The sequence below is a fragment of the Paralichthys olivaceus genome, chromosome 10 (assembly GCF_024713975.1).
Source record: "Paralichthys olivaceus isolate ysfri-2021 chromosome 10, ASM2471397v2, whole genome shotgun sequence".
Lineage (NCBI taxonomy): Eukaryota > Metazoa > Chordata > Actinopteri > Pleuronectiformes > Paralichthyidae > Paralichthys > Paralichthys olivaceus.
In genome coordinates, this window is record NC_091102.1 from 5,259,538 (window position 1) to 5,322,456 (window position 62,919).

At 42.1% G+C, this 62,919-nt stretch overlaps 5 protein-coding genes and 2 long non-coding RNA genes across 19 annotated transcripts in view; 3 read left to right on the top strand and 4 right to left on the bottom strand.

Moving 5' to 3' along the window:
* The window catches only part of usp9 (ubiquitin specific peptidase 9), a 35,222-nt gene extending 31,598 nt beyond the window's left edge, over positions 1-3,624 (bottom strand). For 5 of the 7 annotated variants that reach the window (XM_020100643.2, XM_020100642.2, XM_020100639.2 and 2 more), the window contains exon 1: positions 3,132-3,560. The gene's annotated coding sequence lies outside the window, so the exon portion shown is untranslated. The other 2 variants (XM_020100641.2, XM_020100636.2) reach the window with 2 other exon arrangements.
* A 1,913-nt stretch (positions 3,625-5,537) lies between these two features.
* med14 (mediator complex subunit 14) lies at positions 5,538-17,006 on the top strand. 4 transcript variants are annotated; one of them, XM_020100709.2, is made up of 29 exons: positions 5,538-6,144; positions 6,661-6,687; positions 6,794-6,899; positions 7,029-7,202; positions 7,309-7,438; positions 7,550-7,678; positions 7,824-7,931; positions 8,776-8,908; positions 9,067-9,217; positions 9,311-9,422; positions 9,635-9,760; positions 9,935-10,013; positions 10,344-10,503; positions 10,636-10,830; positions 11,190-11,324; positions 11,455-11,531; positions 11,621-11,781; positions 12,020-12,166; positions 12,428-12,672; positions 12,827-13,096; positions 13,259-13,511; positions 14,001-14,123; positions 14,322-14,498; positions 14,607-14,845; positions 14,940-15,119; positions 15,362-15,469; positions 15,725-15,850; positions 15,966-16,155; positions 16,278-17,006. In XM_020100709.2, the coding sequence occupies exons 1-29, from the start codon at positions 5,969-5,971 to the stop codon at positions 16,349-16,351; spliced, it is 4,311 nt and encodes a 1,436-aa protein (XP_019956268.2). In that variant the 5' UTR covers positions 5,538-5,968; the 3' UTR covers positions 16,352-17,006. The 4 variants fall into 4 exon arrangements, with proteins under 4 accessions (XP_019956268.2, XP_019956269.2, XP_019956270.2 ...); XM_020100710.2 differs by having other exon boundaries at positions 12,458-12,672; XM_020100711.2 differs by lacking the exon at positions 14,001-14,123.
* A 1,590-nt stretch (positions 17,007-18,596) lies between these two features.
* On the top strand, positions 18,597-21,722 carry LOC109637891 (uncharacterized). The gene is made up of 8 exons (XM_020100548.2): positions 18,597-18,793; positions 19,051-19,169; positions 19,986-20,046; positions 20,132-20,199; positions 20,403-20,505; positions 21,022-21,140; positions 21,239-21,384; positions 21,476-21,722. Exons 1-8 carry the CDS (start codon positions 18,733-18,735, stop codon positions 21,582-21,584), a joined length of 786 nt encoding a protein of 261 aa, XP_019956107.1. The 5' UTR covers positions 18,597-18,732; the 3' UTR covers positions 21,585-21,722.
* Positions 19,155-20,021, bottom strand: LOC138411755 (uncharacterized). The gene is made up of 3 exons (XR_011244243.1): positions 19,891-20,021; positions 19,417-19,535; positions 19,155-19,268 (listed from the first exon to the last, which is right to left on the bottom strand). It is a non-coding gene; the product is annotated as an uncharacterized lncRNA (long non-coding RNA).
* A 1,243-nt stretch (positions 21,723-22,965) lies between the features above and the next one.
* On the bottom strand, positions 22,966-25,164 carry LOC138411754 (uncharacterized). 2 transcript variants are annotated; one of them, XR_011244242.1, is made up of 3 exons: positions 25,023-25,164; positions 24,070-24,158; positions 22,966-23,102 (listed from the first exon to the last, which is right to left on the bottom strand). It is a non-coding gene; the product is annotated as an uncharacterized lncRNA (long non-coding RNA). The 2 variants fall into 2 exon arrangements; XR_011244241.1 differs by lacking the exon at positions 22,966-23,102 and adding an exon at positions 23,196-23,334.
* On the top strand, positions 24,036-35,588 carry LOC109637927 (cohesin subunit SA-2). The gene is made up of 31 exons (XM_069532350.1): positions 24,036-24,150; positions 24,267-24,342; positions 24,605-24,769; positions 25,033-25,129; positions 25,239-25,315; positions 25,450-25,521; positions 25,613-25,817; positions 25,895-26,046; positions 26,146-26,219; positions 26,326-26,449; positions 26,614-26,712; positions 27,763-27,842; positions 27,937-28,044; positions 28,128-28,254; positions 28,452-28,569; positions 28,835-28,938; positions 29,028-29,120; positions 29,211-29,294; positions 29,400-29,600; positions 29,709-29,785; positions 29,894-29,969; positions 30,081-30,161; positions 30,520-30,612; positions 30,696-30,870; positions 32,912-33,048; positions 33,511-33,612; positions 33,704-33,855; positions 33,935-34,063; positions 34,154-34,344; positions 34,418-34,493; positions 34,590-35,588. The coding sequence occupies exons 1-31, from the start codon at positions 24,101-24,103 to the stop codon at positions 34,702-34,704; spliced, it is 3,510 nt and encodes a 1,169-aa protein (XP_069388451.1). The 5' UTR covers positions 24,036-24,100; the 3' UTR covers positions 34,705-35,588.
* A 139-nt stretch (positions 35,589-35,727) lies between these two features.
* On the bottom strand, positions 35,728-57,829 carry ppp2r3b (protein phosphatase 2, regulatory subunit B'', beta). 3 transcript variants are annotated; one of them, XM_020100733.2, is made up of 15 exons: positions 57,628-57,822; positions 56,501-56,894; positions 46,747-46,932; positions 46,249-46,352; positions 45,487-45,589; positions 43,642-43,716; positions 43,431-43,517; positions 42,876-43,032; positions 42,025-42,073; positions 41,819-41,908; positions 41,041-41,216; positions 39,738-39,856; positions 39,546-39,652; positions 39,028-39,069; positions 37,426-37,564 (listed from the first exon to the last, which is right to left on the bottom strand). In XM_020100733.2, exons 2-14 carry the CDS (start codon positions 56,852-56,854, stop codon positions 39,051-39,053), a joined length of 1,626 nt encoding a protein of 541 aa, XP_019956292.2. In that variant the 5' UTR covers positions 56,855-56,894; positions 57,628-57,822; the 3' UTR covers positions 37,426-37,564; positions 39,028-39,050. The 3 variants fall into 3 exon arrangements, with proteins under 3 accessions (XP_019956291.2, XP_019956294.2, XP_019956292.2); XM_020100732.2 differs by lacking the exon at positions 39,028-39,069 and having other exon boundaries at positions 35,728-37,564; positions 57,628-57,829; XM_020100735.2 differs by lacking the exons at positions 39,028-39,069; positions 56,501-56,894; positions 57,628-57,822 and adding an exon at positions 49,791-50,266 and having other exon boundaries at positions 35,728-37,564.
* Between the last annotated feature and the right edge of the window lie 5,090 nt (positions 57,830-62,919).

Sequence of the window (62,919 nt, forward strand, 5' to 3'; positions counted from 1 at the left end):
GTTATCTGTTGTCAAGCAAGTTATATATATTGTTCAATGTGACAGCTCTGCCTCAGTGGCTCTATGACACACCCCCCATTTCAATTTCTAATGTAAAAATGTCTGACTCTGTCGCCCAAGGTTAGTCTCTCAAAGTTCAAAACTGCAAAATAAAACATAACAAAAACTAAGGATGCATGATTGTCTGGTTGTCCTCCCCTTTTCTAACTTCCTTTTGGTGATGTCTTGCCTTCCCCAAATAACTTGGAAGGTGTAATGTAATCACAACCAATGGGGATAATGAAGAAAACCCAGAAGCTGCCCTTTAAATGTCTGTATGACAATGAAATATGATACAACTTGCCTTTACTGCCTCATCAATCTCAAATCTTTAACATAAACAAACTGTTTTTAAAGAACCATATGCTGCATTTCAATCTCAAAGCTTCACACCCTAGGTCCATAGAGTATATACATTTTTCAGCATCCAAAAAGGTGTAAAAATAAAACTAATGGAGTCTGTTAATGCTGCAATTACATAGGATTATAGTACAATAATAGACGTATGGATGAAGTGCTGTGACTTTAGGGGCCAATACATTAGCAGACATTTCTTCATATCAGCAACGGAAAAGCCAATCTTTAAAACTATTATGAAATAGTCAATGATAGGTTGTTAATTTGTTCCTGTTTTCTACACTCGCCAGAGCTCACCAATGGACATGTTAAAACCACAACTGTTACAAATCATGTGATGTGCTGAAAGCCACCAATTAGATAAATGCAAATGTCACACTATGTTGCTTGCCGATCCGATTATATTGTCAAGGTAACAACACCACAACTTTCAGTCTTCCTGTCATCAAAATTAGCACATAGGTTTTTAGAGTCGGTGCTGTTTCTGAAATTTTTTAGTTCAAGGTGGGAGAGTAATGCATTTAGTATAGACTGGCATTGACACCAGAGCAACAGTGAAAATTGAAGACAATACTTGTAGATCATTATAAAGGGAAAGTGACATGATGTTGACAAATACAAAATAAATAAAAAGTTATCTACAAAAATTGAGACATACTCTATACTATTTAACTAAATGGAAGCTTCAGTGAAGTTGAAAATCACAATTAAAAATGTTATTCACTTTCAAAACTCTATCTAATCTCAATTCCTCCTACTTTGCACTATGTCTTCTGCCCCAAATCATCAAGAGTTTACCTGATCAACAACTGACTGGTAATAAGAGAAGAACTGAAAGACTTGCTGGATGCAGATTTTCAAAAGTCTGAGATATACATAAGACAAAGCTCAACTTGAATATAAATATAAAGAACAAATGCTGCTGCTGATCTGTCCTTTTGGAGAATAATAATGATTATTAATACTAAAGCCAAGATGTCTTGCAAGCATGTGTCTAACAGTAAGTTAACACAGAGTGTTCTGAATAAGCTGATTTGATTTTTGGTGACAATAAGTAGATTTAGTGAGCTTCTATTCATTTCTAATGAGAACAAAGATTAGATAAATGATTAAAACTTTAAGTTTGGGTTTACTGTAGTGAAACCACATTATTTTCCATTTCACAGGTGCCAAGAGAGACATGTTCAATGAAGGTTGCAGCCATTACTTCAGACAGTACATTACAGTCATTATAAACATGGTATGGAGAGAGTCTTTGCCTCGCAGGGAACAAAATGTCACATCATGTATATGGAGCTACAATCAGTAAAAGCACTCAGTGGCTAACTGACTGCTAAAGCAGGAAAGGGTGGATTACTTTCACTACGCACAAAAACATGTTATGTCTTATCAGTGTAAAGAGCTACATGCTAACTGCAGATGCCAGTAGGACAAACGTACAACTGCGGCCTCTAAAACTGAACCGGCTTTGAAACGTTAACGTCAGTGTTATTTAAAAACCATTGTATAGACGGTGGGAACGGTCATTAAATGTAATGTGTGTTAGCCGTGGATCAGCCTCAGTTTTCAGGCAGTGCAGGTGCACGGACAGTACACCATGACATGTATGGTTCACAACACACAGCACCTTTGCCGCCGTTAACAGCTGGTTTGGTTAGTTAACGCCTGCAGCTAGCTAGCTGCGGCAACTAACGTTCAGTTAGCCTACAAGGCGATCCGCCCAGACAGCGGTGAAGGCCTCGTCCACAGCCCGCTACGCTGAGGCCTCATTATTCGGTCGGGCCTGACATTATACTTGTCCAGAAAAGCTTAGCTACACAACTGGTGAATTTAAGCACACACAGAAATCGGATGATGCTTAAGGTCGTGATCGATTTAACATCCCTTCTCCAGACGTTATTGTTGCCCAACCAGGCTGAGCATCGACCGTGCTAACGAGAAGCAATCCAGATAAACAGTGGTCGTTATGTAGCCGCTAGCTTACGTGCGGCTGAGCAGCCGAAGGTACATTGAGCTAACGTTTCTATTTTGACAAGCGGCTGGTTGATGTGACTCGACCACTAATTAGTTTTCTCCTCTATAAAACCAACAGTCCGCTGTTAAGCTTCACATCGTTTAGCTGTCATCACAACGTTCGGGATAAGTTAACGCAGCTAGCCGTCTTAGATAACCATCAATATGTAAGTGACAGGGGAGTCGTCTATTTCCTGAAATGTAACAGAGTGTTCCAACCTGCATCGACTAACGCTAACTTATAACTTAGCTCAAACAAACTGAAAATAAAATATCGGAAGCCCGGTGGAAACAAAATGTTAACAGGAATGTATATTAGGCAAAGCGAATATTAGTGAAATATTAAAAATGGTTGCAGAGGGGCAAGTAAATTTCAATAACTTGTAAACATACCAGGTTAAAAGGAAATGTTCCTCCTCTGTCTGTAGACAGTGCCGAGGACAATCTGCGGGTAGCTAGCGCTAGCTTGGCTTCAGGGAATGTAGCAAGGGTGAGCTAATGAAACCGCACGTACTGCTAATATCGCGAAATGCAGTTTAGTAGCACTGACATTGTCCAAGACCCGGTGAACAACAGCCAACGGAGAAAAACCCACCAACGGCTGAATTTCACAAGGAACCCAGACGCAGTTATGTTACCTTGCATCCAGCACCAGCTGACGCTAGCGGTAGCCAGTTAACAATCAGCAGGCAGCGCACCGAGCTAGTTAGCTAACAACTCACCAGGAATTTGATATGACTTCCCCCTCTATCCACGGGCTCCGTCCAGCCTTCAACGATGGTGTCGTCGTATATTACATAAACGTGGCCCGTATCGGTGACAGTTTCGCAGGACACAAAGCTGTTACCAGAAAGGTCTAATTCCTACGGTTTTTCCCTCTGCTTCTGGGTGTTTTTCCTGCGTCACCGGCGCGGTAACAGCCCCCCTAACTCTGTCTAGTCCGATTTCTAGGGCTTGTCACTTCGGTCCCAGCAGTCACTCACAACTTGACTCGGTTCAACATGGCGGAAGCGCAGTCGGACACAGATGCGGCTCAGTAAAAGCGGGACACGCGACTGTGTTGAACTCCGGCGCGCTGCGTTTGTCGCTGAGCTCGTTTGCACCGCGACCGAGCGCAGTTGTGAAAACACAACGGCCGCTGAATGGAAAAGGATTAAACCCCTGAATTCCGATAAGTGACTCCGGCTCCAGCGGACCGTCCACATCCGTAGTTTGGTTAAATCCAGGAGGAGAAAAGACTTGAGCGACCTGACGCACCTGGTTATATCGCCCCCTGTCGCCCGGGGTGGTCATAAAATACATGGGCTATATTTTATATAGATATTAAAAACACAATAAGTACATAAGTATTTACAAAATGATTTCAAATTGTAGTACTTGTAAGGAAGGATCAACTATATTGAACCTCATGTAAAACATTTTACTGTAGCAAATTTTATAAAATAAAGATAGGTAAGGTATTCTGACCTCATGGGTTGCGACATCCCCTCAAATAATAATACAATTGGTAAAAAAATTATATTTCATATTATGATCCCACAGGTAGGTTTACCCTCCCGACACAATTTTTTTGTATCTTAATTTTAACTAAATCGAAACTTTTGGGGGATTTAAAATTGTATAAAATGTACAAAGTTTTACACAACAAAATTGTATAGAAGAAATAAATAGTTTGTTCAGTAACAGACCAGCAAAGCCTTATATTAGTCTTAAATTTCCAGATTTCCTGCCCCATCATTTACACTAGACATGTTTACACGAACAACAATATTCCAATATTAACCAGATTAGGACAATAGTCTGAAGAAAGCACTATATGTGAAATAAGATCAGACTTGGAATAAGCAATAATCGTACAACCATATGGAGTATTCCAATCTTAGGTAGACATGCATATGTTTCACAGCATTTTGCAGTATCGAGTTACCAACTGCTTGATGACACACGCCTTAGGTTCATGTTCAAACAAGCAGTAGGACTGAATGTTGGTGTGTCATAATCAGACCCTGCTCTGTAACATATAAATCAATATCAATAATCAATAATTGAAATTAAGACTGCTATTCACACAAGACACAGAACATTAAATCTTGAATTGACAGCAAGCCAAATTTGTACAAAAATATGGTTTAAAGACAGACGCGAAAATGTTGAACCTATCCTTACCTAATCTGTTTGGGGGTTGCAGGGAAGGCCCCGTGCTCAACTCTCTCTTTGTACATTGTATACATTAGACCTGGAATATTTCATAGTCCCAAATCTGCTCTGTGTTAAATTGAACCCAGTATATTAAATGATTAGCTGTAATAATGGTGGTCTTGCTCCTACATTTAGATATAAGGCTTTTACACTGTGGCCCTTGACATGTCAGCTGATATTGTGCGCCTTCCCATATCACTTACAGTTATGATAGTCAAATTACCAGTCGCCACACAGTGAGCTTGGGGTTTTGAGGACTTTGGAACTTTGAGGTTTTAAATAGAGTTTGAGGACCAGGGCAGTTGGCTGCTTTGCCCCAGTGGTAGTTCAGCCAACGGGTTATGCTAAGGACATGTGGTATTTGTACCTATGTAGGGTAAGGCTTCAGGTGACTATCTGTGTACAGTAAATGGCTTTGGATAAGCATCAACCAAGTGGTTAAAATAAAGGGACTCATCATTCACTTGTTAAGTTGCTCAGTAGAGACTAACTATTTATTCAAAATACTATACAGCATTACAGTAAATACAAACTAACTTAAAATGTTTGGTTTCAGTTGAGGATGTGGACAGGTGGTTAAGTATTTTCTATACAAAAAAAGATGGTATTTATGAATTAGGGCTTGAAAGGGTACAATTTAATTTATAACCACTGACAGCATGGGGGTGGTGGCAATGTTTTGATCTAATTTAAAGAAACAATAAAACCTCTCTATGATGCAAGCGCCACAAATATTAAATCCCCTACAATTACCATACACTTTAATCAACAACAACTGAACATTATAACCCTCACGTATTGGATTTTTATTATGAAAATGAGAGAGAGGGAGATAAGGCCTACTACAATACGGTTCTACTACACCACATATACACTCATAGGGGTAATTTCTTTGAGTAACATTTAAATAAATATATAGATAATAATTTAAAAAAAGTAGCAGACTGACATAAACTAAGCCAGTGAACACATTTGACTGTGATAACAAACCTGAGATGACATTTAACAAATATTTCACTAACCCTCCTCAGCCTGATGTTAAAGCTCCTCGCCCCTCAGGGCTCCGGTCCGGGTTTTCTCTCCCACCGGATCTATGGTAATCGCCCTCGACAGCAAAGATGGCGGCCGAGCGGCGTTGAGTCTTGTCCGTTATGATTCACCTCCTTCGTTGTATGCGTTGACTTTTCTGCTGCGCCGCGAAACCGAGCCCCTGCCGAGGAACACACAAAATGTTGTGAGGCCTCGAAGAAAACGTTTTTTCGCCCGGAGTGAATCCACCACAGCCCGACAGGTTTCCCCCCCCCGCTGCAGCGCTGGGCGTGCGCCTCCGTAGCTAACTCGTCTGTAGCGTCATTGTAAAATGGCTCCGGTGCAGATCGGGTCAGACGGGCAGCTCGTCCCGCTCGGAGGTCCGGTGGTGTCGGGTCCGCAGCCGCCGCCACCCGGGACCCCGGCCACGCACGGCATCCGACTGAGCCTGCTGATCGAGTTCCTCCTCCAGAGGACCTACCATGAAATCACCCTGCTGGCGGAGCTGTAAGTAGCATGTTAGCATCCTAGGCCTCTGGGCTAACTAGGGTAGCTGGCGGGCTAATGAGCTAACGTCAGTGAGCCCGGAGGATGCTAATGATCCCGACACCAAAACAAACCGTGACGGGACAAAAGTGCTTATTTGTGGGGGTGGTCGTGAAGTTAGAAGAGCCCGTTCACATGGGTGGTGTTTTCACAGCAGATAGCACAAGTAGCTAATGTGATGTGAGGGGGTGCACAGGTAAACAACACATCCTAGCTCCTAAAGTCAGAGGTAGCTAATGGTCTTAAGTCCCAGGTTAAGTGGTTTTGTTGGGTTGTTTATATGTGCGACACCAGATTCATTGCATTTGTCTGCTCTACAAAATCCAAAGCTAGTTTTTCTCCCTGCTGCAAACTGACTAACAATCTATTCAGACTCATTACATGGATGTTTATTCAGATTAGTAATATGTTGGGTTAATCATCTACTTTGAGGATAATGGCAGTAACTCAGTTGTTTACACTTTCTGTTTTTCACAGACTTCCCAGAAAAACTGACATGGAGAGGTATGTGTCTTCAAATCTGATCCTGAAAGTCCTTAAATGCTCACTCCTGTTGTCACTCATTCTGACAAGCTTCTGTTTATGTTTGTTTTGTCATGGTGGTTTTTAGGAAAATTGAGATTGTGCAGTTCGCCAGTCGAACCAGGCAGTTATTTGTGCGTCTACTTTCCCTGGTGAAGTGGGCGAGCAATGCAGGGAAAGTTGAGAAGTGTGCGGTATGTTGTTTTTATTTATTCTTCATTCATCACATCTTCAGGAAAGATGAGTTTTGCCAATATGTTGTGTTTACAAGAGAGACAGAGCACATTGCAAATATACTTACTTTTCTCCCATATTGGTAACAGATGATCTCCAGCTTTCTGGATCAGCAGACCATCTTGTTTGTGGACACAGCTGATAGGCTGGCATCACTGGCCAGAGATGCACTGGTTCATGCACGATTGCCCAGCTTCGCTATCCCTTTTGCCATCGATGTGCTCACCACAGGGTCATACCCACGCTTGCCCACATGCATACGAGTAAGTTTGTTTAAATTCTATGATTCTTGATAAAGAGTCATTCAGGAAAAGATGTTGGGAGATCAAAATTCACACCTGAGTTCTATATTTGTGTTCATTTGTGTAGGATAAGATCATTCCTCCAGACCCCATTACTAAAGTTGAGAAACAGACCACTCTGAACCAGCTTAATCAGATTCTCCGACACCGCCTTGTCACCACAGACTTACCACCACAGCTAGCAAACCTCACAGTCGGTAAGCAACTTATGTGACCTGTCAATGGTATATTTTGACCACTAGCCATTATTATAAGTGCACTGGAAAGGAGGAGATCTTATGATTATGATTGTGTCTTTATTTGTGTAGCTAATGGGCGTGTTAAGTTTCGTGTGGAAGGAGAGTTTGAAGCTACTTTGACCGTGATGGGAGACGACCCAGATATTCCCTGGAGGCTGCTGAAGCTGGAGATTCTAGTGGAGGACAAAGAAACTGGAGGTAAGCCACACATTCACAGTGAGTACCATAGACAAGCAAATAGAAAGTAAACTTCATTTCTGACATTTTTTCTTTCACTCAATTGGTTTGTCTGTCACCTCAATGCCACGCTCCATTTATTCCCTCTCCCCGTCCATATTGACAGATGGCCGAGCCCTGGTCCACAGTTTGCAGGTGAACTTCATCCATGAGTTGGTCCAGGCCCGTCTTTGTGCTGATGAAAAACCGCTGCAGGACATGTACAACTGCTTGCGTATCCTTTCTTTGTCTGGATACATACACATGAATTTTGTGTATGTCTTGCCTGCAACCATTTGGCTTTTGTCCCAGTCTGCGAACTACTGCAGTAGCGTAGGGGTGTGTGTGTGTATCAGAGCATATACCAGAGTATTGACTGGTCAAGCAGACGAGTGCAGCATTTCAATAAGAAACACAGCTGCAGAATTGCATCCTTCTTAACCTTCTTTTTTATAATTATATCCTACAATTTTTTCACTGAGCCTGTCACACAGCTAGGTTATGTGAGATGTAATGAAGTCCTTGTGGAGATGAGAACACCTGTTGATATTTTACTTAGACATTTATGTTTTTCATGTGTCCTCGCTGCAGCAAAATCACATTTTCTATGCAAATGTACCATCATATCACCTAACATTTGTTAGAAGACTGTCAGGCAGTGATAACCACTCTTCACACTGTTGTAATCCATCCATATAAGAAGAAAGTAGCAGATTTGTTCTGATCAGACAGTCAGAGGCCTTGCACTCATCAGTCTGTGGTAAAATATATAGACAAACAACAGCTTGTTAGCGTTCATGCTAACATCAAAGGCCCTAATCAAGCATGCAAGCTGAGCACATCCCCGCTAATCACAATGCTAATCAGCGCTCGGCTCTGCCTTTCCCCCACCAATGCTAGCAGTGCAGTGTAATGTGTCAAAGAGCGGTCTGTGTGGGGCACAATTAGCCCTTTTACCAAGAAAGTGTATGTGTCTCAAGGATATGTGTGTGAGTGTGTTGTGAATATTAATGGGAAGATGTGTCTACTTTTATCTCTGTTCACCTGGACGCTGTTTTCTTTAACCACACTGTTTCCAGACTCCTTCTGTCTGTCACTGCAGCTAGAGGTGCTTCACTCTCAGACTCTGATGCTGATCAGAGAGCGATGGGGAGACCTTGTGCAGGAGGAGAGATATATGCCCGCAAAATACCTCACACTCACCGTCTGGAAGTAAGACACAAATTGCAGCACATTAATAGACGTGTACACATATGTTCAGTTTTATACTTGTCTTTTGAATACTTATGCTTGCACTGATACAATGTTTTCAAAAAACGTACCAGAATGTATAGAGTGACTGGTAGTAACCCTTCGTTTTCTTTCTTCAGCCAACAGGTTCTGGGTAGGAAAACAGGCACGGCATCAGTACATAAAGTCACCATCAGAATCGACGAGTCAGATGGATCTAAGCCATTGCAAATCTCTCATGAACCTCCTCTCCCTGCCTGTGACCCCAAGTTAATGGAGAGAGCTATGAAGGTGAAGTGGACATTAATGTAAAAGTCAGTTTGGCTTATTATTCAAACAGCTCATCTTTTGAATGACGTTGGTTTTCTTTCACTCATTCTCTAGATTGACCATCTGTCTGTGGAGAAACTCTTGATTGACAGTGTGCATGCGCGCTCTAATCAGAAGCTACAGGAACTGAAGGCCATTCTAAAGGCCAGCAATCCCAGTGACAACTGTATGTATTAACCTTCTCATCTCACTATTAAACATATTTTTAGGTATTTTAGCAAAACCATGGAAACATTATTTCAACAGCTGCAACCATGTGCCAATTAGTGAAACAATGGAAAAAAAGGTCAATTTTGGTTAAGTTGGTTAATGGACTTCAAATATGGGTTTGAACCATCTGCTGTATTATAGATGCTTACAAGTGTGTGTTTCTTTCAGCATTCATCGAGACTGCTTTACCCACACTCGTAATTCCAATACTGGAGCCCTGTGGTCGTTCAGAGTGCTTACACATCTTTGTAGACCTACACTCTGGCATGTTCCAGCCCATGTTGTATGGACTTGGTAAGTAGGTGCAAATATTAAGTCAGAGGAGTTTGTTTTTGCTTTACTGTAAAGGAATTAATCAATTTAGCTGGTGATTAGTTAGAATGTTTTCTAGTCTTATGATTCAACCGCCACTAATGCAACTGCGACTGTTTTGCTTGCTCAGCTCATAAAACTGTGCTCTCTCTAAAGATCAGTCCATGCTGGATGACATTGAAAAGACCATCAACGACGACATGAAGCGCATCATTTCTTGGCTGCAACAGCTGAAGTAAGTTCACTTTCCCACACAGAATATTATATATTCACTGTTAACGTTCTTAGCTGGTGAAAGTGGTAGCAGTTTGGAAAACAGCAGTGGTTGAGAGCAAACTGTCAAAAGTAGGAGCCACAGTCTGACACCAGATTATAACTCATCAAACGAACTAACTGCAGTCAGTAGCAGGAGCCGTGAGAAGCAACACTTGGCTAAGCAGGTGGCAAGATAGCTGTTGAGATGAATTGCCAGGGCAGCACTGGCAGTACTGTGTGCATTAGTATAATCTATGAACCCTGGACTTTTTACAGTTTGACTTTAATTACTCTTCCTTGCTCTGGCCAGGTTCTGGTTGGGAGAGCAGCGCTGTCGACAGTCTGTGAAGCACCTTCCGACTGTGTGTACTGATGTCCTCCACCTCTCCAACTCCGCCTCTCACCCTGTTGGGAACTTGTCCAAACACAAACTCTTCATAAAGCTCACACGTCTTCCGCAGTACTACATTGTGAGTTCATAACCAAATATATTACTGAAAAAAGCTGAACTAAAATAACTTGAAGGAAATTGCACAACAAAGATTATTATGTCACTCTCTCATTCACCATCTTGTTTCCTACTACCTGTCTCTTCTTTGTAGGTGGTGGAAATGCTTGAAGTGCCTAGTAGTCCCACAGCCTTGCAGTACAAGTACTCCTTCCTTTCTGTTTCTCAATTGGAAGGAGAGGATGGACCCATGTGCGCTCAACTACTGCAGCATTTCAAGCCCAACCTAGAACACCTTGTCCAGGACGCTTCAGCAGGGAAAGTGGCCCGACCTGGGACTAAGAGAAAGGTAGTCATACAAATGGTTTTTCATCATAATTAATGTTTTGTTGTTGTTTTTTAATCTGTATGGTGTTTGTTTAGCTGTTCATTTAAGACAGTTTTGACCAGTTAAGAAAATGTGGATGGTAAAAGTGAATAATAATGCTATGTATGACAAAGACATATTTTACAATTATTACATTCAAAGGTTAATATTTCTGCCTAATATTATTACAAAATGCTCCAGCTCTGGTGTATCTCAGTGTGTATGAGTAGGACACATTCCTATAGCAATGCATCAACCCTCTATAAATATATCTGTCCTGCTGGATATGCAAAACCGTGTGCCCTTTCAATGTTTGTTTTTCATCTCTTGTTGCTCTGTAGACATCATGTGATCAGGGGGACCCAGAGCCAAAAAAGCCGAAGCGGTCCGGTGAAATGTGTGCCTTCAACAAGGAGCTGGCTCACCTGGTAGCGATGTGCGACACCAACATGCCTTTTATTGGCCTCAGAACAGAGGTAACTCACAGTGCAAATCATTCAGGCCGATCTGTAAACATGTCCCGCTTTAAACCCATCAAGTATGGCAATCACAGTCATGTGTTTTCTGGGTAATTCTGCATGTCTCTGTCTGTCTGTGTTTGATTAGCTGTCCAACATGGAAATTCCAAACCAGGGTGTCCAAGTGGAGGGAGACAGCAGCAGTCATGCAATACGTCTGCTAAAGTAATACTCACAGCCACTTTCATTTCATTCAAGTATGATAAACTTTGTCGCAATCATTGTGACTATACAATGTTGGTTTTATTCTGCAGGATTCCTCCATGTAAAGGAGTAGGAGAGGAGACCAGGAGAGCTTTAGAGCGTTCCCTACTGGACTGCACCTTCCGACTGCAGGGCAGGAACAACCGCACCTGGGTGGCTGAACTGATGCTGGCAAACTGTCCTCTCAACAGCACACACAGCAAGGAGCAAGGTATACAACACCTACACACAATTCTTTTACCTTAATTAATTTACCCTAAGTGTCCTAAGAACATGTGTCAGATTACAAGCTAAATAATAAAAAGTACATGTATGTTTAAGATCCAATAGTAATCACCCTGCATTGATTTTAATAGATGAGTCATGAGAGTTTTTCATAACATATGGCTTAATGTTAATAAAGGAAGTCTGCATCCTCCTCTAATTGAACCCATCTGTTCCCCCTTTAGCGTCAACACGGCACATATATCTGACCTATGAAAACCCTCTGTCGGAGCCGGTGGGTGGACGGAAGGTTGTAGAGATGTTCCTGAATGACTGGAATGCCATCAGTCAGCTCTACCAGTGTGTTCTCAACTTTGCTCGGGCCCTGCCAGGTATAAGCTTGCTCATCTGAAAAGCAGATTACACTTACATTCAAATCAATGACTGTGTTGTCCTTGTATCAGTCAGTTCATCTGAAACCGTCCAGTATGTTACTGTTGTTTAAAACAAACATTGTCATATTGATCATGTTTAATTTTTCAGTTTGCAATACTCCATGTGTAATCCCAGGCCGTGTGTCACTAGTGCTGACTTAGTTCTTGGCTTAAGAAACACATCTAATGCAGCTGCATGTTGTGACTGCCTTCTTCCAGAGATGCCATCTTACCTGAGCCTGTTTTCAGAGGTGCGGCTGTATAACTACCGTAAGCTGGTGCTGTGTTATGGCACCACCAAAGGCAGCTCTGTCACCATCCAGTGGAACTCCAGCAGCCAACGTTTCCACCTTGCCCTGGGCACCGTGGGACCCAACTCTGGCTGCTCAAACTGCCACAATATCATCCTCCATCAGCTACAGGAGATGTTCAACAAGAGCCCCAATGTGATGCAGCTGCTGCAGGTGCAGAAGCAAGAATTTGTTAGATCTGGATCAACTCATTTTCACAAGTTTCACATTCTTTTCTTCTCTCTTCACGCTGCTTCCAAAAATTGTGTATCTGTACTTTTTCCTGTGTAACTTTCTGACCATATTTCTATTTGATTGTCCTCCTCAGGTACTTTCTGACACGCTGGCCCCTCTGAATGCAATCAACAAGCTACCAACAGTGCCCATGCTGGGCCTGACCCAGCGCACCAACACTGCCTACCAGTGCTTCTCCATTCTACCCCAGTCACCCACACACATCCGCCTGGCGTTCCGAAACATGTACTGCATCGACATCTACTGCCGCAGCCGCGGAGTGGTGGCAATCAGAGATGGAGCCTACAGTCTCTTTGACAACACTAAGATTGTAGAGGGCTTCTACCCAGCTCCAGGACTCAAGGTATAACAAGCTCAGAGATATAGTCTCTCTATCTATTCTCTTTCTTATTAAAGACTACAATTAGATCCCAACAGTAAATCTAATGAAGATATTCAGTTTGATGTGTATTAGTTGTAGTGTTTTACATCAACCACCGTCCTTCCACTCTTTCCCTTTTTGTAGACATTCCTGAACATGTTTGTAGACAGCAATCAGGATGCTCGCAGACGCTCCGTCAACGAAGACGATAACCCGCCCTCGCCGGTCGGTGCGGACGTGATGGACAGTCTAATGAACCAGCTGCAAGCTCAGCAGCAGCAGCCACAGACGATGAGAGGGGGTGCAGGAGGTGTTTATCCTCCTCTCACGTCACCGCCACCAAATTACCATGCTAACGTAACTCCTTCACCATCCATGATGCCCACACAGTCACCAGGTAATGGTACTTGATGTTTGTGTGTGTGTGAGTGAGTGTGTGAGAAAGAACGCGTGACATTGTGTTTGTGTCATCTTGGCTTCTCATGCTGCCATAGAGCGTTATGACCAACAAACCATTGTTTTGGTATATTTCACATTACTGTCACCAACCTTTCTGTTGACTGGAGCTTTTGTTGTGTGTATGTCAGAGAGAATGAGGAAGCGCAACCATGTGTGCCCATTTTAAGTTTTGGTGAAACCATGAGATCTGTTGTGTTCTTCATGCAACATGCACTCACTGTGCAGCCGAGAGGAAACAAAGCATGCATTCAGTCCTGCTCCTTCCATTCCTCGCCATCTCAGCCTGCCAGCCAGAGACTACGGCCCTTCCGCCCAGCTCTAGCGTGTGTGTGCGTTAGCGTGTGTGTTAGCGTGTGTGTGTGTGAGGAGAACTTGTCAACCTCTGAGTCTGACGAGCCCTTTGGTGTGTGCATGTGTGTGTATGCAGGGAACATCCATGCCTCTGGCTCCCCTAGTGGGGCTCTGAGGGCACCCTCTCCTTTTGGGCCCACCCCGTCTCCATCTTCCCTGGGCATAGCCATGAGCCAGACCAGCTTTGCGAGTCCCCACGGTAAGCAGGAAGGTGTCCTTTAATGCTGGCCCGGTGGAAATGTTGGTCTTCTGGGCAAGGGCTGGAATGGGCTGATCTTAATAAGACACTAGGCTGCAAACATATCACAAATAGCCTGTAGGTTGCGGGCATACAGTGGGCACACAGTGGTGTATTTGTCTGACTGTATCGCTGATGGCTATCTCTGGTTGAACCTAGGCGCTCTGGACCCCAGCTCTCCATATGCCATGGTTTCTCCCAGCCATAGGGGTCAGTGGCCAGGTTCCCCCCAGGTCTCAGGGCCCTCTCCTGGAGCAAGGATCCATGGAATGTCTCCTGGTAACCCGTCGCTGCACTCGCCAATCCCTGATCCTCATTCTCCACGTGCTGCGACCAGTAAGTTCTACTTTCTCAGTGTTGCGTCATATTTTTAAAAACTTTAACCAGTTCACATACTACCCACAACATGCTGTTTACTCATTATTATGTCAATCTTTTTTTTAGGTTCACAAGTCATGCCTACCAGTATGCCTCCACCCCGCAAGCTACCTCAGCGCCCCTGGGCTGCCTCCATTCCTACCATTCTCACCCACAATGCCTTGCATGTGCTTCTGCTACCCTCACCCACGCCCTGCCTGGTGCCAGGCCTGGCAGGGAGCTACCTCTGCTCACCGCTGGAGCGCTTCCTGGGTTCAGTGATCATGAGACGACACCTGCAGAGGATTATCCAGCAGGAAGCCAACGTGAGCGTCGCCATTTGAGGATTGTTTGTTGCTCTATATATTTCTTTATCTGTTCGACTCTCTTCTCACTTCTACTCTTTCAATTCTCCTCCAGTTGTCCATTGTGAACTCCAATGAGCCTGGAGTGATCATGTTCAAGACGGATGTGCTCAAGTGCCGGGTTGCTCTCAACCCAAAGAACTACCAAACACTGCAGCTCAAAGTCACTCCAGAAAACACAGGTCCCTGGTCCCAGGAGGAGCTTCAGGTGCTGGAGAAGTTCTTTGAGACACGGGTATGTGAAAGCAGCATGAACGTAAAGGTCCAATTCAGTAAATTCTTAAATTAAGTATATTCTTGCATAATATGAAAAGGTTATGTTAAAGTTATGTCTGTTAAGCTCTCAGTGATATCTGGTCCCCTTTGCTTTTGATTTTAAAATAATGATAAAATCTACTCCTTTACATTTGTATGACAGTCATTGTCTCACACTTTTAATTTTTTCATTCTTTTCTTTCTCTGTTGTCATCTTTTTAGGTTGCTGGTCCTCCCTTTAAATACAACACTCTGAATGCCTTCACAAAGCTGCTGGGGGCCCCGACTAACATCCTGCGGGACTGTGTGCGCATCATGAAGCTTGAATTGGTGGGCAGCAGTTTTTTATACTATAACTATATTAAGATTAGGTGCTTGTTTATTTATTTACTAAATAAATAAACGAGCACCCAATTATATATATATATAATTCACAAAATATATATATTTTGTGAATTTTATAATTAAAAATGTAAATATATGAATATGATGAAAATATATGGATGAAACGATGTCTGACTTTTGTTGTTGAACTGTACTGTTTACTACAGTTTGAAGTATTTTACCTTGTGTCTCTTTCCTCAGTACCCCGACCAGGCCGCTCAGCTGAAGTGGAACGTCCAGTTCTGTCTCACCATCCCTCCCAGTGCTCCTCCCATCGCTCCACCAGGGACCATTGCTGTGGTGCTCAAGTCCAAGATGCTCTTCTTTGTAAGTCTCAGCAACTAGCTCTCCAAAATCAGGACAGAGTTTATACACTTCTACCTGTGAAGCGTCATCTGAAATGCATTAACCAACCTTACCTCATGTCTGTTGTGGCTCACAGTTGCAGCTGACCCAGCGTATCCCAGTGTCTCAGGAGCCAGTGACCATTATTGTTCCCATTGTGTACGACATGGCCACAGGCCTCACTCAGCAGGCTGACATCCCCAGACAGCACAGCTCCTCTGGGGCTGCTGCACTCATGGTCTCTAGTATCCTGAAGAGGTTCAATGAGCTGCACCCGGCTAGACAGGGTGAGATGAGAGGCGAGACGTGCAGATAATGGACACTGAATGTGTAGAGCAGAAGTCATATCACATTGTATTTTATTTTTTAATTATTTTTCTTTCCTCACACTTACTGTCTTTTCTTTCAGGTGAGTGTACAATATTCGCTTCTGTTCACGAGCTGATGGCCAACCTCACGCTGCCGCCTGGCACTCGTCAGTAGTAACAACAACCTCAGAAACTGCACTGCAACTCAACTGGAGTCCCTTTGAGACCACGTGGGGGGTCAATCCCTGAGCTGAAGATGAAACAGCTCAGAGTAACAATTATTGTCCCAACACATCACAAACCCCAGCATGTGTCCTCTCTGCTTCAGCCACTGGACTGGACTTCTTTATTCCTGAGAGAAGCTTAGAAACAAGATTTGCTGTTCAGGTGGATCTCAGAAGAGGAAGAGGGTCCTGCAAAGGGATATAAATGTTATTTTTTTCCTCCAGGTGCACTTGTAAACAAGATTATCTATTGAAATTATTGTTGTTTACGAAAACATGTACATTATTGTATATTTGAGTGTTGAAACAAATCAGGTGAGTTAGGATTTTGCTAGAGCCTGTCTTCAGTTTTTCTTTTTTTACTACGCTATACTGATATTATTGTAGTATCAGATATATTCCTCAGCACACTATTTAAATGCTTTCTTGCCTTTACACTGTTGAGACCTCTGGATTTTTATTTCAAACTCTCCCTTTGGATACTGTAAAACTGTGACAAACTTTTTACGCCAGTTGTATTTTATTAAGATGCATTGTGAGTCTCAATTGAAACATTTGAGACTTCTTGTCTGACTTTGCTATTTAATAAACCAAGCCCACAGCTGGTTTGTGCTTCGAGGATCTTCCACTGGCAGAAGTACTAAAATAATTCGAACATTTATTCAGGCAAAATAAACATACACGATAAAAACATGCAAATACATTCATATTCTGCTTAAGCAAAAGTATTTCCCAAAAAGTTAGATGGAATAAAATCAAAAGTAAAACTTCTCATGCACAATAAGCCCATTATGAGTGTTACATAACATTATTTCATGATTATTGTACCTCTGCCTTCCAACTGCTTTCAACACTCTGACTCTTCTCAGCACTTTCATTTCAGCTGCTCCACCGACGCAGACTCAAAATCATTCAGTGTCTCTGTTTAAAATTAAAGTAAAACTTGGATTTATTGTGTAATGACACTTATACTTGGATTTATTATGAAATGTCACCATGCTGTTGAAGACAATTTCCCATACAAATTTGTTAGTGACCTTCTCACTTAGATTTAAAAAAAATTTTTTGTACCTAAATTTATTATTGATGCATTGACATGACATTTTGCCTCTATATGTTATTACAGGTTGTTGCAGTTTAATTTATAACAAATTTCAATAATAACTGCATCATACTTAAACCGATCTTAATTCTTAAGAATTGTGAAATGATGCCAGAATAATCACGTGAAGAGTCGATTGAAAATTAATTGGGTAGTACTGTCATGTACAGTACAATCTTTTATAGTAAAACCTTTCGAAGAGTAGGATGAACCAATTCAATTTATGTCTGGATTTTAAAATTATTTTCTTTAACATTACAGAATATATATATATATATGTTTTAGTTTTCAGTGATTTCCCAGGGAAGAATTGATGGATCTTGATATTGACATTTAGAGGACTGATATCTATATATTTGGTTCAGCTTCATTGAATTTAATGGGACTCTGTTCTAGTTCTCTTAGTGTGATTGCACACTGAATGTCTTTGGGGTTCTTTGTCAGACAAGTACAACATATTAATCCAGCATCCAGTTATTTTAGCATAGTTTAACTTGACAAAGGACTGAAAACGAGGAGATTCCCGGCTCTGTCTGAAGGTAACACACCTCGCACCACTAAAGCTCAGTCTTTATCATGTGGTGTGGATTTAACAAATAATACAGAATGTGGAGGTAAATGGGTTTTTATATATAAAGTAATAGGAGTAATTGATGATTGATCAGTCCTGGAAATAAACGAATTGGAAAGTAGAGCACAGGATTTTTGCAGAATATGAAGAAGTTTAAAATAAAAATGCATGAGCATAATGACACTCAATTCAGAGTAAATGACTGGAAAACACCTTCTGCTTTGAGGTGCATCCCACAGTGATGCTGCAGCTCATCCCAGAGACATGACATCATCGTGTGTGTGTCTGTGTGTGCTCGACTGTTGTTGCTAAGGGCGTGGGCATTGTGTCTGTCTGAGTGTGTCTGAGTGTGTGTGTGCTGTTATCTTCCTCCATGGATCCTCCTGCTTCAGCACCGGATCCGCTCATCACCACCTCCCGCATGGAGACGACAAATCACGGATGAGGAACCATCACCTCCCTTTTGCAGCCCGACACTTGAACGCACCACACGGACAAAGACAGATCCGATCAGATGCATCTCGATGAATAAGTCAGACTTTCTTTAACTTAGCCTCCACCACGGGCGTTCACCCTGCGCTCCCCGGGCTTCATATGGCTTTTTCTCCGCGGATCAGCTTCAGGTGAAGAGCTGTGATCCTCATCTGCTCCAGTCAGACATGGCAGCGCGCACATCGGAGCCGCTGTGTCAGCCCTGTGTTTACCACGAAGCTTTCAAAGGTAAGACACACTCATTATATCTGATTTTACTTTGAAATGTCTCCTGTTCGATTCCCCCATGGAGGGTGTGCGCCCCTGCAGACCCACTGACCACTCCCCTTCAGCCCCCCATCCACCAGCCCAACCTGGACCTGCAGGAGATATGACACATGCATTTTGTCTCATGCAGGGTGTGCTCTGTGTGTATTAATAGAAAGTGAGCGTGTGTCAGTCAGGTCCTGCAGAAGGTGCTGATGTGGAGTTTGCTTTGTGCCCAGTGGAGCTACAGGTGAGGAGACCCCTGATGCCCGTGCAGCTGGGTCCGGAGCAGGTGGGCCTGGAGATGCTGTGTCTCTGTGGGCAGCTGGACCTCCTCATCAGGGCACAGATGCAGCAGGTATAGAGTAACCTGACAATGAACGCATCAGCACCAACACTGCAGAGCTTACACCCACCTGATCCACTGTCTCCTCAGTTTGCACCAATTTCCATGTAACTGTGAAAGTAAACAAAATAATATTTTATCCAGTGCTTCTCCATGAACCAAAGCAAATAAACAGATATGGAGGAAGTAACTAATACTAGAGCCAGACTGATTTATCTATGAAAAAATGGATGCTATGAATCTTTCCAGTTCCACAAACCTTTTTATTATTTTACTCCCCAGGTGTGTATAATTTTGGGCACTTTTTCAGACAAAGACATTTTTTCGGGTGGTCACATGACATGCTTGGTGACGTCTCATCTGGAGAAAGGCCTGTGACTAAAACAATATTATCATAGTGGCTGGATTATCAATACAGTTCTAGGATTTGTATTATTATTATTATCATCATCATCAGATAAATAGTATTTTTTTATAGGAGCCGCTCACAGACAGATCGGTATCAGGGTTCATGTTCATTTTACAGTTCAACCTTTTATTTTCTCAATTTAATTCATATATATTCAGTTATATTTGTGGTTTCTTTTTGTTATAGTAGGTTAAGTTTATAGTTGAAGTGTTAAAATATCAAGGCTCAGTTGCATTTCTTTGTCATTAGGGTTTGATATCGACAACTTAGGAATCATTGCCAATTTCTCCTTCAGTATATACTGTGTATCAGTTACATACATACATATGATTTCAGGTCCAGCTTGTGTCATCATCATTTCACATGATTCAGTACAGACGTCATTCTGTATCCTGTGGTTCACAGTGTGTGTGTCACAGTTCCAGGAGCAGTTGGGACAAGGCTGCAGTCCAGAGGAATCAGACACTTTCCAGGCTCAAGGTACAAAGAGTCACAGAGTTGATTTAAACATGGCTGCAGCTCCTGTATTTTAACTTCTGACAGTTTTTGTGCTTTACTCTTAAAGGATCTGAGATCCTTGACCAGATGCTGCAGTGCCTTGAACATCTACCAAAGCCTATGCCACAGCTGGAGGTATCACATCTGACCACATTCATTCTTTACTCAGACTAATTGTTGTGAGTCATTGTTACAAAACTTCCTGTTTCCTCTGTAATTATGAGCAAACAATACAATTCCTATATTGAAATTATTGAGTAAATTATAAGGAAATGACAAATAAATCATTACCAACAAGGATTTGGGTAATGTATAATTATTCCCCTCTGTTACCTCAGGACTACCTGGACATGGTGGGTCTGTCAGCCATGTTTCCTCGTGTAGAGGTGTTCCTCATTCAAGGCAGCCCCGTGGAAATGTTGGAGAGGCCGCCGATGGACGGTGAGAGAGGAGATACATCTCCATCCTGCAGCAACAACAGAAAATCAGGCATCCAACAAGAGCTCTTGATAAAGAAATAAGTCATCTTTTCATGCTCAACATGTCCATGTCAATATGCATGGATGGACTATCATGACTGTTGGCACAAACCTGCCACCCACATTAGTTATTTTTTAATTTCTGGACATTTACAAGAAGGACGGCTCAGATGAGTAAAATAAGATAAGATAATCCGTTAATAGTCAATGGGGACATTTGACAGAGTCAAAATAGGCATCAGTTAGTAATAAGTAACATGTAATACTTAAGTGTAAAGAATATAAAAAATATAGAAAAATATGAATTGATACAGATTTAACAGAATGTACAACATCATGTGATCTAATCTGCAGATTACAAAACATTCAAACAAACTAAAACAAACATAATATAATCTGTAATCCGTCATTGGCTCTATCCGTGTTAGCTACATGATCAAAATGGTAGAATTCATGTCGGCTGATGCTTCTGTTGCAGATTACTTCTACCACATCGCCAAACTGAACCAGCTCTTGGTGCTGAGTCAGCAGCTGGAAGAAGATATCCGACACCTCGGAAGTCATAAATACATCGCCCACCAGCTCTCGGTCATATATGTGAGGAGATCGATTCATCTTCTCTTTTCCTTTATGCTTCCACTTTACCAAAAGCTGCTGTGTGATTTCCAAACCGTCTATTTTTTTTGTTTCCGCAGCAAGTCATCAGCTCTTTCAGGGGAATTCAGGTCTTCTCTGAAATAAAGAAAGATATTGAGGCTAACTTCAAACAGATGAAACAGTCTCTGGTGAATGACGAAGGCTCCAGGCACGAGCCTCAGCTGGCTGCTCACTACATCAACTGGTGGGTCACAAAGCAAACGTTTGGCTGCTGGACAGGATGCTGGTGATTAATGCAGGAGTCTGATTACGACCACGTATTGTTCTCTTCGCAGGATATTAGAAATAACTCAGAGCTTAACGTCTGTGGTGCTGTCGCTCCCGGAGGAGTTGACGGACGACCTCCACCAGGCCGTGAGCTTCGTGTCCCAGCTCCTGTCCTGACTCACCGTGGGCCCCTGAATCTACGAGCCCTGACGTTCTGGTGCAGCGTCTCTCCAGGAGTCTCCTGGCTCTGAATGAACTGATGATGTTTCGACTGTGAAGAGGTGCTACATGAGTGTGTTCAGCTAAATGATGGCAGGATTGGAAAGCCGACTTCATTTATAAATCGTCTAGGTTTTTATATTTCCTGCCTGAATGTGACTCGTGTGTTAACATGTGGAGAGTCAGCTGTTTGGAAATGAATGTAAGCTTGAGGAATCCCTCCTTGCACTACTGTTAATAAAAACTACTGTTGTCATTTTTTAACCTAAAGTGAAATAAAACGTATTAAATGCAATAGAAAAGTGTGTTTGTCTGTTGTGGGACATGATCATATTATTTCTGGGTTATTTTCATCATGGCACGGTGGTGCAGTGGGTTCTGGGTTTGAACCTGACAGCCGGATGGGTCGTCTCTATGTACCTGTGATACTCCAGCTTCCTCAGACTGTGAGAGACTTAAAATGCTCGTAGGAACGGTTACGAGCCTAAATAACCCAGGCTATGATTCAAACCCAGGGTCTGACATGTTTCTACTCTACTGAGGAAACAACACGTTGTTAGTGTTATTGTTTCTCTTCCACTTCCTCACGTACAGATGTTACTGATGTCTCCCACACATGTGTCCTACCGATGTTTCCTACAGATGTGTCCTAGAGTTGTCTCCTACAGAAGTTTTCTACAGAAGTGTCCTACAGATGTCTCCTACAAATGCGTCCTAGAGATGTCTCCTACAGATGTTTTCTTGAAATGTTACCTACATATGTCTTCCACAGATGTGTCCTACAGACGTGTCCTAGAGATGTCTCCTACAAATGCGTCCTAGAGATGTCTCCTACAGATGTTTCCTTGAAATGTTACCTACATATGTCTCCCACAGATGTGTCCTAGAGATGTCCCCTACAGATGTGTCCTAGAGATGTCTCCTACAGATGTTTCCTTGAAATGTACCTACATATGTCTCCCACGGTGTGTCCTAGAGATGTCTCCTACAGATGTTTCCTTGAAATGTTACCTACATATGTCTCCCACAGATGTGTCCTAGAGATGTCTCCCACAGATGTGTCCTAGAGATGTCTCCCACAGAAGTTTTCTACAGATGTCTCCTACAGATGTTTCCTTGAAATGTTACCTACATATGTCTCCTACAGATGCGTCCTAGAGATGTCTCCTACAGATGTTTCCTGCTGTCTGGTGCGCACAATTAAAAAAAACAAAAAAAAAACCGCAGGCGGGACTTACCGGTGAGTGACGCGTCTGAACACCCAATCACACTCGCTCCCTCTGACGTCCCGGCCAATCAGCAGCGGTTAGGCTGTCCGGCCGCTTGACTGTGAGAGCTGCGGGGCTGAGGAGGAGGATTTCATGGAGCGAGTTGAAGTGTTTCAGGCTGACATGTTCCAGGGTTGAAGACAAGGCTCCGGTGAAGGAGGCAGGAGGACGACAGCATGTGAAAGAGGTCAGTTTGAGACCCAGCGACCTGAGAGTTCATATTCAGAGTCAACCTGAGGACGAGTTCAGGAAATGACCGCTGACATTTCCCTTGTGCGTCAAAACACGTGTCAGCGGAACAAGCAGGAGTTTGATGTGTTTGCTCAGTGTTGTTGTTTCGTTAGTCACGATGAGAACCAGCTTCTTCTCTGCCGAAGTGTCCTCGAGCAACAAGCAGCTCCTCCCAGCGGCGGGGGCGTGTAACACATCATGTGAACCGCCTGTCACTCAACAACAGTCTCATTATAATCTGACAGTGTAATCATAACCCTAACCCTATTATCTTACTCTTCTTATGATTAGACGCAGACAGAACCACGTCATGTTGATGCAACGATTAATCAAATATTTCCATAATCAAATAATTGTTGTAGTTATTCTGTTTAAGTGAAAATATCAAATATTTGTCATTTCTACAAATGTCAAGATTTGAAGTTTACCTTTGTTTGTCTGTAAACTCAATCAATCAATTACATTTTATTTGTATAGCCCATATTCACAAATCACAATTTGCCTCAAAGGGTTTAACGAGGTGTGACATCCTCTGTTCTTAACCCTCAACAAGAGTAAAACTACCCAAAATATAAAAAACCTCAGAAAGCCAAGTGTGAGGATCCCTCTCCCAGGACGGACAGAAGTGCAGTAGATGTCACGTGTAACCGAGAACATCAACAAAATAAAAGTGTTTACAACTTTACAACAGTTTGTAACATAATGAAAAAGTCTGTCAATGTTTAAAGTAGGAAATTATATCAGCTATATATTAAAAACAGAAACTGTGCTGCAATGATTCTTAATATGTTGTTATCCAAACCTTATGACACATAAATGGCTTGATACTGATTAAGTATCCATTATTGTAATCATACAATCTTTTTCTTTTAATCATAACTCTCAGACACTGATCATGTTTTATTCCCAGATGCAGAGAACCACACACACACACACACACACACCTGAGTCCTGTGCAAAGATCTGAGGAGTGAGATGATCCCTGAGTCCACAGCTGCAGCTGCGTCCAGGTCGTCAGAGCAGACGTGAGCATCTACAACACAAAATATGGACAAATTTACTCATTTCCTGACAGTGTGTCCCTGAATAATATAGTTTCTTTCTAACGTCATCTACTTTCATGTTTTTTTGTGATTCCCAGTAAGAAATCGCATGATGAGGCAAACTCCTCTGGTGCTGAGGACGAGTCGGGAAACGAGAACCAACAAAAGAACGTGGTACATGTTTTTGACGACAGATTCTTCAGCTCGCTAACTGTTGTAAGAAGAGCAGCAGTAGAAGAGCAGTTATATTGACAGAGGAGGGAGGTGCACATTAAGTAAAACACACACACACAATCCCATGATGCAATTACGATGATCTGCATCGTTGTAGACCAAATTTAGATTTAGATTTCAAAGCCAAAATGGAAAATGTTTGATTTTAGCTTCTCCCATGTGAGATTTTTCTGCATTTCTTTCTCACTTGTTGCATTTTCAGAGAAGAAGGAAAAGAGCTCACACGGGCTCAGAGAATGTCAAACGCAAAACAGCCAAAGCTGGCTGCAGCAGCGTCGGCAGAGCGAGAGGCAGCCGCGGCAAACGGAGACACGTGGAGAACGTCACCCTGTTCGAGGTCATCACCATGGGCAGGAGTGCCATGCGGGTAAGATAACTTTCCTCAGTAGCCAACGAGGAAGTGTTAACAGCTGCTGAGTACAGACAGCACAAACAGAATCTAACAGCAATTTCAATGTGTTAACGGCATAACACATTGAAATTTCACAGGCAGTTGCATGCAAACAAAATTCACAGTTATAAAAACAGAAAGTGTCTTTACTTAAAAACACCTGAAGAAACCAGCGAGAACAAAACTGATTATTATCTCAAGATATTAGCATAAAGTCTCTGTGACTCACTGTGAAACAGGCGGTGATAGACGACTGGATTGAGGCTTATGTGACGGACAGAGACTCGTCTCTCCTCGATCTCATCAGCTTCTTCATCCAGTGCTGTGGATGCAAAGGTGAGCACACACATACACACACACACACGCACGCACGCACGCACGCACGCACGCACGCACGCACGCAGAACCCACAGATTCATGTCTGTTTCCCTTCTGTCTTCATCAGGTGTGGTCACTGCAGAGATGTGTCAGAGCAAAGAGGACCGTGATGTGTTGAGCAAGATGGTGGAGGAGCTGGACGAGGTGCGACGTCTTAAATCTGCCTCAACGACGTCTTGAAACCGTCACACACTCTGATCTGACACTGTGTGTGTGTGTGTGTGTGTGTGTGTGTGTGTGTGTGTGTGTGTGTGTGTGTGTGTGTGTGTGTGTTTCAGGTGGCAAGTCTGCAGTATAAAAAGTTTCTGGCCTTTCCGTGGATCCTCACCGTCACGTGGCCCATGGACACAGTCAGTACAACACAACTCCTTCCTGCACTTTATCTCCTCTCTAACTTACAAAGTAGTTTCCTCTCCGTGTTCCTCCCCCTCTCTGCTGTAGGACAGTGTGGAGTATCCCCTCATTCAGTCGGGTCCGTACGGTCGCTGGTTCCACTCCGAGTTCTGTGACTTTGTGTCGGTGCTGGTGGCTCAGTGTCAGCACAGCATCATCTTCGACAGTTACCTGATGAACACGCTGATCTCGCTGCTCACAGAGCTGTCGAACTCTTACATACGAGCCTTCAGACACACCTGTACGCTCGCAGGTGAGGGTCCGAAAACACATCAGACTCACACACACAGGTATTGAATAAACACATTTTTTCTCGTTTTCTCTAATAAGCGGTGAAGCTGTTGAGCGCTCTGGTGGGCGTGGCTCTGAGCCTGAGTGTCGGGATTGAAAACAGTCAGAAACTGTACAAGGTGCAGAAGACGAAGACCACGCGACAGAAGCTCACGCCACAGCTGGAGAGAATCCAGAAGAAGATCACAGAGGTGAGACATGTCACCTTGTGCCTGACTGTGAAGACAGAAGGTTTTAAACTTTGCTCTGTGTGAACACGTCCCCCTCTCTTCTTCCCCTTGCTCGTCCAGCTGCAGGGGAAGAGGGTGGAGATAGAGAGCATGATGGACGTCGTCTTTAAAGGTGTTTTTCTCAAGAGATATCGGTAAATTAACTTTACTGACTGATGCTGGTCATAGCTGAACGTTTAATGTGCATCATTGTCACTATTGAGTCAGCGTGTCTGTCGGTGTGTGTGTGTTTCTGTGCAGCGATGTGCTTCCGGAAATTCGCTCCATCTGTGTGGAAGAGTTGGGTGTGTGGATGAAGCTCTACAGTTCCACATTCCTCAACGACACCTACCTCAAATACATGGGCTGGATGATGTACGACAAAGTAAATAACCGCAAAGACAAAGTGCACGATGCAAAATAGTGTGATCCAAACAATAGTTTTTAATCTGGTCCAATATAATGATTCAAAAATGTTAGAAAACAAGCTATTCTCTGTGTTTATAAACCTAATGTGCTGATGTCATCGTCTTTCTTTCTTTCTTTTAGATTCCAGATGTGCGTCTCAAGTGTGTGTTAAGTTTGCAGGGTTTGTTTGGAGATCCTCTGCTTCTCCCCAGACTTGACCTGTTCACCAGCCGCTTCAAGGTAACTGAACCTGCTTAAAGTGGCATCAGTGGGGGGGGGGGGATAAAACAAGACCAGAACCTCCTCTACTCCCACCATCCCCTCGACAGTGTCGCGCTCCGTTTCCCCGGTGAACACAGCACACAACCCACATCTCCCTACCGCATGTGAACGCACCCCCACCGCCGCTCTCGCCTGCCCCCAGAACCCCGGACAACCTGTGCTGAAAATCAGGGGGTGCGTGAGACGGAACCTCACCCCAGCCTCGACTATGTTTTTTCCCCTTACATGAAATTAGCAGTCACTACTGGGTATTCGTGAACATCCCCATACACACACCTCACCTTCACCCACGACACCTCCGTGTCGTCCTCCCGGGTCATTCTCTGGAGGGCCACCGGCAGCGGCCGGCTGGAGCTTGTTCCTGGCTCGTCCTGGGGGTAGCATCAGCTCCCACAGGAGAGCCCGGTCCTCACGCTGAAACGCTGCATTATCGGCGAGGGCCTGTGTCTGGTGCTGTCTCCTGCATCGCTATGAGGTGCTGGAGGTTCAGTCCCAGCACTGTCCTTCCATCCTCTCTGTCCCTGTTCAGGCGCCGCTGTAGGAACAGAAGACGGGAGGAGAGAATGGTGTTTCACAGTCCTTTTATTGGGTTTAAAGCCTTTTCAGGCGAATACATACACTTGGCTCTCCGGACCCACAGGTACTGGCATCTGCTCCAGCTTCAAGAACCCAGCCTACTGCAAGACCAGCACCGGGTTACCAGCATGCTCTCATTGACTGACTGATTACCTGATTCTGTGCAGCTGAGCCACTCCTCCCTGTCGTCCAGCAGCTGGCGCCCTAACCACACCCCGCCGCCACAATAAGATAATCCTTTATTAGTCCAACTAAAACATCTGCCTCTTTTCATTCAATGCATGTCCATACAAAATTAAAAACCAGAATAGGCTACAAAGCTTAAAGAGCACAAGTTACATGTTCATGTCTATATTCAGTCCATGGATCAGAAACCTTGATGAATGAGGGTCAAACATAAATATGCTCCTGTGTTTACTGTGTGTGTTTTAGGAGCGGATGATCTCCATGACGCTGGATAAGGACAATGAAGTGTCCGTGCAGACCATGAAGCTGCTGCTTCTCATCTCCAAGTCAGTCACCAACATGTTTGTTGTTCTGATCCTTTATTTTCCATTCATCCTTCATGTTTTCCCGCTATTTCCATAACTAGTAGTGATTTTGCAGAACATGTGATGATGTGCTGAGTCCAGACGACTACAAGCAGCTGCTCCAGTTCGTTTACTCCTCACAGCGACCGCTAGCAGCCGCCGCAGGGGAGCTGCTCTACTTGAGGTGAGTTTACAGAATATCAAAAAACTAAACAAACAAAAAAACGGTTAATTCATGTTTACCTGGATATCGTCCGTCGCTCTCAGGCTTCTCAGCTCTGGAGCTCGTACATCTGATTCTCAGGATGAAGTTGATGAGGAGGAGGAGGAGGCGCATAAACTCCAAACTTCTGCCAGACTGAAGTCTCTGCTGCAGTTTCACCAGGAGTCTGAGGTGAAGTCTGTCGGCTCTTTGAGGGTTTCAGTTAGTTTTCATATCATGGTGTGTTTTTTTATGCACCATGAACTAAATTGTGTGTGTGTGCGCGTGTGTGTGTGCGCGTGTCTGTGTGTGTGTCTGTGTGTGTGTCTGTGTGTGTGTGTGTGTGTGCGTGCGTGCGTGCGTGCGTGTGTGTGTGTGTGTGTTTGCAGCTGCACAAACACGTAGTGTACCTGGTGGACAGTCTGTGGGACTGTGGCGGAGCTCTGCTGAAGGACTGGGCTGCACTCACGTCCATACTGCTGCAGGAGCCGTCCGCACACAGTCCAGGTGAGAAGAAGTGTGTCTGTCAGTGTGTGTGGTTGTGTGTATACTATACTGTACAGGTTAAAGTGATCAGTTTTAATTCAAATTTAATATTTTCAAGTGGACGTGGGGCCTGGACTCTCTTCAATTAGTTAATTGGTTATTATTGTTTATCACCTATATGATGGTGTAGTTTGTCACAGCCTCTGTTGGCTTCATTTAAAGCGTCTGTGTGTGTGTGTGTGTGTGTGTGTGTGTGTGTGTGTGTGTGCGTGTGCGTGTGTGTTAGGTCTAACACTGGCAGAACAAGCTCTGCTCATAGAGATCCTGGTGGCGTCGGTGCGTCAGGCCTCAGAGGGACCCGCCCTGGCCGGTAGGAGCGGAGCGAAGAAGGTCAGTGAGGAAAAGATATTTCAAATTTGAAACGAATCTGAATTAAATTTAACTTGTGAAATGTACTTGTGTGTGTTTTTAAATTCCAGGCAATGAGCACCAGAGAAAAGAAGATTCAGATCGATGACTGTACCAAACTCACCGAACATCTCCTCACTGTCCTTCCAAAGTTACTGAGCAAGGTTTTTACTCCTCACACAGTTAAATGATGAGAACATTCTTCTCTCTGTACGTTTCACTATCATCTCAGCTGTGTGATGTCGTTTGTGCAGTTTTCAAGTCGCTCAGACGTCGTTGCCTCCCTGATGAGGATTCCTCAGTTCTTCATCCTGTGTCCCGACGCTGGAAACACACAGGTCTGCTGCATTCTGGACTTTAACACAAACAATACAATGAAAAATGTCTCCGAACGTCTCAGTCTGCAGATTTATGAAACCAACTGTTGCTGTTCTCGAGCTCAGGCGGTTTCCAGCCTGGTGGCAGAGATGGGAGCCGTGTTAGACCTCCACTCTGACCCCGCTGTTGTGGAGGCAGCGGCTCGGACGTACCTGAGTCTGTGTGGAGAGGAGACGACCTGGTGCTCTGTGGCGCGGGACGCTAGAGACTCTCTGGTCCAGACCTGGGTGGACAAACTGACCGTTCTGCTGGAGGACTCACTGCAGGTGATCATTTCACTGAGGCCTCAAATCCTCCCGACATGTTTAACGTGTTCATGATCCCAGATGATGGTGGATGAAAACAACTCATTAGTTCCTGTTTGTCTGGTTCAGGGCGACTGCTTCTCTGCTGATGAGGAGAAAACCGGAGACATTTTATCCACACTCAGGAAACTCAGAGCTTTCCACAAGTAAGATCTGAGATTGAGTGTGAGCCTGTGATATCCTGAAACGAATCCTGGTCTGAGAGTGATGAGCATATTAACGCGCTGTATCTGTTTCTCTCCGTGTCGCTGTAGCTGTCACGACCTCTCTCGCTGGAGTCTGTTCCAGCTGCTCTCTCCTCTCCTGTCAGTGGGAGGAGCTCCGCCTGAGGTACCATCACTGAATCACCAGAGGAATTGAACCTGTCTGGATTTATTTATCTGTCCTCACTCAAGTTAATATTAATTGTATATTGTCTTTTGTCGTCCCTGGTGTCTGAAGGTGCTGCTGGACGTCCTGCAGTGTCTGTGTTTCTTCATGATCTGGTCTCTCAACATGAGCAGTGAAACTCTGACGTCCAGAGTGAGTCACATCTCATTTCATAAGCTCTTAGCCGTCGTTAGTTAAATGTAAAGATATCAAATGTTGATGTTATATTTTTATTCCTAAAATGAATATTCAGATCCTGGGAGTGTTGATGTAACTATTCATATTGGTGCATTTGTCCGTAACCAGTTCTTTCAGTTTTTCCAACTCTTCCACGTTTGTTTTTTTCGACATTACGACTTTATTTTCCATATAAAGTCTGATTTAGTTTGATATTATTCTCAACATTTCTTTCGAGTTTTTAAGTGATATTAGATTTCTAGTGAGGCCAGGGTTAGGGTTAAACCTTGAACACCAACATGTGTGTGTGTGTGTGTGTGTGTGTGTATTTCAGGAGAACGCTGTGGCCCAGAGGCTCCAGCTGCGTCTGTTCTGTGAGCGGAGTCATCACTGTCTCTCTCACTCCGACCACAGCGTCAGACATCAGGTGGGCAGCAGACAGCAAGTGTCGGTTTTGGCTCTTTACTCTTTTATTTTTGACTTTTCCAACGACTCTCTTTCTGTTTTTAGGCTTTTCTGGGTGTGTGCGATGTCCTGTTGGCTCATTCCTACCAGATTCATGTGTGGGATCCCACCTCCTTCGGTCCGCTGCTCCACACGCCCAGTCCCAAACTGCAGAGGGCGCTGTCGACCTTTGTATGCATGCACGTCTTCCTTGGTCCAGACTGTGACAGTCAGAGCAGAGGTCAGTCTGTTTCCTTCACCTTCACTGTGCAGGAGGGATGTTTCCACATTCATCTCTGTGCTCACAACAAATGAGGATCATTTCCTCTTCAGTAGTTTGGTTCAATCAGTAGCTTTTACAAATGTGATGGGTTTTACTAGTTTAACTTCTGAAATGAAAAATATTTTGACTGAAAAAGAGAAGATGCAGCAGTAACACGTTATTTTACAGATTTTTGAAATTATTTCCCAAGAAAGAAATGTGGTTATAATAATAAAGGAAATTGAGAAAATGTAAGGTCCTGCAGTTTGTAAGAACTTTATACTATTGTTTATTTTAGTTTCAAACTTGTAACAACTTAAATTATTTAATAGATCATTTAAATGAAGTTTATAAATTAACATAAATATCCATTATTCCAAATTCTTAATTTTGCTTTGAACTACCATTCATTATAGATACTTTAGATGTAGATCTACTATAGAGAAGAACTAATAAATTTTTTTTTGGGGGGGGGGGGGGTCCACATAACATGGGTTTTAAAGGAAATATAACAGTAATTTATTTAAAAATACCAGCTAATTTTTATGAAATTTAGAAAATTATAAGTTAAGTTTAAGAAAACTTGGTCCAAAATATAGAACCATAAATTACTTTATTTACTTAAACCATGGTATTGAATTGAATTTCTTGCCAGAGCATTTTTATTAACATTTTCACAGAGAATCTTTCATGGATCTAGAATCAGGTTGATGATATCTATATGGAATTTAGCGCACATCCCAATAAAAAGACAGATTGAGTGAATTTAATAGTAGTTTGATGAGGGGACAGTCGGGCCTCGGCTCGACTGTGTGCCATTCTGGTTGTACATGTTGAAACATTAAAGTTTCAGGACTTCTACAAAGCTGAGAATTTTATTTTCACAAAGACAAACTCTGTAAACTTCTCAGATAAAAGTTTCTGCTTCATATTTGTGCGTTTGACCGACGCGTTTGAGGACGCCCTGGAGAAAACAAGTGGCTGTACATGCCCAGTAGATGGCACTCTCTCTCTGCCCCAGCGTCGCTCCGCTGCTCGGAGCGACGCCTCGGCTCAGAGCGTGGTAACAACATGCAGATATTAAATGCACGGCCACACGTTCAGCTTAATAACTCACTGCAGAGCCGCCTGCCGACTGCAAATGGGGCCTGATTTGCAACCTGACCTGACAATTGACCCTCAATTACAAAGGAAACCCTGTTAATACCTTCAGACTGAAACAGGGCCGACTAATTTGTATGAAAGGATGTTCGACTTTGTTATGCAAAGTGATGCGGCTTGTAAATTGATGAGGACAGTTTGCTCCTGTGTGATCTGAAGTGAGAAAAACAAGATTGACATGTTGGAAACATACGGGGTGTTCTCTTTGTGAAGTCCTGCAGGTAAACCTATGAATTCATCGGCGTCTCGACTGTAACGAAAACATTTCTTTATTAACTCTCATGACGGCTTCGACTTTCAGAAACATATTGCATCCAAATACGGGAGAGTCCGGAGAAGTCAATAAACGTCCTGGTGGGAATTTCTTAAATGTTCAACCAAATACAATCCAGGATTATTGGTTTTTGAACATGTAATAAAAAGTCGTTGTTTTATTGGATCTGCCTGGTAACAGTTTTGTTGTATAGACAGTGTTTTCGATTAGTTGCTGGATCAGAGATCACTCGAAGGGCAAGGGCACTGAGTTAAATCATAAAATCAGGGCAATCTTTTTCCGTGAGAAAATTCCATTAACTCTGGCTCACCTCCGCGTCTGTTTTATTAGCCCTGCGAAAGATTGAAGCCACATGGTGTCACAACCATAACTCTGCTCTTATGTTATCTTTGATTTCCACCTGTTAAAGCCATTGTCCCGAAACCAACTGAAACACTCTTTCCCTCTTGTGCTTTGTTCTTTTCCTTTCTGTTATATGATTTCTCATGATTAATCACTCCTCTTACTTCACCCCCCCCCCCCTCCACTCGCTCTCCACCACTTCACATCCAACCGCACACTTCCCCTCCCGTCTGGCTCCGTCAGTCAGCGAAGGCTCCGAGGTGGAGAGGCTGGAGGACCTTCACAGACGGAGAAATCTCCTGGCGGCCTTCTGCAAACTGATAGTGCACGGGGTGCTGGAGATGAGCACGGCGGCTGAGGTCTTCATGTATTACACAAAGGTAGAGGACAACTCCTTAAAGGGATAGTGCAACAGTTTGGGGAAACAGTCGGCATCAGACTCAGCACCTCTGAAGTTTGTCTGCTGGATCCAAACAATAAACGCACTCAACACACACTAAAGAAACACTTATCGTCTTTCTGTTTCCCAGGTTGCACCTCTTTTTCTAATCCAAACAAAGATGGTGGCAGGAAATGATTTATCCTCTCACAACTTGAGTAAACATAGAAATGTAATAACCAGTTTTATCAGGATGTCTTGTTGGTTTTCATAAACTCAGAGTTAAGTCTGTCTGGTAGTTATTAGTATTACGCAAAAAACTACCACACAGATGAAACCTGGTGGAATGATGCAGGAAGTCTGAGGAAAGAATCATGAAATGTTGGTGCAGATATGAATCAGGGGGCAGATCTAGAATGTTTTCACTTAACATTGAGAGTTCTGGTGTTTTTCCACATTTCAGTATTATAACGACTTTGGAGACATCATCAAGGAGACCATGTACAAGGCCAGACAGACGGATAAGATCGAGAGCTCTCGCACTCTGGTCCTGTGTTTGCAACAGGTAAAGTCTCTTCACATGCATCCAAATAATCATCAGGCACTCACAAGCAGAAACACGCTGATGTGTTGGTTTTTCTTCCTGCGCTCCTCAGCTGTTCGTGCGACTTAAAAAGGAGCAGGAGAGCGGAGGCAGGGCTCAACCAGGAGTCCAGACCTTCACCAGCATCAAGGAGCTGGCCAGACGCTTCGCCCTCACCTTCGGGGACCCCTTCAAGTTCCGTGAGTGCGTCGTCATGATGCACAGGTGAGCGCAGGTTCTCACGGTCTGGATTCAGTGTTTGCAGGTTTTTGTGCCTCAACGTTTTTAACTTAAATTGATTCAGGACGGGGATCGAGTTTGTGTTCCAGGAGTTCAACCAGACCCCAGAGACACCGACGCCGCCGCTCCTCTCGTACCTGACCATCCTCAGCGAGTTCTCCAGCAAACTGCTCAAACCAGACAAGAAGACGGTGTAAGTGCTGCACACACGCTTCGAAACAATGCATTGAAAATCTCAGAAACACGTGTCAGCGTTTTCTGACGACTGTGTGCGTCTGTGCAGGTTCTTGTACCTGCAGAAACACACAGCAGAGCTTTTCATAAACCTCAGAGACGAGTGCTGGCAGCCGCTCGTCTACTACCGTGCTTCTCTATTGGCTGTAGCTGAAGGGGAGGATGCCGTGTCCTATGTCAGCTCCGACAGGAAGCCCTGCCCGCCCAGTCGCTCTCCTTTCTCCAAACAGAAGCTAGAAGGTAACGCACCAGACAGAACAGAGTTATATCACATCGTTACGAGCTACGTCACGCGTGTCTTTATATTTTTCAGGAGGTAAGTCTCCCTGTGCGTTCAGCCCTGTCGACTCCAAAGTTAGCAAAGGTCTCAGATCAAAATTCAGTCCAAGGTGAGGCTGACGATGATTCCTCACATTCTGATTTATATCTGAACAAAAATAAAATCCTCCACGTCTCACTCACATTAACGATTGTAAACTCCTCAGTCATCAGGAGAAAACCACCGACGTGGAGCCTCCTGCACCAAGACCGAACACAGAGGGGTTCGTCCTCAGCTCGAGCAACGAGGCGGATGACGACACGGTGGAGATCGAACTTTAACTACGAGGAGGTTAGGGAACATCAAAACTTTTTTTTGTCTTCTGTGTTCAGGTGTCCAGACCTGCCAGCATCCAAAGCTTCTCAAACGTCTCGTACATTATGTTTTTTTAAGAGGAAACGAGCTTTAAGGATAAATGTGATATTCTGTCTTCAAATCCCCAAAACAGACCACAACCAACAATGAATTGCTAAATGGAATCTACTGCTGGAGAGAGTTTCTAGTCTTATCGACCACTCACCAAGCTTTACAGATACTCCGCCCCTGAAAGTAGGCCCTGGATAATTGAATCATGTTTAAGTAACATTTGTTAAGAATGTAAGTGCTGAGCTGTTATAGAGAACAAGTTGCTCTTTTAAAAAAATCATGTGTTATAAGATAAGATGAACTTTTCTTATCCTCCGTAGAGAAAAGGCTTTTTTTTTTTTAAATGTGCAATATAGGGATGAAGGTTGAGAATCCAGCGGGTGTGAACGTGTTCGTGTCTGTTGGGAGGAAAGTGGGAACGTGGTGAGAGGAGTTAAAACATTGTTGGTTTTAGTCTTTTGATATTTATGGTATTTATTGAAATTAACACACAGAAAAACTCCAGCTTTACTTTTTTAAATTATGTTGAATTTAACATTTTGTCTTGAGAAGCAACTTTTTTTTTATTGCTTTACATCTTGTGTTTCAAATTAACTGGTGACATTAAGTGATCCATATTTTACTTCATTTGGATCAAACTCAGGTCCATGGTTTGTCTTTGTTTATTATCTGAATCATGCTGTTACTACCTGTCACTTTATTATTGCTCCTTATAGGAAACGCTGGGTTCAAGGTACCTAACTACCTATGTATTGCTGTAAAGTAACTTAAATAAACAGACATTTTACAAAGGGAGAAATGTTTGAAAGCATTTCATTACTCTCTGTTACCATCTTCACACAACACAACAGATTCTGTTTGGTGACAGAATCTTCTGGAAATGTAACAGTGAACATAACAAACACTTTTTACTACGTGAATGAAACTTCAGACTCTACTTTCTTAACTCTTCCATTAACCAGACTTTATTATTAATTTAAAGAAAAACAAAACATTTTAAAATTGGTTCCTTTTGTTCTGTCAAAGTACAAACTCAGTACTTTAAAACATAGAAAAAAAGAATCGGTCTGAAACATTCGTCCAAATCATTTACAACACAGCAAGCACCAAATACATATTTACAGCTATTTATAAATCCATCTATAATAATTTAAAACCCCATCTCACACATACAGTAAGTCATAATAGATACAGAGCTGTACAACATACAGAGTGTGTGTGTGTGTGTGTGTGTGTGTGTGTGTGTGTGTGTGTGTGTGTGTGTGTGTGTGTGTGTGTGTGTGTGTGTGAAGCGGGCTCGGTGGCGGCTCGTTCACCTCAAACGAACCGTGAATGAATTAACAGCCTCATAGAAAACATTCAGTTATGATCACTGGAATGTAAAATTAGCCGATGACTGCAGATGATAATTAGTTATGATTGACGCTCCGGTGAGTAAAGACGGTGAAGTAGCTCCAAAGATTACAGGTAAGAAACAAGTTCACATGCAACTTGTCCTGTTTTAAAGGAGACGTTTTCTGCTCATACTCAGGTTCATGATTTGAATTTGGATTAATGTTTACATGCTCTAACGTTCAGAAAACACATCCTCATACTCTCCATTGACATCACAGTGTCCTGGAAGTATCAGGTGTTGGGGGAGAGCGGTCCACCTCTAAACAGAAGGTCGGCGGTTTGATTCCAGTCTTCCCTACCCGCGTGTGTGTGTGTGTGTGTGTGAATGGTAATAAACTGTACTGTAAAGCACTTTGAGTGGTGATCAAGACTAGAAAACTCGATGTAAATACAAACCATTTAACATTCACTACTGACGACGTGTTTCAGGAGCGGTGGGGCAGAGGAGCTCTCTTTACAGAGGACCGAAGAGATTTAAACTTTACAGGTGCTGAACTTTCTCCAGAATTGGATTTTCACATATGAGGATTGCAGCAGGAGATTCTGTGGTCACACACTTTTCCCAACAACGTAGAAAAAAGATTTTGAGTGAGTTGCGGGAGGCAGGATGAACTTTGTTAATTCCTTTGCGGAGATCGTCGTTGACAGCATATGGACACCAGCGTCAGCACATGTCGCCAAATCTTTCCGTCTTTTTCGAACTCTTTTTCATCCTGAGATATTTGTATTCTTTTAGTTTTTTTTCAGTTTTGCGTCCGTCACGTGTTAAAGACATTACTTGTTCTGAATCTAATAATCTCCTGCTGTATTCCCACATGAGCTGGGACATCATCTGGAGTTTTTACTGGAAGTCTGAAAGCAGCTTAACACGCCAGAGGAGATTAAAAAACTGAAAAAGCATCATGTGTCTCCTTTAAAACATGAGGAGGCATCAAACGTCCAAACCGTGCCGCTCGTCGCATCATGAAACCAACTGTGGTGTTTTTTTAATAACAGGTGAGAATATTAAAAATTCTGGTTCAGTATTATGAGGAACTTCACATCCTCTCAATCCCGTGTGTCGGTTCCTGCAGCAGATCTGACCTCCACCAGTGCTCCGACTGTGTCCTCTGTTTTCTAACTTGTGTCTTTGTAAGCAGAGTGAGTGTAACCTGCACATCTCTGGGCCTGAACGCTGCTGTTTGAGATCCACTCCTGGAAGCTGGCGCCGCTTCAGCAGGATGAGAGAAAACCCTCCGCGGTCATTCCAGGTCGTCGTCGTACTCGTACTCGTCCAGGTCCAGGTTGCAGTGCGGACTGGGAATCTCGAAGAAGTGTCTCTTTGTCAGACCCAGCTCAGTGGAGATGTGCTGCCCCAAAGGGCTCAGAGGGTTATCGTACCTGAACACACAAACACACACACACGGAGAAGACGATCAGCCAGACGCATCAAACTGAATAAAACAAGAGTCTCATCTGAACACTGCGGCAGGCTTTACTCGCTGTAATCATTCTCTCTGTTCATACTGACCGCTAAAAATCCCTTTCTCTTTTTGTTCTCAGTGTAAGTAACAGGGATTAAATCCACAGAGCTCATTCTGTGCTGAAATCTGTGCCAAAGTTGATGTGAAGTTCACGTGAAGCTTTAACTGTACGAGCAGCACAAATCAAAAGAGAGTCTGAGTCATTTTAATAAAAATAAATCCTTCTTTGAGTTACTGTCTCTCTGCAGCCCTGTGAGAAGAATCGCTCTGTGGAGACATAACGAACGGAAACAAAATACCCACTTGATTTGTCCAACTCAGATTTACTTCACATGAACGACAGAATACTGCCTGTCCCTCATTTCTCCTCACAGTGGACCAGTCGGTATGAACTGAAGGAATAATTACAGCAAATAAAAACCTTCTCGATGTGCATACAGAGACATCGAGGTTGTTTTAAGACTCAATATGAATTTAACTCCGATAGGATCATTAAAACACATTCAATAGTTCTCTTGACTCTGCTGAATGTATTAAAGGAAAAATATGTTTAAGGAATAGTTGGACATTTGGAAAATTTGCTTATTTGCTCTATTGCAGAAAGTTAGACGAGAAGAATGTGACGCTACAATCAGTAGCTAGTTAGCTTAGCTTAGCAGATTGACTGGAAATGGTTTTGTCCAAATTAAAACCCATGAATTACTGTCACTTTAACCTGTGACCCATTTAAAATTTTAAATCTGGATAAATAATATTTTCAGCGATTTATGTTCATTCATAGATTTTAAATGAAAAAGGCAAAAATAAAATGGAATAAAGGCAAAACGTGGACAGACACTGTGTACATTATGTACTTATATACACTGTATTGCCTATTTGTATTTCTTACGTATCACACGTTCTTCTCTTCCTGTTTTTTAAGATACCATGCTTATGTGGAATGGACAGTTTACAAATTGCTAAACCAAGAAAACTGAAATACACACTTAGTAATAAAAGATGAACCTGGACGAGGTGGATCTTTTACTCTTTGGTAGCTTCTTTTTTTCTCTAATCTGATTCTTGGTGAGAAGGAGGGTGATGAATTATGTGTAGTTCCTAAAATGTCAAACTATCCCTTTCAACAGACCAGTGTTCGGAGAGAGGACGGAGGAGCACCACATGAAGGCATGGACACAGATGGTGCAGTAGTGGAGCAGGGAGGATAAAAACAGAAGTGGTCCAGGTCAGAAACAGACTCCCGTGCACACGATACTGAGCGGACTCTCTTCTGTCAACAGTGCAGCTCAGACTGGGGGGGAGGGGGGGTTAGGATAAAACTCGTCCCGGAGAAAAGGGAGAGAGGTGGAGAACACCGCTGCAGGTTACTCTGAGTCTTACCTGCTCTGGTTAGCAGCCTGCCTTTAGAAGTTGGTGGTGCTCCTATAATCACCACACAACAGACCTGTCAACAGCCTCATCTATCACCGACCCTCACTACTCACAGGGGCGGCACTACCGGACCCTCAGTCTTAGAAACGAGACCGGCCAAACTAGCTAACGCTATAACCAGGGCCTGTAAAAACACTGTGCTTCTGTGGTCACATGAATATTTTCTTGTATATTAAATAACATGAAATAATATTTCATGAGGTAAGATATATTTTCCTACAAAAACCTGAATTGTTGTATTTAAAGAAATTTGCAGAAATTAATACAATAAAGTGGGGCATGAAATAACTTCTGCTGCTTGTAATTACACCTGAAAAATACTGTTTTAGAAAAATGTGAATTTACACTGTAGAATGCAGACAGAAGAAGGTGCATGAAAAGTGACGAGTAAAGAAAATGACACCTTTATTCAGTCACATTAAATTGTGCCCTGGTTTGTAGCAGCAGCTGTATCCGAGCAGACTTACACATCGTTGCACTGATCGTTGGCTGCCTCCTCCGCCACCAGGATGTCGTACTCCTCTGCAGCGTATTTCTCCCAGTCTGAAACCTCCTGTCCGTCTGTTTCCACCTCCTTAAACACACGACAAATGACATCATCAGCTTCACAAATCTATTTCACATCTGGTGACGTCCTATCGGAGTTTAACCTTCCTTACCCTTATAGCAGAGAAAGGATCCCTCTGCTCGTGGTCCAGGTATTTCTCGATGTTGAAGAAAGTGTCGTAGAAGATGTGGGACAACTTGCACCTCTTAAGGTCCCGCAGCGTGATCTTACCTGGGCAGAGTAAAGGTAGTCACTTTAGACAGCTTCCCAAACACACATACACACAGACAGATAATTTATGGCATCCATATATTTGTCAGGTTGGCGGGGGAGTGGGCCAATCTCATCAAACTACGAAGCAATATAGTGACAGTATTTGAAGCTAGAGCTGAAACCAATGGTCGCTTTCATGATTCACGATTGTTTAATTATTAATTTATCTGTCAGTCATTTTTCCAATTAACTAAATCATCTGTGACAAGATATCAAGTTATTAGAAATTGTTTATTTTGTTAAAAGGTTCACAATACTCAAATGTATTGAAATGAGAGATGTGAAACAGAAAATTTGAAAACTTTTCTGATGTGTGAAGCTGTTTACAGGAAGTGTTTTGAATACTGACGTACACTCTCCTCTCTAAACCCACCAGATAACTTGCTCTGCGACGTCTGAAATGAAGTGATATCTTTGTAGCAGCCAAACATTAGTTTCTACTTTTGAAAGAGCAGAAAAGACACTAGTGCTTGATGAGAGAATAAAGTTCTGCCTCCCCCGACGGTGGCATTTTAGACCCTCTCTAGTTTGTTTATGAAAACGCCAGCAGACTCTTCTGATCTGCATATTATGTCTCGCTCCTTGTCATCAAATGTAACATCTTCAAATTTCATACGGCCCCGAATCTCATCTAATTAAATGTGAAATTTGAACAGACTCTAAAATCGGTTGTGAATGTGAGGGTTGTTTTGCTTGGCAGTGACGTAACCATCGAGGGAAACATCAGCCTCAAACGCACGGTGAAGAAGTTGTTACATCTCATATTACATGTTATATTACACAGCTGCACCACCGCCGCTCAACCACCGGGTCAACTTAGGGTCACATTCCTGCTGCGGCTATCAATACTAAACATGCACAGCCTTAACACTGACAAGTGTCTTCTTCATGGCCTTTTGGTAAAGCTAAGTTCTGAGGGGAATTTGTTGACAGTGTGGACGACACGAGCAGCTGGCAAGAGTCAGTCCAGACCAGTCAGTCAGTGTCTCCTCTATGTATAACTGTTCCCTCAACTAATGGTCACTGACCTGGACTGAAAATGTTCAACGTGTGTCTGTCAATGTCACGGCAGGAAAAGTGGAAGCTGCCTGACTCGGTGCGTGAACATCTGAGAGTGTGTATAAATGTAAAAAGGCTCCAACCTTCGACCTCAGGCTTGACAAGGTCGAGCATTTGGCAGAGGCAGTCCTCGAAGGGAAGGGGCTCAATCGCCATGGCCTCCAGCTTCTGACACTGCTCCTCGTAGAAGTACTCCAGCTCGTACATGCTGAGCACCCCGTCCCCGTCCAGGTCCATGCAGCGGAACCAGTACTCTATACTGGACGCAGATAAAAGAGCAGCAGGCAGTGGTGCGTGTTAGACATAAAAGCTATAAAGCGACAGAGGACGTAATTGGTGGAGAAAAAGTCGGTTTCACGGCCGACGTTCGGACTTGTAATTGTAGGAAAAGCACAGGTGTTAGTAATAACATTAATGATTCAAACGTCCCTGTACGCAATGACAGTTTGACAGTGAGTGACTACACATAAGAACCTCAAACTGCAGCAGCAAAATAAAATTCAGTCATCGTTGATTTGATTTTTTACATCTGTGCTTTTCCTACAGTACCCGGTTAAAATATCCACATTAAAAACAGCCTGTAGAGACCTGATAGTTGACTCTATAGCGAGCAGTAAATTACATCTTCTGGATATTCATGGATTGTGGTCGTTGTATTTCACCACCTACAGTTTTAGTGTCACCTGTGTGTAATTTCCACAAGTGCAGCAAAAGGAAAGTTTAAATTGTATGAAAAATGTTGTTCTATGTAGAATATCTTTCACACTAAGAATTTTGACACTAAAATAAAACGTTGGCCTGCATACGTAAAGCACTTTATAATAAAAGGAGTGATTTTGGATGCAGAGTGTCTCCTCATACCTGGTGTCAGTCTTCTTGTCTTCCTCGGAGATGAGGAACCAGACGAAATCGGCATAACTCAGCCTGCCCTCCTTATGCACTCGTCTGTCCCTGATGGAATAAAACCCATGATTTGTATTAAAAACCAGCAATGGAACAGAAAATGCTTAAAAAAAGTTTGCTACTTTTAATGAGCATCATTTAAATTCAAGATATTTCTGACTTGCCTTGTTACTGTTCCTGAGAATATTCTCTCAATCATCTTTTGCGAGATGGCTGAAAAAAGAGCAAAAAGATAAGTTACAATCAAGAAGGAAAAACATAATCATTTCTCTCTTTAGACAACAGCGCTCTCAGTTATGTACAATTTTTTCACAACACATGTAGTCCATTCCCTCAGACAGTAAATCCAGACTCTATAGTGCAGCTCTTTTTTTTTTTTTTTCAACCTTGACAATACTATAAATCCTCCACTCATAATTTTGACCATATAGTTGTAGAAATTGTTCCAGACATGGCGTCACTGGAGCAGACTATACTATATGCTGTTCCCTCATTGATCTTGTGTCTCATTTCCCCTGCCTCACTCGCAGGCCGTCAACCGAGAGCATGTGTTGTGAAGTGTGAGGGGAAGAAGCATCAAGTATTTTTCCTGAGTGTGTTTTCACATGAGCAGTAAACCTGAACCAAAATACCACTTACTAATTGTTTTTATTGTTAAATATAGTTTGAAACTATAGACTGTTCCAAAAGGTTAAAGGAAAATTACTTTCTTGTGTTCTGACTAAGTTCAGTACACATTCTGCTTCTTTGTGAGGTTCTTGTGACGTCACCGTGACCGTAGACCACGTTGATCTAATCGTTTAAACCAACCGATTGTTTGAGCCAAATTTGAAAGAATTCTGCAGATGTGTTCTTAATATAAAGCATTTTCATGGGGAAAAGGGTTTTTTTGTGAGGTCACAGTGATCTTGACCTCTTACTTACAACCACAGAAACATTTCTAAAATCCTATTTGTAAATATTTGATTCCAGTCAGGTGTTAACATCTTGGTGAAAGTCAGGTGTGTTCATGCACCTTGGTCGTTGTGTCGTGCCATGTCCTTCTGGTCTATGTAGAGGTCATGGTCTGAGTCTAACTCCCAGAATTTGCAGTAGATAACGTAGAAATGTTCATAGGAGAAAAACTCTGTCAGCTGGTTCACGTCTTCTTCCTGCTCCAGCAACATCACATTCTGGCACAGTGAGAAAAAAATGTCTTCATTATATGAAATTAAAATGATTAAAAAAGATGACTTCCACTCTACTCTTGCTTATTGTATCATACTAACGCTGTGATAAATTTAGTCTTTTAGTTTTACCTCCAAATAAAGTGGTTTGATAATGTGGCTAAACAGTTTAACAGTTTGTTCATCTGACTGAAATGATATAAACAAGCTTTAATTCATATTTTAGACAAAAAAACAAGGTTTAGCATAGATATAAATTTTAAAAGGCTTAAAGCACCTATACTTATTGCAATTCGAAAACAATATTAAAGGACATATGTATTAAGAACCTACAGACATCTTTAATAAAATACTTAAAAATGCATTTTTAGAACAAATAGAAAAAAATGGGAAAAGTAATTTACCTGAAGAAAGTTACTTTTCCTGAGCTCATGACTTGTTATTTTTCCAGTCCATGACCGGTTCACATTGTAAAATATCCTCTGAATCACCTGAAAAACAGTTGACAGTGTTTTTCATGTGCAATTGGAAAACACACCGAAATACCAAATCTAATTCATTGCAGTCTAGTTTTCCTGGTTCACTAGCTGCAGTGTTTTTAGTATGGCAGCATACCGTGGTAATGTATCGTGAGTGAAAGTCCGGTGCCTCCTTTAGAAAGGCCAGGCCTGCATGCGTGTTCACCACATCCTGGAAATATAAAGTAAAGTTAGCTCCCTTTTATTTCTGCTGCACATCTGCTTCAATTCCAAAACATATCTCACAAAACTAATGGACACGAATGCAAAAATAACAACTCTGTCACATGCTGATCTACAATTACAAATACATATGTTCAGCTGAATTCTGCATTTACAATTACAGATGAGTTACATGGAAAACCACATCTGTCTTTCTTTTTTCACGAAGCAGAACACATGACATTCAGAGAGGGAATTTAAAAGCAAACATCAGAAGTCGTTAATGTCAATCGACATCACTCTGTCATACCCATATGCTTTATAAATCGTGCTACGTAAAGAAAAGGCTCCAGACCTTGTTCAGAGAAACCACAAATTCAAATGTTTCTTTGAAGTCAGAATTCACTGGGTCAACCATTTTTAGGATGAGCTTCAGTCTTTCTGATTTTACAGGAAAGTGGTGGGAAGGCCAGTTAAAAGACGTTTGCTGGTGACTGCTCTTAACCTTCCCTCCTTCCTCATGCCATAAAGTCACAGGGGGGTGTGCAGCATTTCAAATGCACTGTAGCTATATTCCTGCCATCAAACCCTGTCGTTTCTTTATTCTACCCCCTTCTCTTCTGCCGGAGGAAAGAATTGTTGACATAAATGCGAAGGCGGCAATGAAATTAAAAGGCCTTATTTCAGGGCAGCCGTCGTGCCTCTTTGACTCTTACTGTGAGAAATTAAATCATAGAGAAACACATAAATCACGGGGCACAGGAAACAGGCGGGGACAGTCAAATCTACTCCACTGCAATCCGCCTTTCATTCATCAAAACAGTCAAAGGCGATTCGCTGTGCCGAACCATACAAATTAAACTGCGAGTGCCACAAGGCATCTCTGCTGGTATGCTAACGGCTGTTCAGCACAGCCCACATGCTCCTGCCAGCATGAAAATGAATCAGGTGTAGGGTGGGGCCAGCACGGAACAGCAACAGCTTGTCAGGTGGAGTGAGAACACAAACAGCCAGCACAGCAGGTCCACATGGTGAGACCGGCCAAACAGTCAATTACATGATTCTCAGGGAAAGATTTGAAAGATTTTTTCTGTGATTATCTCGATCTGTTACCAGGCTTTCTGCAGGTTTCAACAACTCTCTCAAACCGTAATGAATGAAATATAAGCCCCATGTCAAGTGCGACAGATACGAAGAAATATCCGAGTCTCAGAATTACAGAGACAAACCTATAGTTAAAAGTTAAGGTGAAGTAACTTATAGACTACATTATCTTAATGTACAGGCAGAGAGAGCATGTATCCACAGTCTTTTTGACCAAGCTGTCTGTTACCTGTTCCACAATGATCTTGTTTGTAGTTTTATAACATTGTGCTAATCTAGCATTATTGAGAAATAACTACACCACACTGAGCTATAAGAAACTATGCACACCATCAAAAAAAAAAAAAAATATTTTACTGTATTTAAGTCTTTTTAAAGCCTAAAATTCATAATAATCCATTTTAAACTTTTTAAGACACTACAGGAACCCAGATTACATCAGATACATTTTCACCTCCATCTTCACTTGGTTAATTTTGGCTGAGTTTGAATCCTTCACCAGTGGAATCTCCTCTTGTGGAGAATCTCCACCACCATATTACTGGCTTACAGTAATATCCCTAAATTAGTCCTCAACCACATTAAATGTCCAGTTCACACCACTCAACCCAATGCAATTTTTGCCATACCACAGTGCCAAGTTCAACCCTCTCCCTGGGTGTGCTGCAGCCCGTACCTGCAGGAATGGAATAAAGTCGTCTTGTTCCAGGTAATTACAGCCAGGCTTGGCCAAGAGGTGCACGAATTTAGAAGCGTCATTGTGACAGGTCTGCAGAATTCTGGAGAAGAAAAGAGAGAACAGATGGTTGCAAGGTTACTCCCCCCCTTCACTCCCATGTTCTCTCTATGCTTTTTATCATTCTTTTGGCAACACAGGTTTTGAATAGTTCCACATAATAGTGCAAACGCAGGTATAATACATTCTGAAATTAGAATTCTGAATAGCTGCTTGGTGATTATAAGCGTGGAGAGTTATGGTGGCGGCGGAAAAATAACGCAGGCGTGTGGTGTGGCCTCTCATCTGAGAAGGGCTCAGTCATGAGCTCAAGTCAAAGGCCAGGTCTGTGCAGTTCTCTGGAGGCTCATACATTAATACAAGACCATGCTTACAGCATGCAATCGTGTTCAGCAGACAGCGAGCAGCCACCATTACAAAACACCAATGGTATTCTCTTCAAACAGAAAGACACTTAATGGTTGTTTTCATTTATATACTGTATATGCAAAGAGACTGTCCCCTTTGAGTGTTGTACAAGGGCTTTGTGATCAATGATTTCTGTTAAATGAAAAGGAAAATGTGATAATAGCAGATAGCTGCATGCAGCATCTGTGATCCCTCGCGAGTCGTCATCATTGTCCAGAGGAGACAGTGTGAGCCATTTGGCTGTGAGTGACTGAACCAGTAGTCGGGTGAGAATAAGAGGAGCTATTGTCTTACTTTCTCCACATGGCCACGAATTTGTGAACCGACACGAAGCCCGTCCTGTCGCCTCCAGCCGAGTTGAACAATGGCACTTTCCAGTAGACAGGGCACTCACAGGCCTGAGGAGACGAGGAGGGAGGGATGGGGTTGTGTGTGGTGTGGACATAAAGGAAAACCATGGATGAGAAAAATATATAGCACTTTAATTTTACATATGTGACATTTCATGCATGAAAGAACATCACAATGACACATGACTCAGTTTGGTTTCGAAAGCAGTGCTGCATCACTTGCAGACTTCCGAGGAAATCTAGTTGTCATTTCTCTCTTTACTCAGGTTCCCCTCAGGCCATTGCTCACATTCCCCGAGGAGATGAAGATAATATTTTCCATGGGGTTTAAAAAAAAAAAAAAAAATCTGTAAACATTTGTAAAGTCAGGAGCTAAATGGCAAAAATGAAAATAATTAGCTGGGTGGCAGCTCAACCGCCGTGCTACAAATCACATTCTCACCTTGGCAACCTGCCCCATGTCCTCAATGGTGGCCCTTTCATTTGGGAATTGGGAAAATATTTTCTCAATTTTGGAAATGAGGCTGTCGATGTTGAGGTTGGCCTGGGGCCGGCCTAGTGGGAAGTAAAACTTTGGAATGCTTTCACTGAGCGCTGTGGTGACGGGCTCCTCCGTCCTCACCTGGGCCTGTGAGAAACACAGAAATAAACTGTTAGCCAATAATGCTTGCAAACACTTCTCGGTTCAAGTAGTCCATGTGCTGAGGCTTGTCTTAGCACAAACTCTGCACTGCTGGCACTCGTGTAACCACACCTCTCATCAACCCAAAGGGAAGAGTTGTGACTACTCGGCAATGGTATCCATTTATCTGTAATAGATACGCCTGTGATACACATTACTCTCTGCAGGGTTGTAAGGCTGTAACAGATTTCAATTAAGATGCGTAAACTGACATTAACAGGTGCTGAATGTTTGGCCTGATAAATAGTTGCTGAAAGCCTCGATTGACCTAGTATTGTTAGCAACTTGTTAGTAGCATCTGTTCAAATTATGTCTAATCTGAGGGATGTATATAACAAGATAAAGTAGACATGGCGGAGAAAATCAATCATGAATAAGATCTACATGTGTTAATCCACTGACAGAGCTATTACTCTATTTCTACATAAGAAATAAAGCATTTCAACATTCAGAAATTGGATTTACTTATTTACAACTTGTTTTTAATAGCACAATATGTGATCTCTACTACAAAATTTGTTCTCTTACCAACACATTCAAATAATACTCTTTTGTCAATAATGTTTCAAACCACCTTATATTTATCAGTTGCAAAGTAAGTTAAATTTATCATTTTTCAAGCTAAAATGCAAAACATTTTGTGGCTCCGGCTTCTCAGATGTGATGATTTACTGCTGTTCTTTGTGACATGTGAAGGTTATCAAGTATTTGAGGTACTTCTGGAAATTACAACCAATGTGAGTGGTTTTTAATATTTGCCAACAACATATGGACCAAATGATTAATTAAGAAGATGATTGGCAGAGGAATTGGTAATGAAAACTATCTTTAGTTTCAGCCCAATTAGATTTAATTTCATGTAAGAACAACTTTTTAATACTTCCCCATTTATCTGGAAACAAACCTCTTATCACTGCAGATATTTTGACTTGACAAAGCAGGAAAGACATGCCAATAGCAATATTATACTGTATGCATGTTGTGCCAAATGTCTGCTGGAAAAAAAGGCCAATAGGTCAAACTAACTCTATTACTAGAAGTCATATTTGATTATATTCCTAGGGGAGAGCTACAATAAATGCATACGCATAAAAAAGGAACTCAAAGTATGCAGCTGAGCAGATACAATAAGCAGCAAAAGGTGTGGAGCTGGCATGTGATGTGTGTGTGTGTGTGTGTGTGTGTGTGTGTGTGTGTGTGTGTGTGTGTGTGTGTGTGTGTGTGTGTGTGTGTGTTTGAACTGTACAGTAGGGGTTATAGGTCCGTTAGTTTGAAGTTAATATTAGCCACAATGCTGCGTTCAATTTCCTTGTATCTCCTTACCAATTCATTTCTAACCAGCTCCAATAGATGTTATTCAATAGTGCTACACCTCTTTAATACATTTAAAACAGAAACCATCAAATATATGAGCCTGGACACACCTGTGTATTTATTTACAACCTTAAAACAAAAGCTCTGTATGTGAAGCCTTTGCAGTTATTAGTGTTATAAAGCTATAAAGTCTAGTCATGATAGTGGAAACCAGTCTTTCTTTATACATCTGACAACAACAACATTGTGTAACATTGTTCCCAGGCCTCCGTGTCATGTTAAATCTAATTCCTAACCAGCATGATTTACCACACCAACCAAGCACAGCTGACATACCAAGACACGATCATGGGAATTGACGAAATCTACAGTGTGTGGCTTGCTGAGGACCGTCACGATATTTCCACAGCCACATATAAAAAGCAAGAATGCCTCAGGATCCAATTGTGTTATGTTGCACATATTAGCCAGTTATTTAAAACAGCTTGAGGAGAGCACACTTGACTCAAAAGTCATCTCATATTTAGAGACTATTTACACATCAGGATCATTCTCTGTGGCTTTTAATACTCAAATAAACACACCCACACAGCGCCCTGATAAGAGACCGAAATACCGACTTGCTGTTTATTTTAGCCTGACACATTCTACTCATTGTTCACACCTCTGACCATAGTTGAAAGATTCTAGATATAAACATTGGGTTTGTGACAACAAAACTTTTAAAAACCTAAAAAAAAAATATGGAGGGCCAGGGACATTATTGGAATTTATTTATCTGTGTCCTTTCTGCATGTATTTGCAGCAGTATGGAGTGAAAATGTTTTACAGTGTTCTCTCAGAGGTAATCTGCTCATTTTTAATAAATGCCGCTGATCCTGTTCTTCTCTGTCCTGTGTGTTGGTGTCAGTCATGGCTATAAAAGGACATAAACATCTCCTGTTGCCGGCACTGTCCTCCCTCTCTTCCTCCCTCTCTCCCTCCCTCTCCCCCCCTCTCTCTCTCGTCATGCTAACCACTAGCAGAGCTCTTGAGCACAACTGGTAAGCCACATGACATTTTGCACGTTGACAATGATGTCCTGAAAGAGGACAGTGAAGGATATGAGCACAACATACCACACGGGATGAAACATCACACCATCATTATAACCAAGGCTCACATCTCATGTCTGTTTGTAAGTAATTCACTGAGCAGACATGATTGCACAACTGTTGCAATTCACAGTTGTGTGTAAATATGTCTGGAGAAAGTGATGCAACTGCTCATTTGTCCTCACATCTTCAAAATACATAATCCTCCACTTTGTAATGAATAATTGTAAACAATAAGGGATATGTGGCCGGAATTATAGTAGATTTGTATTACAATACAATCTGAACACCAAGATATTAAGCCCACACATACCAGTCCACATTAATAGACCTGCCCACTGGCTGACAGGCCGGCAAAGCCTGTTCAGTGGGGGGTACACTCAAACAAACACCTGCCTGTCCTTGTTGGAAAGCTCTGAGCCTCTTCTTGAAGCGAGATGGCAGAACAAAGTCACAGCCACGTGCCAGCAGAGCCAACTCCTTCCTCAGGTCAGGGTCCTGACGCAAAGACAGCTCCTTCATCCTCATCCTCGCGCCAGACAGGACGGGGAACACATATAAACAAGCACAATAATACTCAATCCAGTTATCCTCTTCACTGTGGAAATCACTCAGTTGTAGTCAACACTGAGGGCATAAGGCAGCGGCAGCCGTGGAAGTCCTCTGTCCCTGTGTCCCTGTGATTGTCCTCTGTCAGAGTGAGAGCCTCTTAATGCAAGAGAGCAGCTGCAACTGTGACTCTCTCTCTCATTCCAGATCGGGTCGCACAATCTCAGCTCTGACTGCTGCCCTGTCTCGGTCTCTACACACCACACACACACTGCACAGGGTCAGGGAGCCCTTGCCCCAAAGTTGCTGAAGAGATAAGAAGTGACGGACTGGATGTGTGTGGGACTCACTTAGTGTAAGTGTAGGATGGGAGGGGTGTGTGCAATGGATCTGCCCTTTCCAGTTTGCATTCCTCTGTGCTCATGGAAGGTTATGCAAAGAGACAGACCTGTTGTTGCAGCTTGCAGCAGCCACAGGGGCCAAGTGAAGGATGCACCTCAATACCACAATGACACGGTGCTCATGTTCACTGGCTTCCTTTCTAAAAAGCTCCCACACTACAGAACACTTCAGAGAATGTTTGATTGTGCTGTGAGCCCTAAAATTGGACATCCAGTCTCTTGGACAATGAAGTGATGGAATATAATGAATGCCACATGTTACTTTACTAAATCTGCTACTAAATCTAACTGGGAGTTTCACAACAACAGGAAGAAGACTAACTTAACTTAATGAGTCATGTGCAAATAAATACAAATAAACCAAGGTTTGATATGGACATCTCAGCGGAGCACATACCTCTACCAGGTCTCAACCGTCCCCTTAAACTCAATCAAGCTAGACTGTATTGCACACACTCATAGATTCACACTCATCAATTCCCTAAATGTGCCAGATTTTTATCCATCAAGATCCGTGAATTATTTCCTGGGAAAATGTTGAGAAAAACTATCTTTCTTGAGCTGTTGAAGACAATGAAAAAAAAACCCTGGATCCACACCAAATTTAATGGGTTCTTCTCTGACCCATACTGCATCCTTCCACCAAGATTTGTGGAAATCTGCTCAGTTTTTTTCTGTTATCTTGCTTAAAAACAAACAAACCATCAAATAAATGGACAGGGGTGAAAACATAACCCCCTTGGCGGAGGTAAGCACAAACATATATTCAAAAATTCTGCATCCTATCTTATGGTGGTCTTTGTTTTGCCTTCCCTTTGCAAGCTTGGGCTGCCAGCCATTCCTTATCTTATTATAGTTGATGGGCAGTGGGAGGAGATGAGGAGGAGGTGGGGGGGCACATGTCAAATTCAAAGAATGATGACCGAACCAGTCTGCGCCTATTAAAAGCACTAGCGAGCGCTGTTTGGGGCAAGCCAAGAAACTAGCTCTGGAGGAACAAGAGTGTATCTTTAGTTCTCAAACAAACATTTGCTTCCGGTTGCTGCTGCTGTCTCACAGTGATAGCAATTACATCAATTCTCCAGAATTGAGCTGATTTAACAGCTCTGGGTTGCCTTCACAACAGTGACCGTACACAGGGAAAGCCCAGCACATGTACATGTTATAGTGCCTACTGATGGAAATGTTAATCAAATAAAAATGGCACACATATGTCTGCATTATTAGACTATGTATATAAACATATATTTGTATATGTTATTGTACTCTTGAAAGCACACCCATCGTATTTTTAGTTGACAGGATCACAAAGTTCACAGTTTTCCACTGGTTTCTGCTCAAACCCAGTTCCTGTTATCATCCACACAGGACACTGCACAGGCTTGATAAGCTGTTTGTGCCAAGACCAAAATAAAACCTGGTAGATCACATGAAACTGTCAACTCACATGGAACACTGTTCTGTCCGTTATTTTGTCATCTGTGTTGGAGCAAAAAAAATCTGGAGTCTGTTCCACAAACAGAGGCATCGCAACGCAGCAGGAATAATGATTTGTTTTACATATGTGGAAACAGCTCTGTTGTTTTTCTCACTAGAGTACATGTGGTAGGAACAGCAGCCGGTAATAAAGATACCACACACACAAGTGTATGAAGTGCCTGGCTTTCACAGACAACCCTTAATTATAAGTGAACGCTAATTCATTGTGTGTATTTTATCATAAGTAGCTCATGAGTTCTCCTCTCAAAAATTAGTTATATGAGCACAAAGTGACCGTGTGTAATGACTTTCCCTCAAGGTTCCAGAGACAAACATCCTCAGAATGGGATGAATGTAAGGTCACTGTCACCTTGACTTCTAAAGTTGAAGGAGTCTATCCTTAATTAAGAGAAAAGAGCAGACATACAACCAGAAAGCTTAATGCCTCCATCATTGTGAATGCCTTTTAAATAACCCAAATGGAGAAAGTCCAGCAAGCCTTACTGACCAAATCATCTTATAACCACTGCAGGCAGATTGTCCTGCAAACACCACTAAGCATGTGTCAGTCACACAGGCTGCTGAAGTCCTACATCCACACTGTAACGGGTCACTGTGACAAAAAGGAAAAAAAACAAGAACTCAGACTGACCTCACAGTATGTCTAATCTGTGAAGTGCTAAATCTGATTTGTACAGAAACATGTGTCCGGTCATGTTCCGCTCATTACATAAGGGATGAGATTACTGAACACACTGTATGAAGTTAGTGACCACTGATGTGTCTGGATGTTTGGCTTTCCTGCAGTCAGATGACTATTTGTTGAGGTTGTATTTTGAGTTGAGCTTCAACAGATGTGGCGTTCAGCACTTTTGATTCAAAACTGTGATATTCAAGTGTCAACAAGCATAGCAGATCTGCAACAGGAGAGAGTAATACATAAGAGAAGGGTGGGAAACCTGAACAAAATTCCCCTGAGGGCCCCTCTGCCAACCAGTCGATACAGGCATACATGGTGTCCCACATTTACTATGTTTGGCTTCATGTGTGTTTAACTAACTTGATCGAACCAATGACGTGTGCCACAGTACGGCCACACAGAGGTGACTCAGCCTATCACAACCGTGGGGGTAGAGCTACAACCGATTCATGACAAGGGTACAGAACCAATGCTGCTGTGAAATCCCAAAAAGCACCAACTGAATCCACCACAATCGGATGTCTGACGGGGGGATTTTGGGATACATGTGAACGTGGGCCAAAAATAGGCCTGACTGACAACGTGGTGGGCTCAGGGAAGGACTACAAGTAGAACATGATGTGCGCAGATCAGCTAGCTTGCATAATAGTGATAATGCACAAGCAGAGCCTATCAGTTACCAAAAACCTATGTAGTCTACATGTCTCCACTAGTGGAGCAAAGGGTATGATCGCTAAAGAAAGAAGCCGCAAAGATAAGAGAGTTACAGAACACAACACCCCAACAATTCCATTACATTCTTAAAGTGACTGCAATGTTAATATTGCTTTATTGTCTGTATTGTATTTATATGATTATAGTTTACAGCAATTAGTTGTTATACACATATTTATATAAAATTTAACTTTATTTAAGATATCTACCAAAAGAATGTGGTGATACAACCTTTTAGTTTCATGGAATTTCATTACTGCTGAATAGTTAAGCATTATAATAAGCAAGCTGGACAATATGGCATTTATACTGCTATATAAATATTTACATCATTCCATTATAGACTCCAGACTTGAAACGATTAATCAAGGGTAAGGAAATTAAATCGTTTAAATATTAGACCACTTATCAGACAAATCAGATAAATGTAGAAGAAATATTTTTTAAATGCATCAGTTGACAGACACCTTGTATTTCTTTATGCTATCTCAAACAGGCTAAAATAACTGAGTCTTATCCGGAACTAGAACTTTGAAAACATACATTTGACAGGTTGCCAAGACTCCAAAATAAAAGCACTTGTGGGAAACAGTTTAACACTCTTCGACAGGTCAGGCAACTGAAAACGTGACCCTGGACCCCTGCTTCAAATAGCTTCTATGTTACTGAGTCCAACTAAGCATGTTATAAAAAGACGTCTTGAGAAATAACCGGTGATCCTAAATGTAGACATCGAGAACAGAAGAAAAAGTAAACACTCAAAGGAAACTTATTTCTGTTGCTCTATATAAATACGGCCATGCATGTGTTTGTCACCTAACTGCTCTCGCAATGTGAAGGAAGAGCAGAACCCAAAAGCAAACATTTATAGTGGGCTGATGATTACTGTACAAAGTGTAAATAACAGATCTGAAACCACATATTCTGATAATGGGAAGCATCCAATAGTAGCAGTTTCAGAGTAAATTACACAGAGGATGAATGTGCTGCCACATCTCATCTCCCTGGCAGAGTTCTGGGTATCTAATGCCAACGCAAGAGAACCAAGGCTATCTATATCAGTGTCTGATGTCAAAGTCAGACCAGCTGTTCCAGGCTGCATCAGTGCGACATAAATTGAATTTTTGAGTAATCCTTCGAAGAATGCATCTGTATGCAGGAATTCATTCTGTTGTCTAAAAATAGAACTATTGCTTTATACAACCTCACAATCCTTTTAATATTGAGTGACACAGCGAGGGCACATGCCATGAAACATCACAGCAGAGTACACAAACTGTGCAGCAGTTGCTTTATTAATCTGGGGTGAGAGAATGGCATTAGGGGGAAAAGGTCAGGAGAGGGAAACAGACAAGAATGCGAGAATGAAAAAGTTCACAACTGTCCAGCCTCTTTATAGACCCATTAAAAGAATTGGGGTTAGAAAGACAATAAGCTGGTGGTACATTCAAAGTACTATTGTTTAGTAAATCATGAAGTTTGCTGTGGACAAGAGGATATGAAAATCTGATTATGTCCATTGGTAGACTGACTTTAATTTTGGACTCTTGATAGTAGTAGCATTTGAAAATGTGTGGCTCTGGTTCATATTTACTTGCCTCAACTACGACCTATATGGGAAGTGCATTGTTATATACACAACACAATATGTAAAAATCTTCATAGTTTAAAAGAAACAAATGCCTTGTTCTGAGTCTACTTCTACAGTGTTGGTGTACAGAGAGAGAATAGATGTCGCACCACTGACCACTTGGACGCCTCCTCATGACTGTCTTTAGCATGTCAACAACATGTGGAAGTCTCTCAGAGCATGTGCCCCCAGCTGTCTGGCTGCCTCACTGTCATCACAATCACTAATATACACAATCTACCACAATTGCCGGCTGTCATGTTGTTTTTCTTAGGCAGATGGAGTAGGACTCCTTCAACAGATTTTCAGACCCTGTTGAGCCTTTTACCAGTTTCGAGCAGCTTGATTTCTTCTTTTACTAAACAGCCCAAAGCAAAATTCCAACAACTCCACAGACTCCCGTCACAGCACAAAGAGTTCTAAAACACAGGCCGACAGGAGGAACCAGAGTGCCAGTAATAGGCTAGGTTCAGACACTCCCACCTCTCATACCACATTAATTCATGGGTGAGGCCTGAACATTTGGAAAGTATTTGACTAATAATTGCTACATATGCTTATAGACATGGAGGCTCCACTATGACAGTGCAGAGTGGACAGACCCCCCAACGCTTCTGATGCTGCAGGCTGCTCAGCAGCCTCTTGTGGCCAGCCTAGAAAAAAAGATCCTAGAGGACACAGCGGGGTCAGGTTTAAGAAACTAACCATTGAAATCTATGAACAGTCAGTTCTGATTGAATAAACCCATTAAAGTCCATGTGTTCAATCATTAAATCACAAATTGAGGGTTTAAGAAAAAATAATAAACTTGGTAATTTTGAACTTGAGTGTTGGATGTTGTATTTGACGAGGTGTAACTTTTGACTATACAAACCCATAAAAGCATAATTAGCGTCACCATAATCGACAGTTCTCAAAGATAGTAGATACTTTGATTTGTCAAAGTAGCATAAGCACAGGTATTAGTAGTGACACTTATATTTGTCAAGTGTCCCATTGAGCTGTGACAATGAGCCAGCATGCACCATACCAGAACCCTGACATTTAAGCAGCAAAAGGGAAATTAGCTTTTTATTTTATTCTACACGCCTGTGCTTTTCCAAGGGGGAAATGTAGAAATATCTTTCATGCAAAAGGTCTGTTGACATTTCCTTCTGTTTTTGCAACACTGTGTTTCAAAATAACATATGTAGGTTTACCTTGTGGTTTCTAATTAACAATAAACTAAAAAAACTAACAAAACAAATGTTCAGAAACTGTTAAAGTGAAGTTAACATTCTTTTTGGTGACTCAGGTATTAACTGAGCTTTCTCATTATGGAATTTATTCCAGGCTTATAGACTGTGCAACACACCCTTAAGTAACAGCTACTTGCGGTGGCCCAAGGGAGAAGGCATAAACAGCAGACCACACCTAGTGTTGGATGTCATTACCATCAAGCTAAGATGAAAGCCATGTGGCAGGCCATCCTAAGACCCAGTAAATCTTGTTAAAACCTGTGAAACTATTTCATAATCGTTTGGATAAGAGGTTTGAGAGCGTAGCCAATCAGCGACATGCTATGGGAAAATCTGATAAGAACCACTTTAATGTTGCTCAATCTTCTCATGTACTGTTTCAATAGATAATTTACCTTTTTTGTGCTGACAGACCTCCGTAGTACTCTGCCATTGGGTCCTGTCACCCTGGTGTTACTGCTACTGCCAGAGGGCAGGGTACTGGCAGATGGAGGGCTGGAGGGAGTGCTGAGGGCAGCGGGCCTCTTCTCTGCCAGGTTCCTTTGGGATGCCACGTTGTTGTTATCCTTGAAGCTCAGGGACCTTTTGTCCTGGTCATCCCCGCTGCTCAGATCAATGTTTTGTCCGCTTTTGATGAGGTCAAGATAATCTTTGAGTTGTGACTGAGTTGCAGGATCACTCAACCAGTTGAGGAAGAGCTCGTCCACCTTCATTTTGAGGACCGGCTGGAGGACTTGTGGTGACGGCATCTTGCAGAGTTTAACTTATTGAGTTCGCTGATAACGGCCCCTGTGTAGAAAATAAGACGACAGAGCACACGATCTTAGGGCAGAGCAATACAACAATATACACCAATAAGTATTGCAGGAGAACTTCCATCACTAGCGATATAACAAAGGTTGAATAAATATAAACAACTTGATTATGAATTGCGTAAGTAGAGTGAGGTATAACACATCATTGATTTACCTCAGATTTGTAAAAAGTTTGTCATTCTCTGGAAAATAAAGATGAGTTTAACTCCACAGGAGCAGTTTCTTAAACTTTAAACATGAAATAGTAATGAGACGTGTATCGTGATGATTATCAGTGTCCACTGATATGAACATTGTTATCGTGATGTAATCTTTGGCCACATCCTCCAGCCGTGTTCAGCCTCATCCTGTATTTCTGCACAGGCATGGAGCTGGTGATGAATGCAGTGATGATATGAACTAACACTCGCACCACTTCACCCACCGAAGCTATTGAATTTTAGCGCGAAGCATCAATACCTCTAGCCCACAGGCAAAAGTGAACTAACACAACACCCCTTCAACGTTAGCTATCTTATCACACCACTACCGGGAACACAGCAGCTTCAAGTCGGTGAATAAAGAGCTGAATCCCGGGTAAAGCTGCTTTTAGAGAAGCCCGGGGTGGACAGACGTGGAGCAGCAGACAGCAACAACAACAACAGTGTGTTAGCTAGGATAGCATTACCAAGCTAACGTTAGCCGACTGACTCAGAGAAGCTACAGACCTCGGCGTGAATGGAGGAAGACGCCGGATGTGTTGATGCGACTCTACGTCGCTTCCCCCATGAGCGAAGCGGTGTCACACCGACTGTTCACCGGTGAAAGACGCGGGGAAGCGGTGTCTCCTCTCCGGTGCCTCCTCGCCCGGTGCTCATGTCGCCCGCCGGCCAACTTTTCACGATCACGTTCCCCTGGTAACCGCAGGGGTACTAACGCGAGACTTCCCGCGGGGGTGAGAGTTCACCACACCGGGAGCAGCAGCGCCTCCCCTCCCGGGGAAGAGCCGCCTTCAGCGGACACCTGTCACCGTGAAGCTCCGCTGTCTTTACCCACTGCGGTGTATAAATGTACTTCTCCACTCCAGTATTACTTCTACTTCTGATGTAGTACACACCCCAGTAAAAGTAGTGAAGTAAGTATTCTGTAAACCAAAGTACTATCTTGCACAAATACCCCAATCATGTTTATTTACTATTACCTTCTTGTAGTGTTTTGTTGATTTCACATGTAAGAAATCCATGTTGGTTGGTGGAGTTGAATAAAACCTCAAAGTATTACTTAAATGTCTAATTACTAAATACTCTATATTTCACCTCTTCTTGTCTCAATAACTTCATCTTTCATTTTCTCATAAGACACCAGTGTAAAATCTAGATCTGCAACAATTGCTCCTATAATACTTTTTACAGAAATGACCCCATGCGGTGTGTAGTTACTATTGCCTCGTTGTATTTGGTGTACTTGGATGGATAAAATGACGACTATTACACTGGCCTGTTGTAAATTATAATGGTCATTAATTGAGGAATTAATCAGCAGCTCAATAATGAAAATAATAATTTAATTGGAGTCCGGATGATATAAATAATGTGATCGCTGAGGCTGATGCATACTTACCTTGTTTTACACAATTATATTTATACACAGCTTTCAGCATATATGATTACATGTTACATTACATCTACATTGTTTTCGTTAATTCATGATTGATTTTCCTCATGCAATGCACAACCCAGAGTCAAGCTGGTCATCTCTGCAGTTCTCATTTCCAGGAAACCAGTCCCGTGTGTTCAATTTAGCCTCTTATGAACTTGATCCTGACTGTCTTTGCATGAATAACAATGATACATCTGTGCCTGATTCCACTCTCCTTTCTCTCCACATAGCCGCACTCTTAAAAGCAGCTGGGCTGAGCACCTGGTGTGTATGGAGTTGGACATATTTATTGATTACTGTGGGGAGGAGTGGTCCGAGACGTCGAGGCTCCCTCGCTGCATCCCCAGCATAGAAAGCAAGCAACTCAAGGAAAGGTCAGTCTAAATAATTGGCACCATATTTGACACTCGGAGCAAAATCGAGGTGGATTGTTTTCATCAGGAAGGGACTTTCTAGCTCTGCATTTTATACCAGACCCAAGCAGGCTTCAACCACCAAAATATTTATTTCATGCATATATAGGAGAAGGGGAATCACATTTTAGATGCACCTGAGTGGTAAACATGTCACATGAAAATTGCTGAAACAGATTTCATGATCACAGGGTCCAATGTAAATGGTATACTAACAATTCCACTTGGAATTATTTTCACTTGCACAAACATTACTTTGAAAAAGAACTATACTATACATTTCTGTAAATATACAGGGTAATTATACTTATGCCAACTATACAACTTTTATAGTTCCAAAAAAATTTAACAGAATTTTCTTTCAGTTCTATAAGTTTTTATTATTATTATATGATTATTTTTAGTTTGTTTTCCATAGCATGATTACTACGATGTGACAGTGGATGGTATTTTAAATATAGTTCTGTAGCGAACAGGGAAAATTCTTCCTGAAGACATCGAACAGTTGTAGACTGATTTAAAAATATTTACCTGACCACTTTCTCTGTGTTTTCAGCATGAAGGACACTAGGGACACCTATCGCTCCAAATTGCTGTCTCGTTAATAACTGCACCTAAAAGTGCCTGTAGCCCTGTTGTAAAGAGTAAATGAATGGCGGTTGCACGGCGGTGAACATTATTGACTGAGTTCTCCTGATTGCTTCCCTTGATAACGCCGGCAAATCAAGTCTGAAACATTCAAAGTCGTCCGAGGCGCAGAATGTAATGAGAAACCATTTTGTTCTTTACAACAGAGAACGTTAAAAAGTGAAGGTCTTGAAACTTGAAACTTTGCAACTTTTCAAAGTGTAATTACAGTGTACAAATAGGATTTTTACCCAAAGCAATGTACATGTTGTTTTCTCACGCCTTGAAGGACATTTCAAAGGTTTGGCCGAGGCTGAAACCACAGGGGGACAGCTGGTTAGCGTAGGAAAGTGTTAGTGAGGAGTTCATGTGTGCAGCTCTCCCTTACTGCTGTCAGCTATGTTGTATGGGTGCTCTGTGAAGTGGGCGATAAGCAATCTGCTCTAATAAGGGGAGTGAATAAAGTTGAAAGTGTTGTGTTGTAGCTGTGCGCTATAGAGAATTATTTGGATGGTGCCATGTTCTATGTGCATAGTAGACTAGGCAATAGGCCATGGTTGTTTTCAGGCTGAAGTTGGATTCATATTGTGGAAGTTTAGTTGACTTTGTAAACTTTGTTTCTTATTAAATTTGATTTCCACAAATTCCAAAATCTCATTTTTTTAATCAGATGAAGTGCAACATGAATTACTTATCTACCTAATTTACCTTGAACTTTTGGTTTATTTACAAAAGTGTTTAAATATAGATGGGTAGTTTACTTAGTACACTGGCAGGTACTTTTCCATTTAACAAATTATTTATTTACAATCAAGCAAACTCTGATTTCTTTGCAAGCCTTAATATCCTCTGGTGAACCTGGGGATTCTGGTGTTGCTAAACTTAAAGCTACACTGAGCTATAATTTTGGTTCTCGTATAATAAGCACTTTTATAATCAAAACTTCTGTTTAAATTTGACTCAAAGTTTACACAATGATGATAATAGTGTTTGAGCTCACTGTGTCAGACAAGACAAACCAACATCCTGTCTTTTCAGAATATTCTAAAATTACTCACATAGTCTTTGCAGGTTTCCACAAACTGTAAAATACTGGGAGTTTTAGCCAAAAGAAAATACTTAAAGAAAGAAGATTGAAAACAGTCAGTGGGGTTTGGAAGTAACGTGAATTTAATTTTAATCTTTGCATAATGGATTTTCTATAAAGATCTTGAGGGGTGAGATTTTCTTTTTAAAGTTGGTTGATTTATCTTCACGTTGAAAGACAGAGAGAAACAAATAAATCAAATAAGTATTTCTTGAGTGAAAATTAGTCTGAGGTACATTTATACCATTGCAATGTATCTGTATGTTAACCCTTCAAGCAACTCACCCCAATAAAATACATAATAATAACATTTTACAAGAAAGTTATATCGCTAATTTATTACTATAAATAAAACATTAAAATGTGTAGGTATAACTGACTGTATTTATTTAATATATCGAGCCCTATTACTATATGAATATTATACATAATAATGCATAATAAAACTTAGTAGACAAAGAATATAAGAATGTATTTGACAGTAAACTGCAAAGTTAATATTTTGTATTATCTACCAGGGCTTTCACATTCTACAATATCAAACAAAACAAACAATTTTACATCTTTCCATGTCTGTGAAATAATATTTTTAAGACTGTTTTTGCTTTGTTGTTCATCTCAGAGCAATAAACAACTTAACAGTGAAAAAGAAAAATGATGAACACGATATTATCATTTTTCTTTTATGCACCTGAGGTACCAGAGCCGGAGATGTGGCCCTGAGATGTCACTTTAACTTTTTTTTCCATCGTCTAACTCAGCATCAGCGCACACTTCTTCTACCGAAGTTAACAGAGAGAAGAGATTTGTCGATATTTCTCCTCTTTGTGTGATTTCCAATAATAGCCAGACATTGTTGAAGTAGCTGCGAACATAAAGCAGCAATTTTACAAGAATGTTGCTGGTCTTGTGATATTTTTGACCAGAAATTGCTTTGATCTTGGTCTTAAACATCCTCCGTTTGATATGGCTTTCAAATGAACTGTGGTATGAACCTCACTTCCCGCCTCCCGAAATGGCATCGGGTAGTGACGAGCCTTCTCATAGCTCTTTCATGGCTACGTTGTAAACACGCTGCACTGTTTTCATTCCTTGAGAAAATCACAGACAGAGAATCAAACTGTCTTCAGTCAACATTTAGATTCTTAATACGCTGTGCGAAATGGTGCCGCAGAGGAGGAGACTTTTTTCATTAGACACTTCACTGAGGCTCTGAAGTTTGCTCCTTCCATCTGAGATGACTTTAAAGGAGAAACAATGCCTCTGCCTATTGGGGTCTTTGGAGATTTTCTCTCTCATCACATATTAATGAAAGAGGTGGCATATATGGAGTTGGAGAGCTTAGGCAGGAAAACCTGGTGGTGAGAGCACCTTCATGTTCACAGATATATGACAGACTCATATATTGTGTATAAGTGACACAGTATATGATGTATCTGAAGAAATCTTAACTTTATCAATGATGCGCTTTACAAAATCTGCACATTTTCCTCACTTTAGTCAGTACACAGGAGGGAGGAATGTGTGAGAGCTGCCTGCAGAGGGCACACTTCACCTGGGATGCTTCAGGGCTACACCTTTCCCACTTCCTCTCCCTGCACACACAGGCACATAAGCAATATTCACTTGAGGATAATCATCTTATATCACACACATACACAGATATTCAGATGCATCCACCGTGTATCAATTCCCCACGTTTGCCTCCATTTCTCCTTTAATGAGACAGACCCATCAAGAGTGAGCACACGCTTTTTGATATCCTCATAGGATCATGGTGCACAGAAACATTAATGCTCATAATTCATAGCGAATCAAGAGAGATTTTTGTCGGAACAGAGGATGACACCAATTACCAGTTGTTTATTGTTTGCTATTGTTGTTTTTACTGCAGTCTAATCATATTTGGAGGTCGGCCACAACGCTACATCAGCTCCAAGTGGAAAAGCTCTTTTGAAGCCTTTCATTTCGTTGTGCCATATTAGCTGCACTGAGCAGCCCTCAGACAACACGATGCCTGCGCTTTCAAGATAAAAAGAAACAAGCATTACATCACTTTCTAAATAACTTTGTAAGTTAAGGAAATTGCACGTAAATTAGACACCTAAAAAAACTACCATCCCATTAAGAAAAGTGCGTTTCATGTATTAATTTGCCTCAAGATAATCATCGTTTACATAATGACTTGAACATGGGAACAAGGTTTTGTGTTGGCAAATGTTTTCGGCTGTTGA

What these genes read in the sequence shown, in the direction of transcription:
- med14 (XM_020100709.2), top strand. Translation starts at nt 5,969, where the DNA reads ATGGCTCCGGTGCAGATCGGGTCAGACGGGCAGCTCGTCCCGCTCGGA. An exon ending in GGAAAGTTGAGAAGTGTGCG is followed by an intron (nt 6,900 to 7,028) that starts GTATGTTGTTTT and finishes TATTGGTAACAG; the next exon opens with ATGATCTCCAGCTTTCTGGA. An exon ending in ACCCAGCTCCAGGACTCAAG is followed by an intron (nt 13,097 to 13,258) that starts GTATAACAAGCT and finishes CCCTTTTTGTAG; the next exon opens with ACATTCCTGAACATGTTTGT.
- LOC109637891 (XM_020100548.2), top strand. Translation starts at nt 18,733, where the DNA reads ATGGCAGCGCGCACATCGGAGCCGCTGTGTCAGCCCTGTGTTTACCAC. An exon ending in AGACACTTTCCAGGCTCAAG is followed by an intron (nt 20,047 to 20,131) that starts GTACAAAGAGTC and finishes TTACTCTTAAAG; the next exon opens with GATCTGAGATCCTTGACCAG. An exon ending in GGAGAGGCCGCCGATGGACG is followed by an intron (nt 20,506 to 21,021) that starts GTGAGAGAGGAG and finishes CTTCTGTTGCAG; the next exon opens with ATTACTTCTACCACATCGCC.
- LOC109637927 (XM_069532350.1), top strand. Translation starts at nt 24,101, where the DNA reads ATGATCCCTGAGTCCACAGCTGCAGCTGCGTCCAGGTCGTCAGAGCAG. An exon ending in TGGTGGAGGAGCTGGACGAG is followed by an intron (nt 25,316 to 25,449) that starts GTGCGACGTCTT and finishes TGTGTGTTTCAG; the next exon opens with GTGGCAAGTCTGCAGTATAA. An exon ending in GCCGTCCGCACACAGTCCAG is followed by an intron (nt 28,570 to 28,834) that starts GTGAGAAGAAGT and finishes CGTGTGTGTTAG; the next exon opens with GTCTAACACTGGCAGAACAA.
- ppp2r3b (XM_020100732.2), bottom strand. Translation starts at nt 56,854, where the DNA reads ATGCCGTCACCACAAGTCCTCCAGCCGGTCCTCAAAATGAAGGTGGAC. An exon ending in ACATGGGGCAGGTTGCCAAG is followed by an intron (nt 46,353 to 46,746) that starts GTGAGAATGTGA and finishes TCGTCTCCTCAG; the next exon opens with GCCTGTGAGTGCCCTGTCTA. An exon ending in TTCGTGGCCATGTGGAGAAA is followed by an intron (nt 45,590 to 46,248) that starts GTAAGACAATAG and finishes TTTCTTCTCCAG; the next exon opens with AATTCTGCAGACCTGTCACA.